The following is a 72,089-nucleotide window of genomic DNA, read 5'->3' as shown; positions in this document are numbered from 1 at the left end:
TGGAATTCCCAAGGAATCCTTGTAATATCATAGTAGGTTGTTAAACTGCTACCGGGTAAAAGAAAAGCCTGTTTAAAGAAATCAGAATTTTCAATTATAGCTTAATTAGGGTAGATCTGGTTTGCAGCTATAATTCCACAATCCTCTTCCAGCTACCATTCTGCCAAGCTCTACCCACACAGAAGACAAGAATTTCTTGGCTATAAATACCAATTTCATATTTCTATTTTATGTAAAATTAGCTGAAACCAACAACTTACTTTGACGCCACCTACAGCATTGCAAAAATTGACATTAACTTTCATCTGCAGGGGAAGTTGTGGAGGCAGGTACGATAGCACTGTTTATCAGAGAATGGAGGGATATGGACCTTATGCAGACAGATGGGATTAGTTTAGGTTGGCATAACAGTTGGCACAGACATTGTGGGCCAAAGGGCCTGTTCTTGTGCTGTTCTATGTTCTATGTAACATAAGATTACTGATTGCCTTCAACTCAGATATCCATTACTCCTTAACTTTCTAAATGTGGAATATAAGGACACATATTCTCCCTCTGAGGAATCTCCTTTAGTGAATTGTGAGCTAGGTGCTCGTTTGTGGATTTCTCTTCTGCGCTATAGAAGCCACATCACTATCCCCTTACTCATTCCCTAATGCAGTGTGGGTCTCCTTCAGCGATGTGGGTTTTGGAGATCTCCATCCCAGCTTCACAAACATTTTGTATGTCCATTCTATGGCTAGGTTGAATCTCGATGCATTGTTAATTCTATATCAATTTGGATGGTTATTGCATAACCTTGCAGCATTATTGTTATTGGTTTCATAGTTGTGTGTGTTTGGCCTCCACTTGGCTCCAAGAAAATACATTGAGCAATATCCATAAAAGTGTGACAAAAACTATAGGAAATTAATGAACATGCAACGTTAGTTCTGAAACGCAGCTTTGGGTCATGTGTCACTTCTGAGCCAGAGATTGTGGATTCAATCATTATTCCGAAATAGGGGTGTCAGTCCTTCAGTTTTGAACTAGATACAGAAGGCTAATTTCCAAAACAAGGTTCTGACCAATTCTAGGGAAAAATCATCAGTGCATTTTAAAACAAAATGTTTCTTTTCCAATTTATTTGAACACTTCTGTTTATTATCTCTGGAAGTATTGGGTTTGAGAAAAGGCTGACAGATAGGCAAAAATCATTTGATTGGGTAACAGAAATTCCTTTCTCATTCAAATAGAATGAGGAGGAACGTGTTGTGAAGATGAATGTGTTGAGGATATGCAAGGCGGGGCAATGGAGGTGGGAGATCATTTGATGAAACCTGAAGGAATACATCCAACATGAGTTGGCAATCTTACTCCCAACCAAACTGATGGAGTGCTGACTGTTGGAGGTACAATCTTTCATACTGGATTTTTTTGTCTGCCCTCTTTACTGGAAGAAGAAAGATCAACAGCACTATACAAGAAAGAGCAGAAAGTCCATCTGGTGTCCTGACCAATGTTTGTTCCTCAACCAGAACTACTGAAAGAGATCAATTGGCCTTTCTATCTGTGGGATTTTGAATATAGCTGTCACGTTTCCAGACATTGGAGTGTCTATACTTCAAAAGTGCTTCTTTAGCTTTGCAGCATTTCACAATGTCCTGTGATTGTGGAAAGTACTTAATAAATATATGTTCATGTATTATTTCAGCAAGTTTGTTAAAACTGACCCATGTTGAAAGATAGCTTCTTCTCTGAACTGTTCTTTGCACATATATGTGTTAGCTTTTGTTAATATAGAGCCGACACAAATTAAACCAATACATTAAATAGTGTCACAAGGGATTCTGCAGTTGCTGTAATCTGGAGCAACACACACAAAATGGTGGAGGAACTCCTCAGGTCAGGCAGCATCTATGGAGGGAAATAAACAGTTGACATTTCAATTCGAGACACTTCACCAGTCCTGATGAAGGGTTTTGGCTCGAAACATTGACTGTTTATTTCTCTCCATAGATGCTGCCTGACCTACAGAGTTCCTCCAGCATTTTGTGTGTGTTACATCAGTGTACTGAAACCACCTTTCACCTTTTCTTGCCTTTAATAGTGTATGTTCTGAACCTAGTTTTGAAGATTAGTTCGGTGTTTCTGCAGATGTTAATCACATTTATCAAAAGTTATCAAAATTTATCAATAATCAAATTTATTGATTAGCCCACATTACCTGAAAATTCTCTTCCTACTCCTTGAAGCCCTAGTCTCCTCATCAATTCTGATTGGAGTTTCAAATCCTTTAAGCTCTTCAACACTGAGGCTCCTTATTTTCACCTCATTAAGATTCTACTTTGACCCAGCCTTTGTTGATACTTTCAGATTTGAATATTCTAATAATCTCCTTGCTGGACCTCCATCAATAATGCACTATCTCTCATTGTAGCTGCTTTACATTTCTTACTATTCCTTGTCTGTTCTTTACTGTTGTCCTCACAGACATTGACCACCCTCTTGAGCACAATGCATTAAATTTAATATCTTTCCCTTTACCTTCGAACCTCACCATGACTTCATTCCTCCTTATCTCTGTAATCTCCATCCATACAATACCTTAAAATTGCCTCTGACATATCCGGAATTTACCTCTCCATGTTTGGTGGCATTGCCTTCCACTGCCAAGGCCCCGAGCTCTAGAATTTCCTATGTAGAACAAACACTACCTCACTTTGTTCCTTTAAGACACTGTTAAAAGGACATGCATTTAAGGTGAGAGGGGAAAGTTTAAAGGAGATGTGCAGGGTAAGTTTTTTTATTTACACAGTGGTAAGTGCCTGGAATGAGCTGCCAAGGGTAGTGGTGGAAGCAGATATGATAGTGGTGTTTAAGAGGCTTTAATGAATATGCAGGGAATGGGGCAATATGGATCATATGCAGGTAGAAGAGATTTAAATTGGCATCATGTTTGGCACAGACATCATGGGGCGAAGGCCCTGTTCCAATGCTGTTCTATGTTCTAAAGTAAATCAAACCAGGCTATCAAAATCAGAAGTTTTGAGAAGCTGACATTCATTTGAAGCTTCTTACATAATTCTGTTACAGAGAACAAACCTCAGATTCTATAAAAGGCATTGAGTATCACCTCAATCTTACGAAAACCAGACATCTCACATTATGCCAAGTTGGATTTGTTTTTGCAGTCTTCAGCTCTTTTACTTTTTTGCGTCATTACCTGGTGAAAGAGTGAGCTAAAACTGAAATGTCAAGGGCATTGGGACACCTGTGAGCTTAGTAAGCAGCAAGACTAGTGGTTCTCTTCTTAACCAATAAAATTTAAGGATTGCAAATGATCAAGAATTTGAGACTGGGGGTAGAGCTAGGAGAAGTGAGGGAAAGAAAGGTGAAGCCAAGGGAAAGAAAAAAAGGGCAGAAAAGAACAGAGAAAAAATTATTTAAATTATGTAAGTTTAAAAATCTCTGAGAACAATTTATCACCCGAAGGTATAAAACTTCACAGTTTACATTATTTAATTTCTAGACCAGAAAATTTGATAGGCACTGCATTAACAATTAACTAAGGGTTAAAAAGGGTACTTACATGTGTTTATTGACAGATTTAACTTTGTATATTGAGTTTAAAGGGAAATTAATTTCCAAATCCAACACACATTTCACAATAATGGGGAGGCTCAAAATAAAATGCTGTTTGTGAAAAGATTAACTGAGTATGAGCACTAGCAATTTTTGGAATCTTAATTTAGAGTTCACTGCTTATTCCTTTAAATTTATTTTTTAATTTGTGCAATAACAACAAGATTCAGGTCAAAAGAAAAATTTGCACTTTTAAGGAGCATGGAAAAATTATAAAGAAGCAAGGTGACTAAAAACTTGGTCATAAAGCTGAATTTTAAGGAAGATCTTAAAAGAGAGAGGAAGGCGGATGGAAGAAAGTTTCAGGGCAGTGCTCTACATTGCAAGGTCCATGACAATTGCATCTCCATCGAACCAATGTAAGGCTCACATATGAACCAGGGGCCAAGCTGGTGGTAATGTGGGCAGGTGTATGTTTCTATCAAGTCTTTTGCAGTAAATATGTTCTTGAGGGTGCCTTGAACAATTAGATTCTTAATCCGTTGTATGTGGGCCTATGGGTTGAAATACATACATATGGATTTCATGATGGGCTGGAATTGATGAGATGAGATATCTTTATTAGTCACATGTACATGGAAACACACAGTGAAATGCATCTTTTGCGTAGAGTGTTCTGGGGGCAGCCTGCAAGTGTCGCCATGCTTCCAGCGCCAACATAGCATGCCCACAACTTCCTAACCTGTACGTCTTTGGAATGTGGGAGGAAACTGGAGCACCCGGAGGAAACCCACGCAGACACAGGGAGAACGTACAAACTCCTTACAGACAGTGGCCGGAATTGAACCCAGGTCACTGGCGCTGTAAAGCGTTACGCTAACTGCTACACTACTGTTTTGTTCTTCCTTCTCCAGGTAATTAGTGTCTCCCACCCCACCCCCACTCTTGGTTCACAGGTAGTAATAAAAAAACAGTTATCTCTTTTATTTAGCAGTCCATACCTCCCTTTAGCTGCTGGGTTAAACCTCTGATGTGGTAACAAAAAAAACTGAGACATGCGGCCTTATTAAAATATTTAAATGTACGGTACTACCTGGGAACAGATTGGTCAGCAGGCACTCTCTCTTCCTCTGTCCTGCATCAGAGAAAGGTTGGGTTCGAAGTAGGCTGAGTTCAGGCTGGAGATTTTTTTTACAATTTTACACCCTGGCCAACTCTACACTACTCATTTTGGGGGATTAAATTCTGCCTATGGTCCTCAGTGGTGACAGGTCATGGATTGATCATGATTGTGTGCTTAAACATGATTAAAGTCTCAAGCTGGCCTTACAGCATTATTGTTCTGTCAGATTTTCAGCAATTGCAGGTCTTCAACTTGATCATTTGGAAGCTTTTGTTTATTTTTAAATTCTATTCAGGTAATGCAATGCCCAGTCTTGAGTCGACACACATAGACAACAATAACTGGCTGGTTCATTCTGAGTTCACAAAAAGTCATGACACATCAAGCAGGTCATTGGGAAAGAGATACTACACCTGTAATAAAGTAAAAGCTTAAGGACCATGAAAAACCAAGGAGACCCAAAAATAACACCAGTAAACTGGAGAAAGAATATCACATTCATTAGGACTTCTGCATATGCAGCTGACACAGTGATATCCACCTACTTTTGTGGAATTAGAACCTTGCTCTTCATGTTTCCTCAGTATATTAATCTCCATTATAAATTATATACGATATGTATTTCAATCTCTTGAAATGATGACGTCAGCTAAATAATGAACCTTAGGATAGTAATCACATTATTTCTGTAACTGAATCATCTCTGTTGTCTTCTCAAATTAGAGGCCTTGGGCGTTCTAAGTGAAATAAAATTTTTCATATAAATCTATGGTACAGATCTATTACATAGGATTGGGTGCAAATTTTCCATAACCTTGATCAATTCAGAAGTTACACAAGACAGCATCTATCTAAATGGTAAAATTTGCCAAAATGTACCTTTTAAAAAGGCAACCATTTAGTGAAACAAATCAGACCATGCCAGGGAAGTCAATAGGGAGAGGACAGGGGTGCAGAACAATTTAAGAATGCTGCAATAGACATTTCCTGCTGATGACGTTCAATGTATTTTTAACAGAAGTTTACAGCCAGGGTGACACTTCTGTAAATGCTGAATATTACAGTCTTTTGTTTTACAGGATGCATCTGGGGCACGCATATGATCTGAGGAAATTTTAGTAACTGGAAGTAATTCAATCCAATAAATCAGTTCCTTTCTTGGCTCATCTCAACCCAACCTTCTGATAATATCCCTCTACCCTTTTCTTCCTGTGGAACCAGATCTAACTGTTTCTTGAACTCATTTATACAAAGGCCACTAAATATAACTGTATGGTGTAACAATTAGAAAATACTCCATTAAAAATGATAAATATAGTAGCAGTCAAATTGAATTAAGGGCAAAATAAATTACATCTCCAATTCCACAAATAAAATCTGCATTCGTCCTGCATTATATAACCTGTTTCAATGTTGGGTGGCATTGAGGCATGATGTCCTATGCTTAAATCTCATTGTTTGCTTGCAATACATCCAAATGGTGAATGAAACCTCACATTTGTTCTTCAGGGTCATCATCCAGAATGGCAAGCACAAGAGTGTGAAGATAGGAGAACAGCAAAAACCAGATCTGTAATATGGAACAATTTGGTGTTCTTAGAAATAAAATTACTTCAACAATCCAAACAGAAAAAATCTTTACACACTTGAAGAAGTGTCCCCCATTTCCCACCCTGATGAGGTAGTCTCTAAGATTAGGATATACTGACAAAGCATTCTATTAGCAGGCATGAGGAAACTTATAAATTTTACATATTTCAACAGTGGCAATCAATGACATCATTGGGGCTGATAAGATTTAGGATATTCTGGGGTTCAGAAAGGCACTACATAAATTATAAGCAACATGCAAAATGCTTGAGGGACTCAGTGGGTCAGGCAGCATCTATGGAGGGAAATGGACAGTTGATGTTTCAGGTCGAGACCCTTCATCAGGACATAAATTAAATGAGGTGTTTAATAACAGTTTAGTTCAATGCATTTAGCAGGAAGCTATTCCCTTTAGATATGCATATTGGAAATAATCCATCTTGATTGCAATAAATTGTGTCAGTTATTACAGATAAAACAAAATAAGTATGGACAAATTGCTTGAAAGTAATAAAGGGAAGAGTGTCAATAATAATTAAAATACCAGGAGCAAGATCTAAGTATATAAAAGTTGATTAACCATTTTCTATCCCTAGAAATAGAAAAAAATTCAACCATTTTGCAACCACCAACTGTGACAATAATGTCCAGGGAATTCTGATCATAAAACTCAGTCATGCATGAAGAAGTTGTTGGGGCAAATGCCTGGAAGTACTCATTACTTGAGGAATCGAGAAAGAGGAAGCCAGGGAGCCTATTGCTCACTGGTGATCAGATTGTTCCGAATATTGAGAGGAGAAAAGCATAACTTTATCACAACAAGGAAGTGTTCCTCTGGGGATTTGAGCACTTTGGCTTTGAAGGAATCTATTAATAATGATGAAAAGGCAGGTGCAGCTCCAATTAGTGAGGGAAGAAATGTAGATTGGTTACTTCCAGTTTGAGAGAAACTTTGGGCAAGCCAAATTCAGTGTGTATTACAAAATTAAACAGATAGTGTAGATTTTAGAGCAGGGATATCCAAAATATGACCCACAGGCCAAATTTGACCTTTGGGAAGTCTTGAATTGGCCAGTTGAAGGGTTTCCGATATTCAGTGCAGTATGGAGTGACCTCCAGAATCACGGAGGAAGTAAATCGGTGGAAAGGAACAAGCAGAATGGTGTTTTGGAGAGTGGAGCCAGCTGGGATGTTAAAACAGATAATATGGGGATATGACAGATGAATGGGGAGGAATAAAAACAGAAAATGTTGGAAAAACTACACAGGTCAGGCAACATCTGTGGAAAGAGAAACAAGAGTTAATATTTCAGCTCAAAAACCCCTCATCAGAATGCCTGAGTGGGGGACATTGAGCAGAAGATGTTTGAGGTGGTGGGAATGAGAACGTCAGCAGTGAGTGTACTGGGAATGGTCAGTTAGCAATTATGGAGAGTTAATGAAGGCACCTGGAGAAGGTGGATGTCTTGACTCATTGGAAGCATCTGCAGTCTTTTGATTTTCATCTAAATATTTTACATCCTGGATAGCTCAGACTGTTAGAGAAACATCAAAGATGTGGAGATTTTGGCCTTATGGTCTTTGAACCACTTTCCATGATCTTCAAGTGGGAAAAATACTAGCCAGGCCCCCAGCTGAATTGTAGAACGGGCAATACTGTATGTGCAATGTGGAAACTGCTTTTGAACTCCTCAAAATATTGCATCTTTCTTGCTTGATAATCATTCTTTTGCACAATGTTTGTATAAAATATCATTAATCAGTTCAGGCTTAATAGCCTGCTATTATTCATAACCTGGCAGGTCAGAATCAGAGTCTGCCACTTGGAACTTAGGATCTTTATCTGCAAATCTTTCTCCCATGAGCAGACATGGCAGAAGCCAAGTGCAATATCTGGCTTCTGGTCCCAATGTCAGATGTCCACTTGAACTGGGTTTTACATTAGATCTGCATGGAGGAGCATAAAGACCCTGCCCTGCTCCATGTAGCAAACCTTATTAATATGTAGATCTGAAGCATTTAGGAAATATATTTGTGGCTAAGCTGTTTCCCTTGGTGGGTGAGTCCAGGACTAGAGGGCACAGTCTTAGAATTAGCAGGGAACAGTTTAAAACAGAAATGAGGAGAAATTTCTTTAGCCAGATGGTGGTGAATCTATGGAATTCTTTGCCACATACAGCTGTGGAGGACCAATCATTGGGGGCATTTAAGGAGGAGATTGATAGGTATCTAATTCGTCAAGGTATCAAAGGATATGGGGATAAGGCTGGAAATTGGGGCTAGATAGGAATAGTTTTAGTTTAGCTCATGGAGCAGACTCGATGGGCCAAATGGCCTACTTCTGCTCCTTTGTCTTGTGATCTTGTGATTTGGGGAGGGTTGAGGAACTTGTGTTTTATTTTCACAAATGATGCAATCTCATTGTCATGTAACAAAAGAGGCTTGAGCCATCATTACACTTACTTAAAGCGCTTCAAAATGAACCTGATTTTAATTCAAGTCACAAGTGGGTCAGACATACTGAGAAAGGCCCACACCAGACATATTTCCCTCCCTGATCTCTACTTGGTTTCTGGCCAAGAGAAACTGGTAGAAGACTCAAAGACAACTTTCAAAAGGGAGTAGGGTAAATACTTGAAGGGCTTTAGGGAAATAGCAAGGAGTTGCACTAATTAAACAACTCTATCAAAGACAGGGTGGGTGCATGACCCTTTTCTCTGACTCAATGAGACCTTTATCACATCAGCTAGTTGTTGCCAGTAACATTACAACTGCATCCAGTATTCACTGGAGCAATGAAGTATTTTGCATTACAAAAGAGATTACAAAACATCTGACTTCTGTAATGTGCTACAAGACTTGCAGAAAGTATGTCAAAATAGGGCTGTGATGGAGATCTTGTCTCAGAAGCAGTTTATTTGAGTAGTTAAATGTTCTATTGCCTTGCCCTAGGTAACATATAATGCTTGAATTTTCTAAGAGATTATGGTGATTATACAAGAAAAAACACCCACCATTTAGAAGTATGAAAATTATATTCCTGAAGTTCTACCTATGTTTCAGTGCAGTCATCAAAAACAAGAACACATACAAGTGAATCAATCAAAAACATTAACGAAGATGCAACCATTGTTGCTGTAGAAGCTTTACAAATGCTTGAGAATGTAAGAGGGGATCATCTTTCCACTTATAAAACAAAAGCTAGCACTCCCTTCAATGACAGCTGCTCAATGCACTTTATTCTTGATTGCATCTTTTGAATGAATAATTAAAACTGGGCATTCAAACAAATTTGAACTTTAGATTCAAATGATCTTAAACCTCTGAAATCAGATACAATCAGGTATGAATAGGATAACTAGAACTGCATCACCAGAGAACTGAATGCATTTTCTGGTGTCACTCAATGTCATCACTCCACCACTTCCCTTGATCTCTGTGTGGAACATCCTGGCATAGAGCTACGCTGGCACCAAATTCAAGATGAATCAAAACTTCCTTCAGAAGGGCAGGCACGGTAGTGTAGCAGCTAGCGTAACACTATTACAGTGCCAGTGACCTGGCTTCAATTCCAGCCACTGTCTGTAAGGAGTTTGTACATTCTCTCCGTGCCTGCATGGGTTTCCTCCGGGTGCTCTGGTTTAGAACCATTAAACAATACAGCACAATACAGGCCCTTCGGCCCACCATGTTGTGCTGACCTTCAAACCACTCTTAAGACTATCTAACCCCTTCCTCCCACATACCCCTCTTAATCTTAAATTCCTCCATATGCTTATCTAACAATCTCTTGAACTTGACCAACGTATCAGCCTCCACCACCACCCCAGGCAGCGCATTCTATGCACCAACCACTCTCTGGGTGAAAAACCTCCCTCTAACGTCTCCCTTGAACTTCCCACCCATTACCTCAAAGCCATGCCCTCTTGTATTGAGCATTGGTGTCCTGGGAAAGAGGCGCTGGCTGTCCACTCTATCTACTCCCCTTAATATTTTGTATACCTCTATCATGTCTCCCGTCATCCTCCTTCTCTCCAATGAGTAAAGCCCTAGCTCCTTTAGTCTCTCCTCATAATCCATACTCTCTAATCCAGGCAGCATCCTGTAAATTTCCTCTGCACCCTTTCCAATGCCTCCACATCTTTCCTATAATGAGGTGACCAGAACTGGATGCAGTTCTCTAAGTGTGGTCGAACCAGAGTTTTGTAAAGCTGCATCATTACTTCGCGGCTCTTAAACTCGATCCCACCACTTATGAAAGCTAACATCCCATAAGCTTTCTTAACTACCCTATCCACCTGTGTGGCAACTTTCAGTGATCTGTGGATATGAACCCCCAGATCCCTCTGCTCCTCTACACTGCCCAGAATCCTGCCATTTACCTTGTATTCCGCCTTGGAGTTTGTCCTTCCAAAGTGTATCATCTCACACTTCTCCGGATTGAACTCCATCTGCCACTTGTCAGCCCAGCTTTGCATCCTATCAATATCCCTCTGTAAGCTTCGACAGCCCTCCACACTATCCACAACACCACCGATCTTTGTGTCATCTGCAAACTTGCTAACACACCCTACCACACCGTCATCTAAGTCATTAATAAATATCACAAAAAGTAGAGGTCCCAGAACCGATCCCTGTGGGACACCACTAGTCACAGCCCTCCAATCCGAATGCACTCCCTCCATCACAACCCTCTGCTTTCTACAGGCAAGCCAATTCTGAATCCACACGGCCAAGCCTCCCTGGATCCCTTGGCCTCTGACCTTCTGAAGAAGCCTACCATGCAGAACCTTGTCAAACGCCTTACTAGGATCCATGTAGACCACATCTACTGCACTACCCTCATCAATATTCCTGGTCACCTCCTCAAAGAACCCTATCAGGCTAGTGAGGCAAGATTTTCCCTTCACAAATCCATGCTGGCTATCCCCAATCAGTCCATGATTCTCTAAATGATCATAGATCCTATCTCTTAGAATCCTTTCTGGCAGCTTACCCACCACAGATGTAAGGCTCACTGGTCTGTAATTCCCTGCACTATCCCTACATTCGCCACCCTCCAATCCTCCGGTACCATCCCCGTGGACAACGAGGACTCAAAGATCCTAGCCAACGGTTCAGCGATCTCCTCCCTCACCTCACGAAGCAGCCTGGGGAATCTTCCCTCTGGCCCCAGGGGCTTACCTGTCCTAATATTTTCTAACAGCTCCAACACATCCTCTCTCTTGATATCAACATACTCTAGAACATTACTCTTACCAACACTGTCCTCAGAGTCATCAAGACTCCTCTCCTTGGTGAATACTGAAGAGAAGTATTCACTGAGAATCTCACCCACTTCCACAGCTTCCAGGCACATCTTCCCATCTTTGTCTTTAATCGGACCTACCTTTACTCTAGCCATCCTTCTGCTCTTCACGTACGAGTAAAAAGCCTTGGGGTTCTCCTTAACCCTACTCACCAAAGCCTTTTCATGTCCCCTTCTCGCTCTCCTCAGCCCCTTCTTAAGTTCCCTCCTTGCCACTCTATATTCCTCACGAGCCCTGTCTGATCCTTGCTGCCTTCTTCTTCCTAACTAGTTGTTCCACCTCTCTTGTCACCCATGGTTCCTTCACCCTGCCATTCTTTCTCTGCTTCACTGAGACAAATTTATCCCTAACATCCTGCAAGAGATCCCTGAACATCGACCACATCTCTATAGTACATTTCCCTTCAAAAATGTCATCCCAATTTACACTCTCAAGTTCTCGCCTTATAGCCTCATAATTCACCTTTCCCCAATTAAATATCTTCCCATCCTCTTTGCTCCTATCCCTGTCCATGACAATTCTAAAGGTTATGGAGCAGTGATCGCTGTCCCCCAAATTGTCACTCACCGATAGATCTGTCACCTAACCCGGTTCATTAATCTAAAACTAGATCTAATATGGCATTTCCTCTAGTCGGCCTGTCAACATACTGTGACAGGAATCCATCCTGGACACACTTAACAAACTCTGCCCCGTCTAAACCTTTGGCACTAAGCAGGTGCCAATCAATATTTGGGAAGTTGAAGTCTCCCACTATAATAACCCTGTTATTTTCGCATCTTTCCAAAATCTGCCTCCCAATCTGCTCCTCAGTATCCCTACTGCTACCGGGGGGCCTATAGAATACTCCCAGTAGAGTAACTGCTCCTTTCTTCTTCCTAACTTCCACCCATATTGACTCTAGAGAGGATCCTTCTACATTATCCACCCTTTCTGCAGCTGTAACAGTGTCCCTGACCAGTATCGCCACCCCTCCTCCTCTTCTCCCCCCCTCCCTATCCCTTTTAAAACACTGAAAACTAGGAATATTCAATATCCATTCCTGTCCTGATGTCAGCCATGTCCCTGTGATAGTCACAATATCATAGTCCCATGTACTTATCCAAGCTCTCAGTTCATCTCCCTTATTCCTGATGCTTCTCGCATTTAAGTAAATGCACTTTAGCCCATCCACCTTACTACTTTTATAGCCTGTACTCTGCTTCTCCTTCCTCAAAGCCTACCTGTTAAATCTGACTTTTCCCCATCCCTTTCTTCCTCTGACCTACTCCTCCGGTTCCCATCCCCCTCGCAAACTAGTTTAAACCCTCCCGAACCACCCTAGCAAACCTGGCTGCAAGGATATTGGCCCCCCTCAGGTTCGGGTGTAACTCGTCCTCTCTGTACAGGTCCCACCTTCCGCAGAAGAGATCCCAATGATCCAAAAATCTAAAACCTTCCCTCCTGCACCAACTTCTCAGCCACGCATTTATTTGCCATCTCCTCCTATTCCTACCTTCACTATCATGTGGCACTGGCAGCAATCCCGAGATTGCTACCCTTGAGGTCCTGTTCTTCAGCCTTCTGTCTAGCTCCCTAAACTCACTTTTCAGGACCTCATCCCTTTTTCTACCTATGTCGTTGGTACCAACATGAACCACGACTTCTGGCTGTTCTCCCTCCCACTCAAGAATCCTGTGGACCCGATCAGAGACATCCTGGACCCTGGCACCTGGGAGGCAACATACCATCCGGGATTCATGCTCACTGCCACAGAACTTCCTATCTGTTTCCCTGATTATCAAGTCCCCTATCACTACTGCCTTCCTCTTCTCCTCCCTTTCCTTCTGAGCAGCAGGACTGGTCCCAGTGCCAGAGACCTGGCTACTGCTGCTAGGCCCCTGCAGGTCATCCCCCTCAAGCTTACAAAGCAGAAAACTTGTTACTGAAGGGAACAGCCTCCGGGGTCCTCTGTACTATCTGCCTGTTCATTTTCTTTATCCTTTTCACTCCCCTGACAGTCACCCTTCTATCTACTTCCTGGACTCCAGAAGTACCTACTCTAAGGGGGGGGGGGGGGGGGGGTGACTGTCTCCTGATGTACAGTATCTACATAACTCTCTCCCTCCTTGATGCTCCGCAGTGTTTGAAGCTGCAGCTCCAGCTCATCAATTTTGAGCTGAAGTTCTTCCAGCCTCAAGCACTTACTGCAGATGTGGCTATCATGGACCGCAGCAAAGTCCACGAGCTCCCACATCAAGCAGCTGCAGCACACCACCATGTCCTCCATTTTAACTAATTCTATTTTTCCCCCTACCTAGTTTTTTCCTACTTAAAAATTTATAACAGATAACAGATAAACCCTACCTTTACTTACCAGCTACTCACCTACCTCACCCCTTTAAGCCAAAGCCCCTTGAGCCAAAGCCCAAATCACTCTGCTCCCATTCACTCCACTGCCTGCTCCGACACTGCCAGCTGGATATGGCAGTTTGCTTTTTAAACTGCCCGCGCTTTACCTGCTGACGTCACGCGCCTGCGCAGTCCTGCCCCAACTATTCCCGATGAGAACTTATATTAAAAAACTTATAAAAAAGAACCTTATAAAACAAAACCTCAAATAATAAAAACCTTATAGCAAAAAGAGAAAAACTTATTTGGAATGATTCCTCCCACATTCCAAAGACATACGGGTTAGGAAGTTGTGAGCATGTTATGTTGATGCCGGAAGCATGGCGACACTTGCAGGCTGCCCCCAGAACACTCTACACAAAAGATGCATTTCACTGTGTGTTCCGATGTACATGTGACTAATAAAGATATCTTATCTCATCTCAGATGACTATTGAGAAGTTGGCTTTCCTCTACACTTTAAGTGTATTCAATGGACACCGATTCAATTGCTTCCCCAGAACATTGCCCCTGGCTGAAGCTAATTGTTGATTATTTAATTCTGCACTGAAATTTAAACCTCATACCACACTTATCACCAAAATTGCTTTCTTTGCTAAATTAAAAGCCCATGGTATTGGAGGAAGTGTATTAAAACAGATTGAAAACTGGCTGTCTCATTAAAAAAGAGTTAGAATAAATGGGTGCTCTTAAGACAGGACAGAGGTAACTACACTAGTTCCTAGCTTGCAATTGTTCACTACTTACATTAAAGACCTAGAGGAAGGAACAGTATGTAAGTTTTACAAATTCACCGATGATACGAAAATAGGTGGAAGGGCATGTTGTGAAAAGGATACTGTGATCCTACAATGGGATATAGATAGATTTAGTGGTCAAAAGTCTGGCAAATGGACTTTAATGTGGGAAAGTGTGAGGTCATGCACTTTGTTAAGGGCAATCAAAAGGCAGATTATCTAAATGGAGAGAGACTGCAAGTGAGTGAAGTACAGAGAAGTTCTAGTGCACGCATCACAAAAAACTGGTTTACAGGTCCGACAAGTAGTTAAGAAGGCAAACAGCATTTTGGCTTTCATGGTAAAAGTTTTCAGTTTAAAAATAGCGAGGTCTTATAGCAATTGCATAGGATGTTAGTGGTCTCCTTACCTAAATAATGAAATAGTAACATTGGAGGCAGTACAAGGGAGATTCACTGGGCTAATGTCTGGTATGCAAGGGTTGTTGTACCAAGAGAGACTAAATAGTTTGGGCCTCTACTCCTTAGGGTTTAGAAGAATGAGAGGTGACCTTATTCAAACATATAAGATCCTAAGGGGGCTTGACAGGGTAGACTTTGGGATGTTTTCACTAGTGAGAGAATCTCAAACAAGGGTACGTAACTACAAGATAAGGGGCCCGTCATTCAAAACTGAGGTATGGAGAAATTTCTTCTTGCAGAGGGTGGTGAATCTCTAGAATTCCCTGCCCTGGTAGGTGGTGGAAGCTGGATCATTACAAGTATTTAAAATTGAAGTGGATAAATATTTGATAGATTGAGGAACAGTGGGGTATGGAGAAATGGTGCAGTAGAGGAGTTGAAGCCAACATGGATCAGTTATGATCAATTTTAAACAGTGGGCAAGTTTAAAGGGCCTGATGACCTACCCCTGCTCTTATTTGCTTGTGTTCTTGCAGTCTGTATGATTAATTGTTACTATCCTTACCTCAGCCTTGACTGAGTGAGTGACAAACTGATGGAAAGAAAATCAAAAGAGAGAGAGAGTGTGAAAGAGAGAGTGAGAGAAAGAGACAGAGAGGAGAGATATTCAAGACCATGAAGGGGTTTTATGGGGTTTATGTAGAAAAGTTATTTCCACATGAAGAGACCAATGCTTAGGACCATCAATATAGTAAAGTCACTAATAAATCAAATAGAGAATTCAGGAGAATTTTTTTAACCTGAAGTGTACCACAAGTAGTAATTGAGGTGAATGACATGGATTAATTTAAGAGGCAACTAGCAGGGAGAGAGCAGGGAATAAAGGGTCATGCTGATTTAGATGGTGTTTAGTGGGGACAGACATAAACATTAGGATCAGCTGGGCCTAAGGAATTTCAATTATTTTTCCTTAGGGGAAGAAGTTAAAAGGAAATTTGATTATGATGCTCACAATCATGACTGATTTTAATAAATAAGGAGAAAATGTTTCTAGCACTAGAAAATTCAGGAACAAGCAGACACAAATTTAAGATAATTATCAAAAGAACCAGAGGAAATATTACTTTACAAATATAATTGTGATTTGGTATATACTGGTTGAAAGAATGGTGGAAGCAAGTCAACAGTAACATTCAGCAGAGAAGCCAATAACTGCTTGAAGGACTTTTTTCAAAGGTCATGGGAAGACAATAGGGGAGTGGGATTAATTGGACATCTTAACTAAAGAACTGGCACAAGCAGAATAAGCCAAAGGGCCTCCTTCCATGAATAGTCTATCTCTGAGATTTGTGTTCTCTATAATTCTTTGTAATACAGCTTCATTTCCTCCAGAAAGTGCATTGAGCCATATGCTATATCAAAACATGTTAAATTGCTGTTTCATTTCACTTTCTGAGTCATTCTTATCTTCCCTTTATGTGCACTATCATGGGAGGTTGAGCCAGGGGCTGCTACTGGGAATGAGTCCAAGTATAGTAGTCAGACTCTAGCTTAGGGATTGTAACAAGGTTGAGTGCAAGATTGTTAGCAAGTTTGATCTTAAGGAAAGTCATGTGGTTCAACTTGGTTAATTCTTACAACAGAATTCAACTGTCGTATGTTAACAGTGAGATATTGAAGGCTGATAATAAGACTTAATGAAGGGCCGGATGCAAGAATAAGCATAAATATTGTAGTGGAGTTTTGCTGAGGACTGTGATAAGTGATTCAAGTGACAGACAGGAAGAACACATAGTAGAAATATATATTTAGTTTATTCATACCCTAATCCTTTCATAAGTGTTATTTTTAATGAGGAAATTATTGAGCGATAGGATTTAACAAAAATGTTATCTTCTTAGAGTCATTGAGAAATGCTGAACATGTAAAGCAATTCAGCCTAGTGATATACATAAGAATTAAATGAAATCAAGGATCTAAAACATTATTTAAAACACGGTTGCACCCTCTAAATGTGATGATTTCACTGAGCACATCAAATTCTGAGTAAAACATTCCAACAAACTGAATGAAATATCTCCTTGCCAGGGAATCTCTTCATATAATAACACACCAGGCTTCTAGTCTGTCTTTCTTTGACCTTGCACTATTGTAAGAGTAACCAATCATATTTTGTGGCAGAATGCCATTAGTTTTTGCTGCTGCTAATGCACTACTTGGCAAATTCATGATGACCTCAACCTCCAGTTAGGTCAAATATTTGATCTTTATTTTATTTTAAAGTTTTAATGGATGTGTAATTGTGTTACAAAATAGGAAACTGATTGCTGTGTGTCTCATATGGGGAAGGCTATTGTTGACTTCATGAGGTCCCAATGGTATGTCATAGGCACATAAAGCAACATGGAAGAAGACCACTTTTCTGAAATCTGATCGAGTGTGTTAACTGTAGTTAACCAAGTGCTGGTTAAATGACAAATTAGATAAAGGTGGGTCAATGTTATTTTTTCTATCCAAACACAAAAAGGCCAATTCATCAGTTCCTGTCTGAAAATGTTGTCCTTCTGGGACTTTTCTTTATTGTTTGCTGAATTGAAATTGAGGCTGGGCTTGTCTATATTGCAAAGACACCTGAAGCACTCTGCAAAGTCTCACGAGAATAGTCCCTGGGGTTAGAGGGTCATCCATTGAGGACATACTTAACAGATTGGGCCTCTATTCTTTGGAGTTTTAAGAATGAACAGTGATCTCACTGAAATTCATAAAATTGTTGGAAGGTTTGACAGTGTAAGTGCTGAGATGATGCTTTCTCTGACTGAGTCTACCAGAAGGCACAACTCAGGACAAGGGATAAACCTTTTAGGCCAGAAAATGAAGAAATTTCCTTAACAATATTAGTTTTAAGCAGTTACAGACTTTTAGAGTAGAACCCCAGTGTTTTCTATTCCAAAGGTCTGTAACTGCTCAAGACTAATATTGATCATTTCTTAGGAACTAAGTGAACCAAGGGACAAGGTAAGAATTGGCGTGGTTAGAAAATAAACTATGATTTGCAGAGGATATTGTTAATTTGAGGGTCCTATAGCTTCCATGGCGTCGTGCAATATGGAAACAGACCCTTCGGCCCGCCATGTCTCTGCCGCCCATGTTCCTAGCTACATTAATCCTATTCATCCAATTGTTTCTGCTTCACCCTGCCGTGTCTGCACCCTCTGCACATTACCTGGTCCACTGCCAATCACTCTGCTCTTCCTACTTCACCCCACGTCCGATTACTGTTGGGCATTCATTGGTCAGGTGCTCCCTTCACTCTGTCCACCCCCATTTCTCCCCATACACGGTGCACAACATTCCCCTTTCGGGTCCGCCTGAGCCCCACCCCGCCTTCTCCCTTTCAGGTCCACAAGCTCCACCCTACCGGGTCCGCATCTAGTTTTTTTCCAGGGCCACTGGAGATTATCCTACCGGCTCTGCGTGTCTCCCTGCCGCCGGCTACCTCTGTACCCTCTGTGGTTCGCTCAGCCTGTTCATGTTTCACCCGACCTGGTGCGCAGGCTCGCCACCCTGCATCTCTTCAGATTGCCCGGCCCACTTCCACACACCCCCACTCTCCCTGCCTCACCCGAGGCCCTTCACTACTGACATCCTAGCTTCACGGCCGCTTCGCTCTGTCCAGTTTGCTCGCGATTCATCCTACACGGTCCGCCTGAGCCCCACCCTGCCTTCTCCCTTTCTGGTCCGCTTGAGCTCCACCCTGCCGGGTTCGCACCAAGGTGGCCAGATCCACTGGGAATCATCCTGCCGACTCTGCGCGTCTCCCTCCCGCCCACAACCTCTGTACCCAACATGGTTCGCTCTGCCTTCTCAGCCTGTTCATGCTTCACCCGACCTGGCGCGCAGGGTCTTCGCCCTGCACCTCTTCAGATTGCCCGGCCCCACCCTGAGGCCCTTCACTATTGCGCATTCTTGGTTCACGGCTGCTTCGCTCTGTCCAGTTTACTCGTGATTCATCCTACACGGTCCGCGTTGTCATCTCCCTTTCAAGTCCGCCTGACCTCCACCCCGCGCTTCTCCCTTTCTGGTCCGTTTGAGTTACGTTTGCCGTATCCCTTTCAGGTCCGCATGAGCTCTACCTTTCCTTCCCTTTTTCAGGTCGGCTTGAGCCCTACCCTGGTTTCTTCCTTTTAAGTCCGTTTGAGCCCGCCCTGCCTTCTCCCCTTCTGGCCCACTAGCTTCCACTTGTGCTTATTTTTTTTAGTGTTAGGCGTATCATATTGTATGAGTTCCTGAACTGGATGGTCTGGCCAAGTGTCTTATCTAGCAGAAGAAATATCAATGGCTATTTTTTCTACCAAGAGACCAACATCAGACAATCAACCTAGGCAAATCCAGATCTAAAGAAGATTAGATGCAACATAAAACAAAGCCCCTTGAAGTGTACCCAAAAATTAATATGACAGATGTTCATGGACACCACTCTGCAGCAGTAAAAAAAATTGTACTGAATAGTAGTATATACTATCAAGGATATCTAGAAATGACATGTGACATATCTGAGTTTTTTTGCACAGAGAATGGTGGTGGGTATATGGAACAAGCTGCCAGAGGTAGTAGTAGAGGCAGGTACAATTACGACATTTAAAAGCTATTTGGACAGGTACTCGGATAGGAAAGGAGAGGGATACAGGCCTAATGCAGGCAAAAGTGTTTAACGTAGCTAGGCATCATGATCAGCATAGATGAGTTGGGCCGAAGGGTCTGTTTCTGTGCTGTACCATTCTATGACTGACAGAATCTCACCCAGAAATGAAGCAGAAGAAACTATCACACTTACATTTAAGATAATTTATATCATACTTGATTTGTACATTGGGCCAGATCCAGGTTGATCCGTCCCACCACACACTCTCACCCTGTGACCTTCCCGCACTGCACTATTTTACAGGGCCGATTGAGCTGGAGGTCTGGTGACCGTCCCTCAAGATTGCCACTGAACCTCAGATGGTGGATCCTGAAGTTCTTCTCCAGGATACCCCCATGTCCTTTTAGCAACTTGCTCTTGTCAAAGTCTTTGGGCTCATTCTGAAATTTCTCTTATAATCATTTAAAATGGTTCAAATATATTAAAATAATTAATTAATTAAAATTAACAATATTTTTATGGAACTTAAGTCATCCTTCATCTAGGAGACATCCCAGACAGAGGTCTACGTTTTCACCGAGTTACGTCATTTGTGGTTCCAGCAGGCCAGGAAAGCAGTGAAGGAGAAGACTTCAAAACCAAGGATATCCTGGCAGGAGAGAGCGAGGAAGACATGGCAAAGATAATCTACAGACTGTTACAGATCAGACAGGGACCACATGCTTTTGGAGGCTGATGTTATCCACTGAGTTAGCCACTGTCACAGCTAGAGCTCCAACCTGAATAACTCCAAATTGACAGTACAGAGAACACCTTCTTCTTTGCCTCCAGAGAGCTGCAACAGATATCAGCCACTGCTTCCAGTTTCCAGTTGACTGTTGACTATGGATGGTGATAAAGTCTTTCCTCATGGAATTCATTTCATGCAACTTGGAACAGAGTGAACCAGGTAGGAAGGGCATGTAAACAATGAGATGGGCTTTCTGAAGTTACAGGAAGTTACTAATTGCACACTGCTGCCACACACTTACTCCCATCTACACAGGAACACAAAACCTTTCACTTCCCAAATGTTCAATTACTCTGCCAGCACAGAAGGATGATCCTGGAGAGCAATACAGGGGTCCTAAGGCAGGTATTCTGATGCCAGGACGATCTGAAAGTACACTGCAGCACCTTTGGAGAGGATCTGTCATTATTACAGGATAACCCTTGCCCTTGGCATCAGAGGAGAAAGAAGAGGAGGATTTCATTGGGCATATCCATCAGCCTTCTCCTGTAGCCTGCTCCATCATCACTCGTCAGTTCCCCAAACCCATCTTTCCCTCTGCGCTGGCTGCAGCCACTTGTCCCCTGTGAATTGCATATGCAGACCCTGCCTCTAAGCTTGTGTGCATATGCATCCGAGTCAGTGACTTGACTTGTCAGACCAAGTGAGGGCGTGCCTTCACCTTTGCTGCCTTGTTCACCTGCCTTCTGCGCTCACGGTGTCCTTGGCTTTCTTAATGGAGAAGATAAGATTTCTTTATTAGTCACATGTACAATGAAACACACAGTGAAAAACATCTTTTGCGTAGAGTGTTCTAGGGGCAGCCCACAAGTGTTGCCACGCTTCCAGCGCCAACATAGCATGCCCACAACTTCCTAACCCGTATGTCTTTGGAATGTGGGAGGAAACTGGAGCACCCGGAGGAAACCCACGCAGAAACGGAGCGAACGTTCAAACTCCTTGCAGACAGTGGCCAGAATTGAACCCGGGTTGCTGGCACTGTAATAGCGTTATGCTAACCGCTACACTACCAAAGGTCACAAAGGTAGGATTGTGATGAGAAGAAGGGAGTTTTGTTTTCAATTCCCCTCTCTATCTCTGTGATCTGTTTCAGCCTGTAATCCTCTGAGATATTTTCACTCTTCCAATTCTGACCTTTGATTATTCCGTTATTGGTTTCCATGCCTTCTTCAAGCAAGGCTCACAGATTGGGAGTTCCCTCCCTAACTTTCTGTGCCCCTTGACCTCTTTTTATTCCTTCAAATTTACCAAACTGTGGTGTCCTATTCTAAAACTTCCCTGAGTGATTCATTGTCAAATGTTGTTTGATGACATAGCTGTGAAGTAACTTGGGAAGTTTTGCTATCTTAATGGGGTCATCTAAATGCAAGTTGTTGATGTGGTGTCATCATTTAAGAAAGGAAAATGTTGGCAGGGCCATTCTGTTCAAAGTGCCATGGAATTGAAAGGGTAGGCAGGATTTCAGTTTAATGTCCCATCAAATAATTGGTAATTGGTAGAAGTAATGAATAGATCTGCAGAGAGAAGCTTGCAATGAGTCTCTACGCTCCAGCACCATCTTGCAACTAGCATTAGCTGGGACCTCAAGCAATGCAGCAATCCCTCAGCATTGGAAGCTTTAGCTTTGTGTTCAAGATGTTAAGAAAATTCAAGTAGTGGTTGCAAAATACTAAACTAGGTTGTCAATAGCAATCCCAATATGGAACTTACAATTTGGAATAACTGATGCAAAAAAGAGAGATCATGGAATTAAATACAAACCCATGTATATTTTTCCATAATACTTAAATATACCCAACATTTGAAATCTAAACAAAAAGAAAGCTTGGAAACTTTCCTGAATATAATCTAACTTTATCCAAGAGTAAGTTATAACTTATCTACTGGGCTCTTTTGAGTGAGGCAGCTGCTGATACTGAACGAGACGTCTGAAGTATATAACATATTTCTTCTGTCCAAAAATGGAGGGGAAAGATTTAATAGGAAGTTGAGGGCAACTTTCTTTACACAAAGGGTAGTACGTATGTGAAGTCAAGTGGCTGAGGCAAGTACAATAACAACTTTTAAAAGACAGCTGGACAGGTACATGGATTGGAAAGGTTTAAAATGTTCTGGGCCAAATGCTGGCAAATGGGACTAGCTTGGATGGGGCATCTTGGTCAGCATGGACCAGTTAGGCTGAAGGGCCTGTTTTCGTGCTATATGACTCTATGACTCACTTTTCTAGTCCTGATGAAAGGTCATTGACCTGAAATGTTAACTCTGCTTCTCCCTCTCCTCTAATGTCTGACCTGCTGGGTATCCCCAGCACTTCCTGTTTTTAATTTTGAGTTACAGATCAGATGTTTGGGGGTGGGAGGGAGATTGACAATTGCAGCAGGGGGAGGAAATCTGGGAACAGATCTGTTCCTTACAGTGCAAAGGCTTGGGTGGAATATTCTTGCTTCCTTTAGCCCACAACAACCACTGTGAAATGTACTTGCTTTTGGAGCTGACCACTCTAATTTGCTGCCAAGTTACCCGAGCCCTTGGAAACCTGACTGGCAACTGCAAAGTTTTTATCAGTCTTACAGTTGCTTTGTGGGGGCTTGGTTCAGCAGTGAAGTTCCCATATCTCGACAGTTGGTATTTTCACAGCTTGCTACCCAGCAAGATATAAACAGAATCATAATGTGTTGGAAAATGTTCCTTGTTTCAAAATTGTTATCCACCTGCCACCAGTCAAAATCAGCTTATTATCATGGCATTATGTGTGTATTATATAGTTGGGTAGGAAGGCCTAACTCATATTCCTAAATCTAATTATTGTCTTTGAACCCTGTTCTCAAACTTCTTTTCAAGCCCCATTACAATTAGCCTTGCCCATTCTCCACTGAGATCACTTGCATAACTCAACGCCAGACTCAACTCGATCCAGGTTGCAAGAGGTTAAATGAAATAAAAGATTGATTAGTGTCAGACTAGCGCAAAACAACAGATTTCATGACATATGTCAGTGATAATAAACCTGATTCTGATTGTAGCTTTAACATCGTCCTTGTTAAACATGATTCAGAGTTGTAGTTGGTTGTTGTGTGTCAATGGCTTGGATAACAGAAAGGATTGAATCTGTTTTGATGAAAGAATGGTCTGAATTTTATGGGTAAATATTCACATTTACCTGCATAACAGATAACATTTCCTCACATGATGAGAAAGAACTCTGGGCTTTCCACACAAGTGAAGAAGTTGTAGTTTGTGCCAGTTACTCGTGGCACTTTTCCTGATTGCATTCTGGCATTGGACTCTGTCAATCTAACAGTTTTTTTTAATGTCTCTGACCTTCACTGACATTTCCAAATTATTAAGATTGAAGTAATGAATAGAAAAATTATAAAACTTTTAAAAAATCAATTGAATCACATCAAGACAGAAATAATGAAAACAATAAAATAGATTAAAATAATGTCTTGGTATTTCTATCAAGACAAACGGTACCTTTCAAAAATATGAAGTCATCCATTAACTTGTGAAGTACTTCTCTGTAGGTAGGCTTTTACTTTTACATACTTTTTAGTCTTTTAATCTTGATCTTTAATTGCATTCACAGCGTATTTCAGTTTTCTATCTGATATGGTTCTACCAAAAGAATTGGGATGAATAATTTGGAGCTATTTAAACTATTCTTACCATCTGTTGCAGAATTAAAGTCCAGATAGAATCTCCCTTCAGGTAATGTGCACTTTCTGGACTTGATTGAACCTTTATCTTCAGACTCACCATGTGGAGGTTTTCATCCAAGGCATATTGCACTTATTTGAAAACAATTACATGTAGCAAGAATTCTAGATGAATTAATCCCACAACATTTAAAGTGTCAAGTCAGCTAAGGCTAAAGATTTTTGCAAGCATTGCATTTACCCACAGGCAAAGTCATGGACCCACGTTGAGTTTCTCCACGGGATAAATGCAACACGCAGCAGAATTTCAGGCCTCCAATGACCTTGACGCATAAAACTTCAGTTTGGTTAAATGTATTGTTCCTTAGTTCTTCTTTTGTGTTCTGTAAATAAAAAAAAATGGATGTTCAAAGAATAGCTCTCTGTTGTGTCAGTGCATACTGCATCCCTTCAGGTCTAGGTTCTGTTTTGTTTAATCATGGATATTGGGATAATTCTTGATGGCTGAGGGAGCTCATTCAAGAATGATCCATCAATGTTCAACCAATTCAATGGGATTATGTCTTGGCACTATATGAGCAAGTTTTACTGAGTGACAGGTGGTGCTGTTGCTGTTGCTGGACTTCACATCAAGTCCAAAATTGGAGCCCATTCTTAATAGAATTCACCAGGATTATGCTGGGAATTGCAACAGATTCCATGTGGGATCAGATCGTGTGCAATATCTGAGAATTCCTTGACCTCATTCCTTGGCCTGTTAATGAGGAGGCAAAGTGAAATTTCTTTTCTATATTTTTTTAGTTATTTCAAAGTGTTTTAACTAATGTTATATTTAAAATATTTTAATAATTCATGATTTTTAATTATTTACTTGAAATTTAATAGATACTTTAATAAATTATCAGTTTAATAAATACATTAAATAAATCAAATTTAGTAAATGGATGAACCAGGAGTTTCGCAGTCTGCTGAGGGTTAGATCTGTGGCGTTCAAGACTGGCGATCCAGAATCCTACAAGAAGTCCAGGTACGACCTATGGAAGGCCATCATGTGAGCGAAAAGGCAATTCTATGTGAAGTTAGAGACACAATTGGAAGCACGACAGCTGTGGCAGGGTGTGCATGCTATTACTTCCGATAAGGCAAAACCTAACAGCATAAGTGGCAGTGATGCTTCACTCCCTGGTGAGCTCAATGCCTTTTATGCACACTTTGAAAGGGAGAATAACACTACATCTGTGCGAATCCCCACAGCATCGGGTGACCCTGTGATTTCTGTCTCGGAGGCCGATGTCGGGACATCCTTCAAGAGGGTGAACCCTTGCAAGGCATTAGGCCCTGACAGTGTACCTGGCAGGGTACTGAAAATCTGTGCCGACCAACTGGCTGGAGTGTTCAAGGACATCTTCAACCTCTCACTGCTGTAGTCATAGGTTCCCACCTGCTTCAAAAGGGTATCAATCATACCAGTGCCCAAGAGGAGCAGGGTGAGCTGCCTCAACGACTATTGCCTGGTAGCACTCATATCCACTGTGATGAAGTGCTTTGAGAGGTTGGTCATGGCTAGAATTAACTCCTGCCTGAGTAAGGACCTGCGTGGGTTTCCTCCGGGTGCTCTGGTTTCCTCCCACATTCCAAAGACATATGGGTTAGGAAGCTGTAAGCATGCTATGTTGGCGCCGGAAGCGTGGCGACACTTGTGGGCTGCCCCCAGAACACTCTACGCGAAAGATGTATTTCACTGTGTTTCGATGTACGTGTGACTAATAAAGGTATCTTAATCTTAATCTTTGATAAACGAACATATGAATTCAGAGCAGGAGTAGACCACTTGACTCCTCAAGCCAACTCCACCTTTTAATAAGGTCATGGCTGACCTGATCGTAATCTCAATTCTGCATTCCAATATGCCCAATGTAATCTTTCACCCCTTTGTTCATCAAGAATCTATCTATCTCTGCCATAAAATATTTAAAGATTCTGCTTTCACTGCCCACTGAAGATGAGAGCTCCAAAGACTCATAACCCTCTAAGAGAAAGAACTCACCTCTGTCTTAAATGGTTGGGTCCTTATTTTGAAACATTGACTGCTATTTGTAGATTGTCTCACAAGAGGAAAATCCTCTCTACATCCACTCTGTCAAGACCCTTCAAGATCTTATATGTTTCAATCAAGTCACATTTCACTCTTTTAGACTCCAGCTGATACCAGTCTGGTCTGTCCATCTTTTCCTCATATGGCAACCCACCCATTCCAGGTATTAGTCTAATAAGCATTCCATTAACAACTTCCAATACACTAACATCTTTCCTGAAATAAAGAGGCCAATGCTGTACACAGTATTCCAGATGCGGTGTTACCAGTGTCCTATATAACAGAAGCATTACATCCCCATGTACGTATCAAAGACTCATGACCCTTTAAGAGAAAGAACTCGCCTCTGTCTTTAATGACAATATTCTGTTAGCTTTCACAATTACTTACTATGCCTGCATATAGCACTTTGGGAATCATGCATCAGGACACTCAGATCCCTCAGAGCCCTGCCACCTCTCACCATTTAGATTTGATGCTTATTTTCTATTGTTTCCATCAAAATGGACAATTTTGGGTTTTCCCATGTTACACTCCATTTGCCAGATCTTTGCACTCTCACTTAAGCCTCATTGAGTCTTTCTTTCCTTACTTTCCTACCTATCTTCTGGCAGGAGACACAGCTCCATCCCCAGCTTTGCCTGCTGTCAAACCCTTCTAGGGACATGTCAGGTTGGGGCCCCTGCATCAAGCAGTTCATGGCCCAGTCACAGCCCAGACCCCACCACCAACAGGAAGCTGACCTTAGTGCAGCAGTGGATTCAGCAAGATCCAGGCCATTTTAACTGTCCTAAGCTGTACAACGTCTCTGTGGCTTATATTGTGCTGAAGAGAGGTGAGCTGTCATAATGTCATAAAAAACTAACACCACAGAAAGAAAACGTGTGTGCGGGTCAACAAAGAGTTACGCAGACTAAGAGAAGAGGAAGGGTCCTGACCCGAAACATTGACTGCCTGCTTTTCTCCATGGATGCTGCCTGGCCTGCTGAGCTCCTCCAGCATTATCGTGCTGCTCTGTCTAATCTTAACATTTCCACACTAGGCTCATAGACTAGCAGGTCAAGACTCTTCAAATACATATCCAACTGCTTTTTAAATGTCATGAAGCCTTCTGCCTCTACCAGCCTTGTGCAGTAGAGCAGCACAGCTAGTAGAGCCAATGGCTTGCAGTGCCAGAGACTTGGGTTCAACCCTGACTTTGAGTGCTGTCTGTGCAGAGTTTCCATGTTGCCCTTGTGATCGCATGGGTTTCTTCCAGGTGCTCTGGTTTCTTCCTACATCCCGAAGTCATGTGGGTTGGTAGGTTAAAACTGTACAACTATAAAGGTACAAGGTGTTTCCAAACTATACAAGTACAGCCAAACCCCATTATGCATTCATAATTGCAAAGTAGTTCTTATGGTCCATCTTTGCAAGGCTTAAGTTCGCCTCGTGACTTAGTTTGTTCAGAGAGAAGTTGCCCCTAGTGTGTGAATGAGTGGTAGAATCTGGAAGGAGTTGATGAGAATGCAGGGAGAAATAAATAAAAGGGATTAATGTAGGATTAGTGGAAACATGTGGATGATGGTTGGTGCAGATTCGGTGGGCCAAGGGGCCTGTTTTCATGCTGTATTTTTTCATCACTCTTTGACCCTGCAGACAGAAAGTTTCAGTCATCTATCACCCTCTCAGTGAAAACATTTTACACCATCTCTGCTCTTTTTTTTCACCAATTCCTTTAACTTTATGCTTCTTGATTTTTGATCCCTCTGCTGATGGAAATAGGTCCTTCTATTCAATTTAGCTTGTCATCTCATAATTTGACACAGCTCAATTAGGTCTCTCCTCAGTCTCCTTTGTTCCAAAGAAAACAATTCTAGCGTTTTCTTGATAGTTACAAATTTTCCACCCTGACAATATCCTTGTAAATTTACACTGCATTTTGTTCCAGTGCAAATCACCCCTTCCTATAATGTGACTAGAACTATATGCGGTACTCAAGCTCTGGTCTAACTGGTGTTTTATACAGATCTTATATTCCATGCTCTCACATTCTATACCTTGGCTCATAAAGGAAAACATCCTTAATGTTTTTAGTCACCTTGAAGGAACTGTGGACATACACAGTTCTCAATATCCTCCCATTGATTTTAATTGCTCTTGCCTGTTGCACCTCTCAAACTTCATGGCATTAAATTCCATTTCCCACTTTCTGTTCTCACTGAACCATCTATATCCTTCTGCAATCTCAAGCTTTACTCCTCCCTTTCGTTTAAAAAGCCAGCCAAAACTTTCTGGTCATTATCATTAAGCTATCCCAAAGTTAGAAATTGGATTTCACTCATTTATGGTGTACTAAATCTGAGTTAAGTTTTACCGTAATGCCAGATCGAGAGACCCATAATACATGACAAAACCAGATAAATTTGCCATTAAAAAAAATAATTGACTTGATGATGTCAGATGAAGTCCAGATGAAGTCCACAGCCAGATGAATCCAAATGAAGGGTCTCAACCTGAAATGTCAACTGTCCATCTCCCTCCACAGATGCTGCCTGACCCATTGAGTTCCTCCAGCATCTAGTGTGTTACTGAGTGAATGTACTGGTGATGGGCATTACCCTTTGGTTCACTGGTTTTAATGTGATCCTTTCTTTGCCTAATTATGACAGATTTCACGAAAGGAAGCAGTTTTGAGAACCCTTCATAAATGAGCAGATATAGAAAGAGTTTTTAAATAGGACATTTGGCAGCAAACTAAGCTTTTCTTTTTGTTAGCATTCACCATCTAGATGGTATCAGAGTCCAACATGTTGATAATTGCATTGTTGCTCATAGTTCAGCTAGAAAACCAACTTAGCTGTAGTTTTTTAAAGAAAGAAATGATTTATTGAAAAGCAAAGAAGACTGCAGATGCTGGAAATCTGAAATAAAAATGAAAAATACTGGAAATGCTCAGCTGATCAGGGAGCACCTGTGGAAAGAGAAACAGTCAACATTTCAGGTCCAGGACCCTTCATCAGAACTCATCAAACAGTTATCCGGCATTTTCTGTTTTAATTTATGATTAATTAAATTGGATTCTTTAATCTGTTACTAGCAGGTAAAATATATGTCCTTGGTATTGTATGCACAGCTTTTTGGAGAAATTATATTTTGAAATAAAAATCTGGTTCATTTATAATAAACAATTGACAGATACAATTGATAGTAAAGAAAAGTAGATTGTATTTATTCTTATCGAATAGTTAAAAATGGTAAATGAGATATGCATTTACATTGAACTTGATAAGGTACTATATAGCATATATATATATATATATATATATATATATAATACTATAGGTAAGTATTCTATACAGTCAATCAAGTACATTGAAAGTGTAATCACTTTAAAGACCTCAGAACTTAGGTTGTCAATTTGTGCACAGCAAGTTTGCACAAACAGCAAAATAGTCTTTTTTTATGATATTAAAGAAATATTAACCAAAAGCTATGTACAGCCTCATCTTCTTTAGTATGGTCTACAAAATAGTACCTTTTATTTTTCATATTTCTGTAAATTATTGTTTTATGCTTTTATTCCCTTTTTAATTTCTCTATTCCTTTTTCACAGTTTTATTATCCAAATTAACAAAGTGACCTTTCACTCTATTGAATTACTCATTTACAAAGAAAACTTAGTTACTCTCTTGTGCTGAAATTGTCAGTAATATTCTTCCATTAACTTCTGGGTAATAGCTTTTTTGGATGGAGGAACAATTCTGGCAACAGTGAATCCCATCAATCCAGGACAAATCTCACCTGCCAGATCTGCCCTGTCTTCTTCAGTTTTAGCCATTGGACAATAACTTTAATTGCAATAATAACACTAACAACAAAAACAACACCATTGAGGAATGAGGTTCTATTCTAAACAATAATCAGGTGTGAAAAATGTAGGTTCTGAACACACCTGTCCATTGCCTTGCTAACAACAAGGATTTGTCTTCATTATCCTACATCTTGCATAAGTTTTCCCTTTTTATGGTTTTAGAGTGTCAGTACTCTTATTCTACTTTATGACATTCCTTTATGCGGTACTCCAATTTACCTTTACTCTTTATTGTTTTTCATATTTCCATAATATCCAGACACTGCACCAACTGAATGGAGAAATATATATTCATTGGATTTTATTTATTTTCTTGGGTATTTTCTTGGATTTCATTTCCCTTTGCCCATTGGCAGGACCCTGCAAGACTGATGCCTGGACCGCCATGGATCAAACTAACAGTTTTGGCCATCTGAATTTATCAATAGGTCTTGGAATTTCACATTCCACAGAGAGAGTGCAGGACTTAATTCAGCTTCATTGGCTGAATGCTAACAGTTCCAATTGGAAATGCAGACAGAAATCAGCACAATCTGGCCCATTAATCAGGCAAAAAGCAATTGAAACTTGGAAAAATAAATACAAGTTGGCACAGATTTGTTATCCATGGGATTCATTAATTTAAATCAATGAAAAATGGTTTATTCTTTGTACAGTGCAAAATGAAATAACTGGGGAGATTTTGAAAATGAAATGGTATTACCACCCATTTTTCAAAATCTCCTTGATTATTTCATGAGATAATCCAGTACTATTTGATTATCTCACATAAAAACTCTGCATTTTGTCATAACTCTATTGCACTCTGCCCACTCAAGTTGAATCAAAGCTTGTACATCAGCACCCTTCCTGAATTCAAAGCAAATCACCACTAAACCTCATAGCCTGTATTCTTTCCATTGTAAGACTTCTACACCTGTAATTTTAACCCATTGAAATCCCTAGCCACAGCCTTGTGTTATTAAAGCCTGGCTTTTCTAATTTTTGTTTCTTGTTTCTACCCTACACAAAACTCAAGATGCCAGAGGAAGTGGTAGCAGTAGGAACAATTATCATGTTTAAAATACATTTGAGCAGGTACATGGATTTGAAAGATTTAGAGGGATATGGGCCAAACACAAGCAAATAGGACTAGCTCAGGTAGGCACCTTGGTCAGCATGGATGAACTGGGCTGAAGGGCCTGTTTCCATGCTGTATAATGCTATGACTCTGTGACTCAAGCTCAACCCAATGCCCCTATATGCAGCATTATGGAATTTTCATCATTATCCCTGTCACCAAACTCAGAATCTACATCCTGGTTTAAATTCCTTCATGTCCTAAATATCTATACTTCTATGACTAACTCTCCCAATTCATCTATTACTTGGTTTACTTCCACCTCACATAACTTATTAATCTAAATTATAAAACATTCCATGTTATTTGACATATTCAAAGTTGTTGTTTACATGACTCCAAGTGATTGCTGTGTACTGTAGTAGTCAAACCATTAAAAGCAACCATTGAAGAACAGAGGAATGACTTTTTTATCAGTTTGGATAAAGATTTGGAAGCTATCACATTACAAGAATGGATAATGGTCCATGAATTTCTCTGACAATGCTAAGAAATTACCAGCAAGGAGCTGATAACAAATTAATCACAGGATAAACCAGTTTAGCACAAAGCAAAGGTCAACCAAAGGGCAAATAAGATGGCATTGGCCTGTAATGTGGTTAGCATCTTAGTGATGTCCACAACTTCAATAGCAGGGAGAAGAGCTAGAGACACAAGAGACTACAAATATTCTAAGGCTGGATCTTGACCCGAAATGTTGACTATCTTTTTGCCTCCACAGATGCTGTTTGACAACTGAATTCCTCCAGTAGTTTGTTTTTTTTTGCTGCAGGAAGAAGAGCTAACCTGGTTTGAGGCAAGAAGTCTTTGTCTGAGCAGTCAAGAGAAATCAACCTTCTGCTTTGGTGCACTTGATTTACTCACGACTCACAACTATGATGTTTCACAATTAGTGAAGTGGAAGATGGAAATGGCAGCGTAACATCCAATAGTCCAGTGGTAATGGGACAAAGATGAACGAAATCGGATAGACCAGGACTGGACTACTGATAAGGTATCATCTCATTGGAGGAGGACAGAAGGAATAGGAGGGTCTTGATTTAACTCCTTACCAAACTCTGGTGTGTGTGAGAACCTAGGATCGACACTTAGGAGGAGCTCTGATTTCAAGACTCTGAGAAGACTGCAACCCATCAGAGCAAGCCTGGCTAGTTCATCTCACGCAGGTAGTATTTAAATCCAAGCTGTGAATCTTGTGATGTTACTAAAATCGGTGATGTTAGAATAATAAACTAAATGCAGAGTTATTGAGGTTTAATTGAATGACGCTGTGTTTTAAGTGCATAAAGTACTAATGAAGACTGAAGAGAAGCAAGCTGAATATTAAGCTGATGAAATTAGTAGTATAAACACAGCTTAAAGTACTGAAGCATCATTTTAATTGGGACCCTAATAGGGTCAACAGCACTCAATGCCAATCGTGTAGGTGCTTGCAGTCACTTCAGTAGCATTGATCAATATGTCAATGTTGAGCGATGCCTGGAAAATCATCTCCAAGTAATCTCCAAATCCTGCGATGATGCATAAATTCATCATTCTGATTTGACCTGCGCTGAAATACATTATTGTAGGTAAATCTCCCATGGCTGTGCAAAAAGACTTTCTGGGGTGAAATTTAAAATATAACTTTACCACTTTAATAAAAACACGGACCAGATACCAAACCTGGCAGGATGCTTTCCATTTGGCAAAAATAAATCTAGTTTATAGCTAGCTTTGAGAACTTTTCATTGGGCATACTGTCTGGATCATTTGCCAGCAATTCAAAGCAATCTGTAGTTCTGCTCTTTGGTTTTGTCAATTGATGATAATAGATTGCCAAATTAATGAGAAAAGTAATTTGTAAAGGTGCAATGGTAGTGCATAGTAAAGCAAATCAAATTATTCACAGCAATTCTATCAGTAAGCACTTAATGCAACAGCTATTAGGCTAATTGACTAATCAATTATTACCACCTTAGCTACTTCAAATCTGGATTGTCAACTAATTACAAAATAACACACAATTTCCTTACCATCACTCTGTTTACTTGGCAATTTTTAGAACATAAGTTTAATGATTCATTCAAACTTGATCAACATTTTAATTAAATTCTTCACTTGTTTTCTGAAAACCAGTTAGTCACCTGGCATAGTATAGGAAAGTACAAACCACTGCAAGTCTGCACCCATAGATCACCACTGAGAAGCAATTAACTAATGCATGGAAGTACTTAACCTAAGGAAATAATAAACAATTCCATGGCAAAAGTTCTGTATGAGTGGGAAGCATGTTGCATGCCTGATCACGTCCATCAGTTTCAGTACTTCATTTAAGTTACAAATTATTCTCAAAAAAATGAGAAATTAACAAAAACTTGCGTACCTAAATGTGGACATTATTTTCTAGAACATTTTTATAACCCTGACCCTAATTCAAATGAACTATATATGTGTCAACAGATAAATGTTAAAACAGTGGATTGTACACTTTCAAAATGTTGAGTGTCAATTCTTACATTATTCTTTCTTATTGAAAGTTGTGACAGAATCTTGGACTTCGAATGCCCATTCTTCCACAACCAGAAAGTCAGCATTAAGTCCAATTCAAAAGTAATCATTCCTGAAAATTCATTCAATAAGAGGGTAAGGAGAAATACATGTTTGATGACCCATAGCATGGGAAGCCTCTGATCTAATTTGAAAGGCACAGAGCATATGCTTTATGGTTTCAGTGGACCCAGTATTATTCCAAAGCCTGCAGCATTGTTTGATAAGGTACCAAGATTTATCTGAATAACACTTCTGGCTTTGCACTCTCATTATGCATCTCATGACATGACTTCCTGGGATCCAGTTGAGAACCCGGTACAGCTCCGAAGGTTATGGAGGTATTTTGCAGAAGAGAAACAAGAATGTTGAAGAGGTTGTAAAGTGAGAAGCTTTTCATTATCCTCGACTGCTCCCTAATTTAGTTCCCAGTTCTACGATGAGGACATTCCCCGAAGCTAAGCTGATGGCAAAAGAGCCAGGAAGGATATGTAATTTCCCAAAAGAGAAGAGACCAGGTTCAAAATGAAATATGTGTTTAAATGTTGCATACAAATTCAGGGGCAGCCATGTGATGATGAGGCTATGAATACTGCTGTAAAGCTTGCAATATCTGACTAGATTAGGAAAAGTCAACAGATGACAATAGTCCTGCAATGCCTGCCTTGCCATTCTTTTGTTTCATTCCTGCTCCTACTCCAAACTGATCACCTCCATATCATTATGGAGAATGGCCGAGAATATAGAAGCAGTCATCCAAAGTCAAATCGATGCCGATGCTGGAAAAACTCAGCAGGCCATACAGCACCTGCGGAGAGAGCAACAGTATTAGCAGTTCAGGTGAATGTCCTCATAGTAGAACTGGGAACAATTAGAAATAAAACAAGTTTTAAGTCGCAGAGAAGTGGGGAGGGGTGAAGCAACAGAAGGAAAAGTCTGTGTTAGGATGGAGACCAGGAGAGACTGAATAATGCAAGTAGTGTTGAAGTCAGCTGAGGTCAGGTGGGAAAGTGTGTCTGGAGAAGATGAATGAAATCTGGAGCACTGGAGAGAAGAGAACTTGAATGGTAGAAATGTTAGACACAAGGCTGGAATGGCTGATTATCTGACATTGTTGAGTGCAATGTTGAGTCTGAAGGTTGCAATTTGCCTTGTCAGGAAATGAGATGCTATTCCTCAGACTTCCAATGGGCTTTGTTACAATGGTGTAGGAGGCCAAAGACAGAGAAGTCAAAGTGGAGCTGCGATAGGGAATCAGTGTGACGAGCAGCTGGAAGCTCAGGACCATCCTTGCATATTGAATAGAGATGATCAGCAAAGGGGTCACCCAGTCTATGATTGCTTCCCTAATATAGAGGGGGCTGTAATATGAGTACTGAATGCAGTAACAGTAAATTGGAAGTAGTGCAAATCAAATTTCCAGCAACTAAATATGATACAGTATAAGTAAATTGCTTCTTCACATGGAAGGAGTACATGGATCCCTGGATAACTGGAAGGGCAGAGATAAAAGGGCAGGTTTTGGCCAGGAAGCAGCCACATGAAGTGGATTTGGAACTGATGGAGATGGAAGAGTGGACCAGAGTGCTCAGGAAGGAACAGACCCTGTGAAAGGAGAGGTTGGTATTGGTTGGTATTGGTTTGTATTGGTTCATTATTGTCACTTGTACCGAGGTACGGTGAAAAACATGTCTTGCATACCATTCATACAGATTAATTCATTACGCAGTGCATTGAGGTAGTGCAGGGTAAAAACAGTGTGTCTACTGATGGCATCATGTTGGCTGTATCAGAACTTATGGAGAATGAACTATTGTATCTTGTAGCTGGTGGGGTGACAGGTGAGGACAAGGGAACCTTATCCTCTAGATAGGAAGAGAGTGGTTGAGAGCAAAACTGCAGGAAATGGAACATACACAGTTGAGCTGTGAGGCAGCTGCAGTCCCTGCCTTGACACTGTGCTTGATGTGGAGGATGTGGTCACTGACCTATCCGCTTAATGGAGGAGATATTGGTCACTGACCTATCCCCTGAACATAGGAGATATTGGTCTCTGACCTATCCCCTTAATGGAAAGATATTAGTTGCTGACCTATACCCTCAATGTAGAAGGTACTGGTTGCTGACTTATCTCCTGAATGCAGAGGAAGATGATCAGCAAACAGGCTTAACAATGCAGGAAACCCTGAGTAGCCAAAGAGTTGGCTATTCAACTCAACTGGTCTGCACTGAAATTGATACACTGCATTTCCTCCTATTGCAACTATCTGGTAACAACTGTACAACATGAATTTGTTTTCCCTTTTCTTTGAAATTGGGTAAGAGGATTCCTTTTGAAGATCATGAAGCTATTTGCCTAAACCATTTGCTGTGGTCATAAATTCACATTCCAACCCACTTCCTGAATAAAGAAGTTGCTCCAATTTCCTTATTTATTATCATTTCAGGCAACCTTGATCAACTTCCAGCTGAAGCATCACTGTTTGCTGACACCCTTGTCCGCTCAAGAAATCCCACACTGCAGAAATTAATTTCAATTGCATCCTAGTAGCCAGATTTCAATATATCAAGTTACTTCCTGCTTCTGTAAAGTCACTGTCATTAAAAGTAGAGACACATTTGTTGTTTTCACAGTTTTAAAACCTGCCAAAACCTCCTCTCACTTATAAGGATCTGGAAGATGGAGCAGTGGATAGTTAGATTTAGGGGAAATGTAACTCTTCACCTGAATTTAGAATCATAGAATCGTACAGCACAAAAATGGGCCCGTTTGGCCCACCTTGTCCATGCCAACTGTGATACCTATCTATGCCAATCTCATTTGCTTGCATTAGGCCTGTGTCCCTCTACTTCTTTCCTATCCAAGTAGCTGTCCAATGCCTTTTCAATGTTGTATCCACCTCCACCACCTTGTCTGGCAGCTCATTCCAGATTTTCACCACACTCTGATTGAAAAAAATAACTTCCTTCAGATCTCCTTTAAATTTCTCCCTTCTCACCTTAAACCTGTGCCCTTTAATTTGAATCTCCACTGCTCTGGGAAAAAAGACTCTGACTATCTATCCTATCCATGCCCCTGATAGTTTTACAAACCACAGCCTCCGATATTCCAATGAGAATAAACTCATCCTATCCAATCTCCCCTTATAACCACAACCTTCCATTCAAGACAACATCCTGGTGAATCTCTTCTGTACTCTCTCGACTGCTACCACATCCTTACTAGAGTGTGGTGACTAGAATTGTACACAGTACTCCAAATGCTGCCTAACCAATGTTTAGTACAACAACAACCTGATATCTCAATAATCATTGATGTTAATGAGTGTTCAACTGTAATCTTTTTAAAGTAAGGAAACTATCTCTAATTGGATCAAAGAGGACCAATTAATAGATACAGAGCTTTTAGTACTGTAATGTTCATAAAAGTGCAAAATGATTGTTGCAACCATTGATTTGTGAGAATGAGCTGATCTGATTATTTCCATATAGCTGTTTCTCATTCCTCCAGATATGAAGGCAATGTCATTACTACATTTTCATATAGTTATGCAATATGATAGATCAAATTATAACTACATATTCTTCAATAAATGGTCTCTGTTTTGTAATAATATTACAGATATGGGCATTACTCACAAATACAGAATTTATTGTCCATCATCAATTGCTCTTCTAAAAGTTGGTTATGACCCAGCTTCTCAAACTGTTTGGTGAGAGGACTTTCACAGTGCTGTGGAAACAGTTTCAGCATTTAGATTTTCAATGATGAAGGAACAATGCTACGTTTCCCAGTCAGATTGTGATATGACTAGAAGGGGAACCTGCAGGTGGTGCACCTGCTGCCTTTGTTGATCTAGGTGGTAGAGGTCTTGAGTTTGTGAGGTGTTATTGAAGAAGTCATGGTGCAGTGTATTTTGTAGATATCAAAATCCACAACAACAAAACTGGGAGTAAATATTTCGGGTAGAAATATGGGATGCCAATGAACCATCCTTCTTATGCAGAATGGAGTTGAGCTTTTTGAGTGCCGTTGACACTACATGCATCCAGGAAAGCTGAGGGCATCTCATCATATCCTTGATTGTCTGAAAGATGGACAGTCAGGAGATGAGTCACTCACCACAAGATAACCCACCTCTCATCTGCTCTTGTAGTCACAGTATTTCTAAAGCACTTCCAGCTAATTTCTCGGCAAATAGTGATGCCCAGGAGGTTGATGGCAGAGTATTTGACAGTTATAATGCTGTAAATGTCAATGGACCCATGTGTTTATAATTCCTTTTTCTATCCAATCTTATGCTTTTCCTCTTCATTCTGTTTTGCTGATACAATTTCACTGCAATATTAGGGGACTTTTTATTCTTCAGGCATAGTATTCCTCTTAAAGTTGGCTTTTAGATCCATTGAACACACATATAAAAGACCATAAAGATGTGGGACTTTGTAGGTTGGTGTGCAATAATAGGAAAGTTGAAGATCATCTGTTCCTGCTTGATGCAAACAGTCAAGCTCAGCTCACTGGAGCCCCAATTTATTAAACAATATAGACCAAAGTGTTATATTCTAAATATATAGTCCTTTATCACAAGGCATTATTTTGGTAATAGAATGCCTTAAGACTCATCATCCCAAATGACATGCAAATGAATTATGTCTATATTGTTGCCTTTCAACTTTGTCTCTTCCATTTCTTTTGCAATTCGAATTTCTTTTACACTTGTTATTTTATTCAAAGGTGGTACCAGCCAGAATCATACCAGAGGCCTCACAGTTGGTTGAACGACTTCATGGACCAGAGGGAAGATTGCTATTTCTGGACAGAACTAGTGACATGGTTTACTGTGCTATCTTTTGCTGTCAAGTCTTTTCTCAGTTTAATCTTCTATCTGTAGTACCGTTAGACAAACGTAACAAAATCATACTCCCAACAAGAAACTCTACCATGACAACTGTATTCCAAATTACTAACTTATATTCCCACTGAAAGAGGCTCCATACCCATAAGCAGCCATACAGTCAGCTCAGGCTGTTGATAAAGTAAAAGTTGTTGATATTTTCATAATACATTTGGCTCTTCCAGCTGTGTACACTGCAACAGTACCTTCTGTTGACGTAACCATCACCACTCTTGCAGGGTTGTGTGCTCCTGCCTTGTGTATGCCGTTATTATGCAGCAAATTTGTAATAGGAAGTAAAAGGAAAGGCCAAATTACCTGATCAATATTCCATGGAAACAGATATTGCTGGAAGCACTCAGCAGGTCAGGTAGCATCTGTGGAAAGTGAAACATAGTTAATGTTTCAGGTCAAAGACCCTTTTCAGAACAGGGAAGAGAGAAAATAAATTAGTTTTGTTGCAGAGGGAGTGGAAATGGGATGGATAGGGAAAAAAGAATAACTCTGATAGGGTGAGGCTAGAGTTGCCATGGGGATAAGTTGTAGCTGTCATCCTGTCATTGTGTTATTGGGAGAATTTAGTGGGGGATAATACAAAGAAATGTTAAATGTCCTTAAATGCAGGGATGTGGGACATGCCCAGCAGGTCAGGCTGTGCCAATGGTGAGAGAAAGACTGAGCCACTATCACAGATGGATCACATCAAGCACAACTGAACAGTTCAAATACAGTCAGAGAAAATGAGTTATCTGAGTTACCTGGAGAATTCAATATGGAGTTTGGAAGGCTGCAATGAGCCCAGATAGAAGGTGCTGTTCTCCAAAGTTGGTTTGGGCCTCTTTGTAACAGTTTAGGAAGCCACAAGTTCAGGTAACTCACCTTCTTACATTGACTTTTGTATCCAGCAATGCCTCAGTTTTACATTTTATTGGTATTGGTATTGGTTTATTATTGTCACTTGTACTGAGGTACAGTGAAAAACTTGTCTTGCATACCTATCGTACAGGTCAATAATTTACACAGTGCAGTTACATTGAGTTAGTACAGAGTGCATTGAGGTAGTACAGGTGAAAACAATAACAGTACAGAGTAGAGTGTCACAGCTACAGAGAAAGTGCAGTGCAATAAGGTGCAAGGTCACAACAAGGTAGATTGTGAGGTCAGAGTCCATCTCATTGTATAAGGGAACTGTTGAATAGTCTTATCACAGTGGGGTAGAAGCTGTCCTTAAGCCTGGTGGTACGTGCCCTCAGGCTCCTGTATCTTTTACCTGATGGAAGAGGAGAGAAGAGAGAATGACCCAGGTGGGTGGGGTCTTTGATTATGCCAGCTGCTTCACCAAGGCAGCGAGAGGTAAAGAGTCTAAGGAGGGGAGGCTGGTTTCCGTGATGCACTGGGCTGTGTCCACAACTCTCTGCAGATTCTTGTGGTCCTGGGCAGAGCAGTTGCCGTACCAAGCCATGATGCATCTAGATAGGATGCTTTCTATGGTGCATTGATAGAAGTTGATAAGTGTCAAAGGGGACAAACCAAATTTCTTTAGCCTCCTGAGGAAGCAGAGGCGCTGGTGAGCTTTCTTGGCCGTGGCATCTACATGATTTGACCAGGACAGGCTATCGGTGATGTTCACTCCCAGGAACTTGAAGCTTTCAACCCTCTTGACCTCAGCACCGTTGATGCACTTGTAGTTCTTCGCCCTCTTCCAACCATCTCACCCTCCAGTCACCCACTGTTTCTCTAACTTGGTCTAATTAATTTTCATTGCTCTCCCACTGGTAACAATACAGTTAACTGTCTCGACCTTAAGCTCTGCAATTCCTTCCTCTGTCCACCATTTTATTTTCATTTCACAGAATTTCCCTTATGAACCCAGTGTTTCCTCCTCCAGACCAACCTTTTGTTTATATATTTGTTGCATTGTCTTGTGCTGTCATTTCCTTCCATTCATTGAAGTCTTCTGCTTTAAAACCTGAAGCAAGATTGTGAGTGAAAGGAAATGAACTGCCTGTTTCCTTCTCAGAACCCCTGTGATCTGTCTCTCCACAAGACTCACCACATGGAAGTAGCAACCTCGTTTCTACCAATTTTAGACTCATCCCCAAAGCCTTTGGAAATGTTCATAGTCAAATTGTTGCTGGAGCGAAACCCATTCATTATCTTTCAAGATGCAAGATAAACCCAGAATATTTCCCATACGAACAGCTTGATGAGTGAATGATCTAAACACTAAATAGGATGACCTTCCTTTAACAAGACAATAGACTAATTCACTGACACTGGAGCAAGAAAGAACCATATCATAGGCATACAGTAAACTGATAAGCTTGAGATAAAGATGATGCAATCAAAGGAGACTGGAAAGAGTTGCATCAAACATATTGTTATGGTTGTAATTTTGTATTATATATTAAAAATAGAGGGTTCAGAGCAAACTTTGCCAAGGAAGCTGTGAATAGCATTAATCCACCATATACATGAGAACATACATTTCTGACTAAGATATCTTTCGGATTTAATATATCTCTATTGATCATATGTACATCTAAACACACAGTGAAATGCATCTTTTTTGTTCTGGGGGCAGCCCGCAAGTGTCACCACAATTCCGGCGCCAACATAGCATGCCCACAGCTCCTAACCCATACGTCTTTGGAACATGGGAGGAAACCGGAGCACCCGGAGGAATCCCATGCAGACACGGGGAGAATGTACAAACTCCTTACAGACAGTGGCTGGAATTGAACCCGGATCGCTGGCACTGTAATAGCATTACGTTAACCACTACACTACTGTGCCTGCCCTGAAAAAAGTTAGCGCCTGGGATGAGTTGTGTCCCAAATCATATAGAACTGAAGATAATTGAACATGTGAGAAGAAAAATGAATGGAGAAGAGGTTCAAGTTCTTAGAAGTATATACAGTTGAATTATATCAGTTTGTTAAATTACGGGATGAGGTAGATTGTGAATGGGGAAAAAATAAGTCAAATGTCAGTACTGGCGTGATTTAAGGGCAGTATTCTGAATGTTGTGAGACCAATAAAGAGAACTTGAAACAGGTACTAATCATTCAGCATGTAAGGAAGAGTACATTGCTCCACAAAAGCTGCTGAGACAGAGACTGTGCTATGTTTGGGGCTGTTGAGGAAATGGGATCATCAGATTTATGGTGGCAGAAGGCAGATGAGAAAATTGTGGAAGGTGAAAGGAAAGGCATTGGTAGTAAAGGGCAAAAAGTAATATGGTCAGTGGAGCACACAAAAATGATGCCAGTGTCTGGGGAAGAACTGGTAGCATCAAATTATGATAAAGATAATACACATACATAACAATAGTAACACATTTAGGAACCCTCAAATGGTGAGGAGATGCTGAATGACATTTTTCACGCTTAGAAACGATGTCTGCAGTGCTGATTTGATGAATCCAACAAGTACCCACTTCTTAGTCTGGATGGACCAGTTCTGGCTGGGCTACCCAAAGCATGCCTGACCTGCACTAATTTGGGATGAGAGACACATTGAAGATGATTATGGGTACAGAATAGATTATCTATTTTGGATCATGGGACAAACTATTCAGGGGAATTTGAAACACCTCAGAGAGTTACTGTATATATAGTTATTTGTAATCAGAATCAGGTTTATTATCACTGACATATGTTGTGAAATCTGTTGTTTTGCTGAAGCAGTACAGTGCAAGACATAAAGAAGTAAAAATTACTATAAAGTACAAAAATAATGTAAAAGAGGAAATTCAGAAATCTGATGGCAGAGGGAAAAAAGCTGTTCCTGAAATATTGAGTGTAGATATTTGGGCTCCTGTACTTCCTCCTCGATGGTAGTAATGTGAAGAGGACATGTCCCGGGTGGTGAGGGTCTTTAATGGTGGATGCCACCTTCTTGAGGCACCGCCTCTTGAAGGTGTCCTTAAGGATTTACGGGGTGGAGAGTGAGAATGGCATTAATTGACTGGACCAAAGGAGGCTGAGAGGTGACCTGATATAAAATTTTGAAAGGCATAGACAGGGAGATAGTCAAAATATTTTTCCTATTGTAGAGGTATCAGAAAAAGAGGACGTAAATTTAAGGTGAGATGTTGGAGTTTTAAAGGGGTTCCAAGGGGTAAGTTTTTTACATAAAGAGTGGTTGACATGGTAAGGAAAAAGGCAGTTGGTATGCCTGACTACATAGGCTGAGGCATTGAGTATAAGAGTTAGGATGTCATGTTGCAGTTGTATATAACATTGGTTTGACCACACTTAGAGTATTGTATACAGTTCTGGTAGCCACATTACAGGAAGGATGTGGTAACAATAGAAAGAGTGTAGAAGAGATTCACCAGGATGAAACCAAGCATAGACCAAGTGACTATTTTGCGGTGCACCTGCACCCTGTCTGCAATGGCCATCTTGAGCTGAATTTTCCTATTTCAGGTAACCCACACTCTCAGCATTCTTCTCCCACACACACTTACTCCATCAACCTAGATTTCGTCTTCCTTTGTTCCCCTCCCCTAGCTGAATCCATCTGTCCAACAAGCCCTCCACACCTGGTTCCACCTACCACTTACCGGCCTCTGTCCCTCCCCTCCCTTGTACTGCTATATACTGGCAATGTAGTATAGCAGTTAGTCTAACGCTATTACAGCATCAGTGGCCCGGGTTCAATTCCGACCGCTGTCTGTAAGGAGTTTGTACATTCTCCCCATGCCTATGAGGGCTTCCTCTGGGTGCTCCAGTTTCCTCCCACATTCTAAAGACATATGAGTTAGGAAGCTATGGGCATGCTTTATTGGCGCTGAAAGCGTGGGGACACTTGCAGGCTGCCCCCAGAACACTCCACGCAAAAGATGCATTTCACTGTGTGTTTTGATGGACATGTGACTAATAAAGACATCTTAGCTTATCTGTCCTCTTCCTTCCCAGTGCTGATGCAGGATCTCAAACCTGCATCGACTTACACCTTTTGCCTCCACAGATGCTGCTTGACCCGCTGAGTTTTTACAGCGTTCTGTTTTTTTTTACAGATTTCAGCATCTGCAGTCCCTTTTGTCTTCACCAGGATGTTGTCTGCAATGGAGTCCTGTTGTTTTGAGGAAAGACTGGGCAGGCTGGGTTTAATCTCACTGGAAGGCTGAGGGGTGACCTAGTAGAGGTTTATAAAATTAAGAGGGGCAGCAATAGGACAGATAGTCAAAATCTTTTTCCTTGGGCAGGGAGGTCTAGAGCTAGAATGCACAGGTTTGAGATGGGAGAAATTTAAAGTCAATCTGACGGGTAAGTTTTTCACACAGAAGGTGGTGAATATCTGCAACAAGCTGCCAGAGGATGTGGTGGAGGCAGATATAATTACAACTTTTAAGAGATGTTTAGGCAGGTACTTAGATAGGAAAGGCATAGAGGGGTACAGGCCTAATAAGGGTTGATGGGATTAGGATAGAAGGGCATCATGGTGGACATGGACGAGGTTAGTCGAGAGTGCCCATTCCTGTGCTAAGTGAACATAGAACATAGAACATTACAGCGCAGTACAGACCCTTCGGCCCACAGTGTTGTGCCGACATTTTATCCTGCTCTAAGATCTATCGAACCCTTCCCTCCCCCACAGCCCTCCATTTCTCTATCATTCATGTGTCTATCTAAGAGCCTCTTAAATGTCCCTAATGTATCTGCCCCCACAACCTCTGCCAGCAGTGCGTTCCAAGCACCCACCACGCTCTTTGTAAAAAACATCACCCTTATATCTTCCTCCAATCACCTTAAAATTATGCCCCCTTGTGTTAGCCATTGTCACCCTGGGTAAAAGTCTCTGACTGTCCACTCGATCTATGCCTCTTGTCATCTTGTACACCTCTATCAAGTCACCTCTTATCCTCCTCCTCTCCAAAGTGAAAAGCCCTAGCTCACTCAACCTATCCTCATAAGACATGCTCTCCAATCCAGGCAGCATCCTGGTAAATCTCCTCTGCGCCCTCTCTAAAGCTTCCACATTCTTCCTATAATGAGGCGACCAGAACTGAACACAATACTCCAAGTGTGGTCCAACCAGAGTTCTATAGAGCTGCAACATTACCTCCTGGCTCTTGAACTCAATACCCTGACTAATGAAGGCCAACACACCATACACCTTCTTAACAACCCTATCGACCTGCATGGCAACCTTGAGTGATCTATGAACATGGATCCCAAGATCGCTCTGTTCCTCCACACTGTTAAGAGTCCTACCATTAACCCCTAACTATAGTGATTCTATGCTTTCTGGAATGTGCTGCCAGATGAATCAGATAAAATTACTGTGTTTAAGAGGCATTTTAGACAGACAAATAGGCAAGGCATGGAAAGATGTGGTCCTAATGTGGGCACATGGGTTTAGTGGAGATAGGCAAAACGGTTGGCATGGTCGTGGAGGGCCAAAGGTTATGTTTCTGTGCTGTGCCACTCTATGTCTCTGTGACTCTATGACTGGAGACAAGCTCCATTGATGGTTAAAATCCCTTCTAGCTCACTCACAGATAGATTTGGAATATTCTGGTGTGACAGAGGCTCAAGTATTGTGGAGATTGTGCTTTGGGAGGAGAACAAGGAGACATGGGGAAAAAGAAGAAAAATACAAGAGGCAAAGTCAAACTCCACCACTGAAGATACCAAGGAGGTGATTCAGAAAAATCCCTTGAGGCAAAATTGGGTGCAGCCAACCTGATAAAAATAAAAAATAATGTTATAATTGCAGCAAACTTGACCATATGGCTCAAGGTTGCTCAGCACCTAGAAATAAGGATGGAAGAAGAAAGAACCCTGGGTGTGATCCAATGGACCCATTAGCCCGAGCCTTATGAAAGGTATTCAGTTAAACTGGAGTTAAACCCAATTCCACCCAAGAAGGAGGCACAGGGCAAAAAGGGCAAAAAGGGCACAGATAAGACAAGGAGGAGAGCAGTACAGGAACTTCCAATACCAGATGATGTTTCAGGTTTAAGATCTTTTTTGGGACTTAAAGGATACTACTGTGAGTTTATAGAGGATTATTGGAGTACAGCTGGACTTTATTATACACTTACATAGAGGTCAACTGAAGGGAATTGTACAGAAGAGTGTGAGAAAGCTTCTCTATGCATTGAAAGGAAATGCTGTAAACAGCTTCTGCTTTGGGGGCATTAGACTTTACACAGGATTTCTGGATAGACAGTGAAGTCATAGAAGCTTACCTCAGTGCAGTAGTGTTACAATTAGTCCATGGAAAACTTAAAGTGGTAGCATATGCCTCCCAGGACTGACCTTCATGAAAGATGATATATTCTTTATGTGAAAAAATATCCATCACAACCTTTTTAAGTAGTTGTGCATTTTGCATTGTTTACAAGAACATTAATCAAATTGTCACTGGTGTGACTTTGTATTATGATCCAAGGAGTGCTGAAAATCTAAAATAAAAGAGAATGTAGGGAGCATCTATGGAGTTAATGTTACAGGTTTATGACTTTTCACCATAACTGGCCAGTTCTGATAAAAATTGGAAAGGCTAGTTATCTGAAATTATTGAATTCAGCTTTGAGCCTTGAGGGCTGTATAATGTGCCTAATCTGAAGCTGAGATGCTCTTCCTTATGTGAGCCTTGGCTGAAACAATGTAAGAAGCCAAAGACAGTAAGGTCATGATAGTTCAAGGATAGAGAATTAAAGTGACAGACAATTGCAAAATGAGTAGAGGTAATCTGAAAAGTGGTCACACCTGTATTTGTTTTTTTTTTCTAATGTATAGGAGAACATACTTTGAACATTGAATCTATGACATTAAATTGAAGTCTAACTTTTATTTTTGATTTCCAGCAAGTACAGTGTTTTGCTCTGTTCTAACATTTCTTTTCCTTTTTCCCCTGTCCTCGTTCATCTCCTCTTATTTAGATCTCCTCCAACAGATCAGCTGACAAGCCTTCGCCACCCTCTTTCAGCCAGCACCACCACTACTTGGGTCATTCAGTCTCTCTTGGTCTGTGCACTATCACAGGCATTCCTCTTATCTCTCTAAACATCCCCCTTCTCTGCAACATAAACATACGCTTGGTTTCTAACTTTTCCACATTCTGATAAAAGGTCATTGACTTGAAACCTCACTCAGTTTCTTTCTGCTGCCTAATCTGCTGACTATTTCCAACATTTTCAGTTTTTACTTCAGATTTAAAGCATCTGCAGTTTATTTCTGTTTAGCTCATCAACATTCTCCTTGTCCAGTTTTATACAGTTTGAGTCTACACTCAGGCCCACATAAGTCACTTCATTCTGCACAAAGGCATATTTACTCTTGCGGAGCTTAATACTGTGTTCATGAATTCTCCTGAATACTTTTTCAAACATACAGCAGTTTTGCTCCTCTATGATCAAAATATCATCTTGTTGCATAGACAGAGTTGTACTTTCTTTAACATCTTATCCATGGTGGTCTGAAATATTTTGGATGGTGACTTCAGGCAAGAAGGCAGCATGACACCCACTATGATTGGTGATTATTAGATGATGTTGACATTCTTTGTCCAGATTTATTTGAGCATATACTTGGGATAGGTCCAATATGGTAAAAAAAAAATCTTCGTCCCTGCCAATTCAGATCCCGCAATGTGGGTGAAGGGTTCATTGTCTCCAAGTTGGCTGAGATTTACTTCACAACCTTTGCAAAACTGAATGTTTGTTTTCTGTTCCAGGCACCACACCATTCAGTGCACCCCAATCACTCCGTGCAATTTTTACCAGAACTGCAGAGAGCAGGTTGAGTTTGTTTAACTATTCTGTTGGCGCGTTCAGCATGTATAGTACAGGTCTAGTACAAATAATATAAAAAAAAGATTTGCTTTGCATTCTGCTTAATAAGGGTTTGTAGCCCTAAATACCAGTAAAAGCATCTTGAACCTATCTCGCTAATCCTATAAAAGCTTAACTAGACCTGGTGATGAACTGCTCACACTAACCTCAGTTTCCTAAACCACCCTTAATTCTTTGAGCCAATCTTTCCCTAAGGAGTTGGTCTGTTAATGTAATCAGCAGCTATAATTGGTAACTTGACTTTTTGACCATGAGAAGAAACTACACATTGCATCTTACCTGGAGTTTTTGATGTCTCCCTGGAACAGGTCTTCAGATTCAGCATGCTTTGTTGTCAATGTTACTTTGCTGAACACCTTGATTTGCAAATCTCAGCCCATAACTGAGCAGTCAGCAACGGGATCAACACTCATATCAACATTTTAGCCATTAACTTTAAATCACTACACTTTCAACTATTATCACTAACTTCAATGTTTTACAAGCCTCTCCTTTGTTGTTTTCTTTATGCCAAGGCTCTATTTGGCTGGCATTATTCTATCTTGCTCTCTGTATTCTCGGCTTACACATTGAGGTTATGAGCTCTTGCATTTTTCAGCTGAAGTACATCGGTAGCAACACTTTCTTCCTGTCACCATTCATGCCTAACTTATTCATGTTAGAACTTCTGCCTTTGCTGCTGCTTTAGGGCCATACACTCACTGAATTCTAACATTATGCTCTGGCTGAAATTCTTTGGCATTTTTAGAAACCATGTCTATTAGACTTGGACACAGATGCTTTATCTCACATATTCAATAATTAAGTTTGAATTTGCTTATCTGTTAAATTGTGCATACATTTGACCCACAATATTTGGTGTAGGGCTGTGCCCAAATTACAATGTTGTGACAAATTATTTTACACCATTAATGGTTTTACCTGATCGATGATTTCTGTTTTCTGTTCCCAAATTTGCAGCTTTCTATTATCTCCGAGTGTGTTGGATTGAAATAATTCTACCATCCAGTGCCACATCAATTAAAACACCTCCTTGTACGAGGCCAAGAAGTCTCTAAAGTGCATATGTATCTGAATCTATTTCTCGCGTGTAAGATCGTTCTGTTCTCACATGAGCTGGTACCACTTTGCATTTGTTCTCAATTTCAACAATATTGTTCTCTGAAAAACATTTCCAACTGTTGTGCATACAAACTGAATAAGTTCTACATTTTATCATGGACTCCTTGGCTCTTGATGTAGTCACACTAAGTCTGAACTGCCACCTCTTTTTGTATTTACTCATTTTTCAGGATGTGGTTGTTCCTGGTCAGGCCAGCATTTATTGCCTTCCTCACTTGCCCATGAATCACCTACCTGAACCACTGCAGTCCTTTTGGTAACAGTACTCCCACAATGCTGTTGGGGAGGGAGTTTCTGGATTCAGATCTAGTGACGATGAAGAAATAGCAATATTTTTCTTAATCAGAATGGTGTATGACTTGAAGAACCCACCTCGATATTTGCAAAATATAACTTGACAATCCCAAACATCAGAATTTAATTTTCCTGTGCTCAACCCTAAACTTGAGCCCTGTCTCATCCAATCTTGATTCAACCAGTTACAGTTGCTTGATGTCTTTAATGAATTCACGACTTTAGACAGTGTCAGTTCCTTTTCGGTCCTTCCTCATCTATGGTTTTGGAGGTTCCTTGTGCAGTAACATACAAAGTGTGCAGAGTAAAACATGGGCAACATGAAGAGCTCTAAAGTGTGTGTCTAGCTCATTTGAGTTTCTTCTCAGACTGCACACATGCAAAAGATACACACACAATTAAATATGAATCGCACTCAGTTACAAACACAATGCACTTTAGAGCTAAAATCTTATAGGGTCATGGAGCCATAGAGCACAGAAACAGGTACTTCAACCCACCATGTCCATCCTTGTATTTATTTTATGACAGCAGGCAATTTGCTTTCAGAGATAAAATATGTATTTACTACGCAGAATATTGCACCAGTGAGTGATACAGTACAGTAAATGCAAATAATATACTTGTATCTATAACAATATAGATCACCGCTCACAATAATATAACATTCAAAGTTCACATTTTTAAATGATTAATTCACTGTCTCCTTTTGTTGTTTTGATAGATCAATAGTTAGCTAGGTTCAATTAAGTAACTAAGGACCAGGAACCTGAATGAGTTTACTTGAATAAAGTGGGCCAACTTTTAACAATAACGTTGCATTTAACTGGGATGTCTCAAAGCACGTTATGGAAAATAAAGTCCATCTTGAAATGTAGTCACCGATGAAATAAACAAATGTGGCAACCTACAAAGTCTCTATAAGTGGCAATGCAATGAAGGTTGAATAATTGATTTTGTCATAGTGCATTGAGGATAAATAACTCCCCATTCCTCCATGAAATAGTGCTATTAGATCTTTACGCCCACCTGAGAGAGCACATCAGCATCAGTTTCACTGAAGAATTGGCACATCCAGTAGTGTTGCGTTCCTTCAGACTTGCTGGATTATCACCATAGATTTTTATGGTCACGTCTTAAATAGAGCCAGAATGTGCAACCATCTGGTTGAGTAGCAAGAGTGGTAAGCCATTGAGACAAACAGATAAGCTATTAACATGTTCAAATACTTATAGTAAGCAGACAAGACAAATGAACATCCTTCCCGAATTTCATTTCCATTGAAGTCAGTGGTGCAAGGTTGGAGGTAGGGCATATTATTGAGGCAAAGTAAAGGAAAGAGCATTCTACATTAAGTCTGGATATTTCTTTCCTCAGAGCTTGAATCATCTCAGTCCAGTTCTTTGCAAAGGTAACTCTGCGATAACTTGTATTTATATGGCATCTTCAACATACTAAGGATATTTTAAAACAAAAGCCTGCCTGCAGTTTGACAGAAACTGAGATTAAATTGGGAGTCCCAATCTAATCGATTACAAAATTGTTGAAGCCTGTGATGCAGAAGTTAACATGCTCTTCTATGACCTTGAAACCAGATTGGAGGGTGCTGTGAGCTGCACCTGGTTGAGCTGCACCTGATTTAAGAAGCAATATTGCTGACACTGCCTGCCAGAAATGGAAAAAAAAATAATTCTTCACCATTACTCAAATTGCCAGTGGAAGATTAACAAAAATAGGTCCTTAGAACTGCCTGTGTGAACAACCTCAAGGTGACAACCTCGAATAAAGGGTGGGAATTATACTTCCATATTGGGACATAATGAAGCACATAATCTAGACTGATATTATGATTCATTTCAAAGGGAGAGTTCTACTGCAGGAGCTGAAAGTAAAGTACCTATTACACAATTCAGAACAAAAAGGAAGCAAAATCTTTTAATATTGAGCAATATTTATCCCTTAAATGATAAAAACAAATCGTTTGGTCAATTTTTTTACTATCCATAAACTGGGATCCATATTTTCCCATAACACATTGTAGATCAAGGTGGGTACTTCTAATTATCAGTTAATGTATACTTCTGATCTGCAATGGCTTTTCCCTTGCTGCCCAGTTAGCTATAAATTATGTCCACATCAAAAAGTATGGAACGCTCTCCAATAGTTAGAACATAAGTTCGGCTGAAATTCCATTGCAACATTGAAGAATGTGTGACTTTGAAGCTGTCAATTTGATGATGAAATCGTAAACCAAGACTCAGCTCCTGTTCAGGAGTGCACAAAAGGCTGCAGGACACTACTTAGGGGAAAACATTGGGTCATTCAGCCCCTCTTCCTGCTCCATCATTCAATGAGATCTTGTTGATCCACCAGCTCTGCGTCACTTCCCTTCACTGAATTCATATCCCTTATTTCCCCTAATTACATGACAATGTCCTATCTCAAATCTCAATTACATTATTTTAGCAGTGGGCCAGATTAACGTGACATGTCTTGAACCAGCTAGTGGCAACTACAAAACTGCTTTGATCCTGCCACTGAAAAAGTGTTTTTCCCTTAGAAACTTTGGGTCACCTCTCCACTCTTCAGACATTAATTTCCATCCTCTAATGTCAAAGAATTACAAAATCCAAAGAAATTTAGCCATGGGAAGGGGTGAGTTATCCATTTGCATATGACTTTTCCAAATTGGTTGACTGCTTGCTTTATTGGTGTAAGGGGTGCATCCAATGTACTTATAACCTGCATGTGATAATGGTGTATTTACAGAGTGAATATTTTACTTGAATGTTAGATTGCCTTGGGTTTCTCGTTCCAGTTCAGTACCCACTTCATAATATGCACCTTCATTTCCTGACACCTCTTAGAAACAGGGCTGCTATGTTTCCCCTACTAAAGAATGGTAATAGGACTTCAACATAGTATTTATTATTGCGCTTGAGGATATCTGAAGATACAAAAAGGAGCTTTATAAAAGTTGTTTGCTCTTAATCATGTGTTACTTATGATTCTGCTAGGCTGAAAAAATGTTCATTGATAAACATCACTACAAAATGATAAAATGGTGAATTATGCTTTAATTAGACACTCAGTTAAATTCTATATTACAACTGGTCTGTCAGCAAAATTTTACAAAAAGCAAATTATCTTCTTTTCATATATTCCCAAATTGCAATTAAATAAAAATGTTGTAATCATAAAAGCAGAACTTAGCAGGCAAAATTCCCAGTTTCAATCAAAAATGCAAAATCCATGATTAAATCAAAATTAGGTGGCCAATAACAGAAAGGAAATAAACTCACTGTCCAAACTACAAGGCAGGAAACACATTCTGGTTATTGAAAGTACTGCATTCACTTTTGATCACTGTACCTCAGAAAGGAGGTGCATCGCAGGTTCATTAGAGCAAGACTAGAAATTAACAGTTTTGAACATATTCTCTTATATACGGAGGATATAAAATTGTGAAAAATTCCAAAAGAAATTCATTCCTATCAGTAGCACTAAACATTCTATATAGTCCCACCAGTGCATTGTACACTGTATCTGAAATTTATTCAATTTTGGGGTGAAGCACAACATGCTGATATAATTATCTCACAGCGTGTTTAGCACCAAAGACTAAGATTATGAAGACAAGAGAACAAAGAGGCATTTAGAAGTAAAACCAGTTTTTTTTATGCAGTTAAAATCTGAAACTCAATAGAAATTTTTATCAATATATTAAGATGCATATCTGTTTGGTAGAGTTGTCAGGGGACATGGAGCAACGATGGGTAAATACTTAAGATGCAGATCAGCTTAATCAAATTAAATCAAAATAAAAACATGACAAAACGGATAAATGATCTACCACTGTTCCTTTTATTCATGTGGAGAAGTTAGAACCTTGTTTTAAGTCTATCTCTACCTAATTGCTGAATATGATTAAGCTAAAGACTAACCTGAACCTGAAGTTCTCATGGCACAAATCTGTACATTTCTGACAAGAGCAAATCTCAAACATTGTTCCCAGCTAAGAATGTCATCAAAGGCTTGAAGTGCATGGCCATGAATCTCCAGTAGAAGTAATGATGATACTATCAGCTCTCACCTTTATTAAAAAGTAAACTGGACATCCATCTCTGACAGATATATATCGAATCTTAAGATAGAAGTCAGATATTTGATATCTGAGACACAAGAAATTCTGCAGATGCTGGAATCTGGAGCAATACACAAAAAGTGCTGGAGGAACTCAGCAGGTCAGGCATCATCTGTGCAGGGAAATAAACAGTCGGCATTTCGGGCTGAAACCCTTCATCAGGACTGTAAAGGAAGCGGGCAGAAGCCAGAATAAGAAGGTGGGAGGAGGAGGAGGAGAACATGCAGGCAGGGGGTGTGAGATCAGGTGATAGGAGAGTCCAGGTGACAGTGGGAAGGTAGTGGGTGGGGGAGGGGGAGAAGATGTAATAAGCTGAGAGGGGACAGGTAGAGGAGGCAAAGGGCTGAAAAAGAGGGAATCCGGTAAGAGAGGATGGTGGACCATGGAATAAAAGACTTGATATCTGAGACGTCTTTCTCCTCCAGAAGTCAGCGAAGACCAGAATCTCACTGAGAATCTTGGCATTCGTTGAGCAACATGAAATTATGGTACATACCCACTATCTGTGCACTAATGGTACCAGGAAAGAGCTAAAGCTTGTCCATTCGAATCTAAGTCAATCTTTAATTGGTGTGTGTGTTTTTAATTACTGCCAAACAGATATTTCTAATGCAGAAAATTTGCTTTTACAAATGTGGGGGCTCAATCTTCCAGGTTTTAATTTTTATTGGAGACTCGAGGCATGATGAGGATCTACAAGACACAACCATTACTCCTGTATTTAAAGATGAAATTTGGACAGACTGGAAACATGACAAGACATGGTAATGGGTTTAGAATGTTCAGAGGCTGAGCTGCAGTTTGGTTACATCTCCCCTCACCACCTTGCTGAGAGCAGCGAGGAGTCGGAGAGAGTTACCCCTTCCCGGCAACGGGAGGAAGAAACCTTCAGCTGTGACGAATTAGCATCGCTGGGGTAGTGCAGAAGGTTGGCAGCAAGAGCATCGTGCCATACCCTTGGATACAATGCAACAATACATACACTGCAAAGCATAAATATTAGGAAAAGCCTTCCAAGATAGCCCAGTCTTGCAGAAGCTGGGCTTGAGAATGCCAAGTACAGTTGTACATTCACTTACATCCTGCTGTGCACATCAAGCCATCTCACTCAGCCTTGTATGAACTCATATATCACTTCAGTCCTCCCAATCATTAACCTCAAGTCAGCATTCATTCTCTTTCAATGCGGTTTCTCATATCTACGTCAATCCATCCACCACTGCCACCCATCTTCATCTCAGTGCAATTTCATGCCTTTCCTTGATAGTCATCCTTACCAAATCCATGGTCATGTGCCTTACGCTCCACTAAATTTTGTAGGCAGTGGATCCACAAACAAAATGTACATTAACCTGTCGTGCACTGGCAGTTTGACACACATGAATTGGTATCTATCAACTCCAAGCATGTTCATGAGTAACCCTGTGAAAGGTGGCTGGACAGTCAAAAATGTGTTATTGATGATTCCTTGTTCTTGTCGGGAGTTAGCCAGAGGCTCGAAGCAGAGCACATATTCATTCTCACCACCAGTTATCCCAAAAACAGTTGACATGATTGCCAGTCCTGGTAAACAAGCCATCAGTCATCTATCCTGAGAATTCATGGATCACTGACTGTGAGGTCCTGGATATATCTCTGAAAGACCCCCAAAAAGATTCAGAGGTACAACATCTGAGGGTCATAACTACTCAAACAATTAATGGTAACATGTGACTACCAGGTCCAAGACAGAGAGAGCTCCTCCGAAGACAACAAAATCCTCCTGAAACACTTCTGTCTTGACATGTCAAGATCATCCAGCCTTTTCTGTAATGCTATGTCCAGGAAATATCTCTTGTGATCTGTGGCCCTCTGCTGCTGTCTCCCTTATGTCTAGCTTCCTGTCAGTATGCTCCTCTTCCGCTGTCTGATCCAATCACCGATTCTGGTATGATTTGGATAACACTCCAAGTGTAGGCAGTAAACGTTCAGCGGAAGTATTGTGAAGAAACCCTCTCCCACTGTGAGTGTTGAGAGTTTATTGCTGCATTTCTATTTGCTTCTACATTCCTCCTCATTTGTAGTGCTGCTGAGTTTGTTTGGAATAAACTTAAAACTGTGCTGAAATATCTTTCCAAGTGAGCATTTATTGAGTATTTTTAAGCAAACCTTCTCTCCCAATCAATCTGTGTGCAACCTACCTTGAGCATAAAATAGGAAGTTGGTGAGCTGAAGCTATCCACATGCTCTTTTGTGGATTTGAACCTCCTGTATCCAAATGTGCTTTCATGTTAAAATTCTCTCATGCACGATTGGCAACAAATGTTGGGTGCAAGATACTTCATTACTGTGGTTTAAAATATATCCATCCATTTAAAGACAGGCAGTATCAGCAGCCAATGGTCTCATCTCGCAGAAAATCCCAACAAAATAACTCCTATGCATTTTGTTACAAATGGTGATTTTACACTAAAAAACATTATTTGAGATCGAAATGGATTGATTTGTTCACAGCACACTGACTGAAATCTTGCTGAAGGTCAATGAAGATATAATGGAATGAGCAAAAGTTTGGGACTACTGCTTCTGCAATGATTTGTGTTTGCTTCTATATTGATTTGATAATGAAACACTATTCTAAGCTTAATGTTTTTGGATTTATCTTGTATTCTAACATATGAAAAGATTAATGCATCTAATAAATTTGTTCCCTCAACATGAAACAAGTTTGGAAGTGACTTAACACTTGCTTGAGAGGAGAAAAAGCAACAAAGTATATCAAGGTCATTTTCAATCTTTCTTATTCTATTTAGCTTGAGAAATGCCTAACAACAAGGTCTGTATCAATGTGATAGTGCCACAGATGCTCAGGTCAACCCAGAGTAATTATAAAACTGAAGTTAGTAGGACTTTCTGTAAGGCACCTTGAAATGAAAATGTTTCTAAATGCTTTTACCAATGTTTCAGCTTAACTTGAAGCTAATTTTGAATGTGCTTTCTGGTTCAGTAAACCCTACAGTAATTAACTATGGAAGCCGTACAGCCAAATGATTGAACATCTGAGGTCAGTATCAAAATGGTATGTTCAAATGTTAAGGCCACATTTCCAGAAATTAAGAAATGTCACATTAGAGAAATTTTCTGAGATGAAGTTCTCCTGTTTTAATCTTTTCAGTATATTTAAAGGTATCTTGCAGATAAACAATAACAAAACAAACAAAAAAGCAATTATGCACCAGCTTTCACATTCCCTTTAGAATGCCTCAGTGTGTTTCCTAAGCAATAAAATGCTTTTGTAGTGTAATCATTGTTGTAATGTAGGTAAGGCAGCAATCAATTTATGCAAAACAAGCTCCCAGTTTCAGTGATGTTAATTGAGGGATAAATATTGGTCAGGATACCAGGGACAACTCCACTGCAAAATGTATGATCATCCACCTGCCTCTGTCTCCCAACCCTACCCCTACCCCTACCCCTCCTCCACCTGGCACCATCTGCTTATCATCATTAGTCCACCCCTCCCCGTCTCCTCTTTACACTGGATATCTTCCCTCTCCATTCTCAGTCCTGATGCAGGATATCATTGACATTTCCTTCCCCCCACAGATGCTGCTCAACCTGCTGATTTCCTCCAGCAGTTTGTTTTATTGCATGAAGTAAACCTTGGTTTTGCAACAAGATTAAAAAAAAACTGCAAGCTACTCATGTGTAGGATATTGATTTTTATTTGTTATTAGGCAGCATAGCAAAAGCTGTCTGCCCTGTCGCTTGGGGAAGTTGGCAAACTTTAGTGCCCATTAGATTTGCTTGGCTGCATTGAATGTTTCTGGCAGCACAGAAGTAAAAAGCAGAAAATAATCAAATTATATTGTTAGACAAATGTGTCTGAAAAATAGCTAAATAAAAACCCACAACTTCATTGTACATAGTGTGCATTTTAAAATCTGTTTTATTTTGGGTAAAGCATGCAGTTTTCAAGTAAAAGCAGAAAATTATGAAAATATTTGGCAGGCAATGCAGCTTCTGTGAAGAAAGAAACAGTTAATGTTGCAGATTGATAACCCCTCATCAGATCTGGGAAATGTAATGGAGGAAACAATTTTTAAGTTGCAGAGAAGGACAGAGAGAACAAAATTGTTGAAATCAACATTGAGTCCTGAAGGCTGACTTTTGCCATTTCAGAAGGTGAGGTGCTATTCTTTGGGCTTACATTGAGCTTTATTGGAATAATATCGGAGGTTAAAGAGAAAAGTAAGAGTGGGGATGGGATGGAGAATTAAAGCGACAGCAAGCCAGAGACCCTTGAAAACTGAATGGAGGAGTCTTGCAAAGCAGTTATCCAATTTGCATTTGTTTTCCCATCCTCACCTCCATCCCACCAGCCTTCACATTCAGTAGATCATCTGTAATTTCTGACATGTCTGTAATTTCTGTAATTTTCTGTAACAGGTGGACGCCATCTCCCTGGCCCTACACTCAGCTCTGGAGCATCTCGACAGTAAAGACACCTACGTTAGACTATTGTTTATGGACTACAGGTCTGCCTTCAATACTATAATTCCAAGCAAACTCATCATCAAACTCCGAGACCTGGGACTCAACAGCTCCCTCTGTAATTGGATTTTTGACTTTCTGACCGACAGACCACAATCAGTGAGGATAGGCAGCAACATCTCCAGCACGATTATTCTCAACACTGGTGCCCCACAAGGCTGCATCCTCAGCCCTCTACTCTTTTCCCTATATACTCATGACTGCATGACCAGATTCTACTCTAACTCCATCTACAAGTTTGCAGATGATACCACCGCAGTGGGCCATATCTCAAATAATGATGAGTCGGAGTACAGGAAGGAGATAGCTTAGTGACATGGTGTCAGGCAACAATCTTTCCCTCAATGTCAGCAAAACAAAAGAGCTGGTCATTGACTTCAGGAAAGGGGGCGGTTTACATGCACCTGTCTACGTCAACGGTGCTGAGGTCAAGAGGGTTGAGAGCTTCAAGTTCCTAGGAATGGACATCACCAATAGCCTGTCCTTGACCAACCACGTAGATGCCATGGCCAAGAAAGCTCACCGGCGCCTCTACTTCCTCAGGAGGCTAAATAAATTTGGTATGTCCCCTCTGACACCAATTTTTATCAATGCACCATAGAAAGCATCCTATCTGGATGCATCGTGGCTTGGTATGGCAACTGCTTTGCCCAGGACTACAAGAAACTGCAGAGAGTTGTAGACACAGCCCAGTGCATCATGGACACCAGCCTCCCCTCCTTGGGCTCTGTCTATACCTCTCGCTGCCTTGGTGAAGCAGCCAACATAATCAAAGACCAATTCCACTCAGCTCATTCTCTCTTCTCTCCTCTCTCATCAGGCAGAAGATACAGGACCCTGAGGGCACATACCACCAGACTCAATGACAGCTTCTATCCCACAGTGATAACACTATTGAATGGTTCACTTATACAATGAGATGGACTCTTGACCTCACAATCTACCTTGTTTGACCTTGCACCTTATTGTCTACCTGCACTGCACTTCCCTGTAGCTGTGACACTTTACTGTGTATTCTGTTTTTGTTTTTACCCTGTACTACCTCAATGCACTCTGTACTAACTCAATGTGTCTGCACTGTGTAATGAATTGATCTGTACGAATGGTATGCAAGACAAGTTTTTCACTGTACCTTGGTACAAGTGACAATAATAAACCTATACTAATACATCTCCAATGAGATGTCGTCACCAAACAAATCTTCCCCTACCCTACTCTTTCGAAATTCTATTCTTCTGTGACCATCTGATTCACTGCTTCATCTCCACCATTATCCTCCCGCTCTTCTCACAGTGCCTTCCCATGCAACCATAGGAGATACCAAACCAACCCTTTTACCTCTTCCCTTCCTGCCATTCAGGGACTCAAACATGCCTTCCATGTGAAGCAGTCATTCACTTAAACTTCTTCCTACCTAGTGTATTGCATTTTGTGCTCCCACTTTAGTCGGCTGTATATTGATACATTAATTCTAATTCTTTCTCTGTAGATGCTGTCTGACAATGTTTACCCAGCAAGTTCTATTTTTATAGAATCTGGAATTTTTTTCTTTTGAATTTCTGATTGCAAGTATTGATTGATTGTTATGGTTATTTTGATCAACTATAAACACTGGATTGAAGGAAAGGACAGCAATTGCTTGGGCACTGCAAGCTGATGCCCATTAATGGCCTCATGTCACACCCATACTAATTTGGAAATATATAGCCCCCTTCCTTTTGCTAAATTATTCACAATATTATATCTGCCACATAACAGCACGAGAGTTCCTATACCATAACTACTGTGGCAGGTTAGGAAGGTAGCGTCTCTATGACAATTAAGGATGATTGATATATACTGACCTCCTGTGAGCAGTTGCAAAAAAAGTTGAACCTGGATCCCCAGAATTTTGCAGTTCCAGTACAGACATTATTTTGCAGTGAACAATCTCAGAGTCAGTTTGAGCTTAGATTATGAATATAAGAACCAAGTATGGTAAGATGCCAAATATTTTTATGCATCCCATCCTAATTCCACATAATCACCTTGTGTTTTTCCTTAGTGCTAGTCTTTTGCATGTGTTTGCTCATGTTACTATTTCCACGTAATTCAAAGTCAAAGTTGAGTTTATAGTCATATGTACAAGTAAATGTATGCACAGGTGCAATGGAAAACTTGCAACAGCATCACAGACACATAGCATCAGAGACACAACATTCACAAGAAAAGCATAAATTAAGAGCATAAGAACATAAGAAGTAGGAGCAGGAGTAGGCCATCTGCCCCATCGAGCCTGCTCTGCCATTCGATAAGATCATGGCTGATCTGGCCGTGGACTCAGCTCCACCTTCCTGCCTTTTCCCCATAACCCTTAATTCCCCTACTATGCAAAAATCTATTTAGCTGTATCTTAAGTATATTTAATGAGGTAACCTCCATTGCTTCCCTGAGCAGAGAATTCCACAGATTCACTACTCTCTGGGAGAAGCAGTTTCTCCTCATCTCTGTCCTAAATCTACTCCCCCGAATTTTGAGGCTATGTCCCCTAGTTCTCATCTCACCTACCACTGGAAACAACCTTCCTGACTCTATCTTAACTATCCCTTTCATAATTTTATATATTTCTATAAGATCCCCTCTCAGTCTTCTGAATTCCTGCAAGTATAGTCCCAGATGACTTAATCTCTCCTGATAGGCTAACCCCCTCATCTCCAGAATCAACCTGGTGAACCTCCCCTGCACCACCCCCAAAGCCAGTATATCTTTCCTCAAGTAAAGAGACCAGAACTGCAAGCAGTACTCCAGGTCCAGCCTCACCAGTACCCTGTACAGTTGCAGCATAACCTCCCTGCTCTTAAATTCAATCCCTCTAGTAATGAAGGCCAGTATTCCATTTGCCTTCTTGATAACCTGTTGCATCTGCAAACCAACCTTTTGCAATTCATGCACAAGCTCTCCCAAGTCCCTCTGCACAACAGCATGCTGCAATCTTTCACTATTTAGATAATAAAAAATCTGATCTATTTTTCCTTCCAAAGCAGATGACCTTGCTTTTACCAACATTGTACTCCATCCGCCAGACCTTTGCCCACTCACTTAACCTCTGCAAACTCTCCGCATCCTCTGCACAATTTGCTTTGCCATTTTATTTAGTGTCATCAGCAAACTTTGATACGCGACACTCAGCTCCCTCTTCCAAATCATTAATGTATATTGTGAACAGTTGCGGGCCCAGCACCAACCCCTGTAACACCCCGCACACCACTGATTGCCAACCAGAGAAACGCCCATTTATCCCAACTTTCTGCCTTCTATTGGTTAACCAATCCTCTATCCATGCTAACACATTACCCCTAACTCCATGCATCTTTATCTTATGGATAAGTCTTTTATGCGGCACCTTATCGAACACCTTCTGGATATCCAAGTATACAACATCCACCTGTTCCCTCTAGTCACTGCGCTCATTATATCCTCAAAGAACTCCAATAAGTTTGTTAAACAAGATCTGCCCTCCCTGATTCAATGCTGTGTCTGCCTGATGGAACCATTTTTATTCAGATACCTCGCTATTTCTTCCTTAATGATAGCTTTGAGCATTTTCCCAACTATTGATATTAAGCTAACTGGCCTATAGTTACCTGCCTTTTGCCTACCTCCTTTTTTAAACAGTGGCGTGACATTCGCTGCCTTCCAATCTGCTGGGACCTGCCCAGAGTCCAGAGAATTTTGGTAAATTATTGCAAATGCATCTACTATAATCTCCGCCGTTTCTTTCAGTACCTAGGGATGCACCCCATCAGGACCAGGGGACTTGTCTATCTTTAGGCCCACTAGTTTGGTCATCACTACCTCTTTAGTGACAGTGGTTGTATCGAGGTCCTCACCTCCCATCGCGTCCATGACATCTCTATTTGGCATGTTAGACATGTCCTCCATCATGAAGGCTGACACAAAATAGTTGTTCAAGGCTTCAGCCATTTCCACATTACCCAATATTAATTCCCCCTTCCCATCTTCCAAGGAACCTACGTTCACTTCAGTCACCTTTTTCTGCTTTATATAATTATAAAAACTTTTACTATCGGTTTTTATATTTTGTGCTAATTTACTTTCATAATCGATCTTCCCTTTCCTTATTGCCTGCTTAGTGGTTCTTTTTTTACTTTTTAAAGTTTTCCCAATCTTCCAGTTTCCCACTACTCTTAGAGACATGGTATGCATGAGCTTTTAGCTTGATACCTTTTATTTTCTTTGTTATCCAAGGCTGGCTCACCCCACCTTTACTGTTCTTGCTTTTAACTGGAATATACTTTTGCTGAGCACCGTGAAAAATCTCTTTGAAAGTCTTCCACTGTTCCTCAACTGTCCCACCATATAGCCCATGTTCCCAGTCTTGAGCCTGGTGGTGTACCTCCTGCCCAATAGTAGCTGCGAAAACATGGCATGGCCTGGATGGTGGGGCAGCTTCTTATGTTCCTGCATATTTGAATTGTTGTACCAGATCATGATGCAACCAGTCAACATACTTTCAACAGTACATCCGTTGAAGTTTATTAGAGTGTTCAGTGACATGCTGAACCTCATTAACCTTCTAAGAAAGTAAAGATGCCGGCGTCCCTTCCTTGTGATTGCATCTATGTGCTGGGCCTGAGACAGGTCATCTGATATGTTAGCGCCCAGAAATTTAAAGCTGCTGACACTCTTCACCATTAATCCACCAATATGGACTGGCACATGTTTGCCCTCCTTCCCCTTCCTGAAGTCAACAATCAGTCCTTCAGTTTTACTGATGTTGAGTGAGAGGTTGTTGTTGCGGTACCACTCAACCAGGTGTCCTACCTTGCCCCTGTACACTGACTCATCGCCATCCATGGTTTGTCCAACAACTGTGGTGATGTCGGCAAATTTCTATATGGCATTGGAGCTGTGCTTAGCCACACAGTCATGTGTGTATAAGGAGTAGAGCAGGGGGCTAAGCACGCAGCCTTGAGGTGCACCTGTGTTGATGGTCGGCGAGGAAAAAAAGTTGTTACCAATCCTCACAAATTGAGGTCTACTTCTGAGGTAGTCAAGGATCCATTTGCAGAGGGAGGTACAGAAGCCCAGATCTTGAAGCTTGATGATAAGTTTAGATGGGATGATTGTGTTGAACACTGAGCTGTAGTTAATGAACAACAACAGCCTGACATATGTGATCCTGTTGTCCTGATGGTCCAGAGCAGAGTGAAGAGCCAGAGAAATTGCATTTGCTGTTGACCTGTTGTGGTGGTAGGCAAATTGAAGTGGATCCAGGTCATCTCTGAGGCAGGAGTTGATTCACACCAAAACCAACCTCTTGAAGCATTTCATTACAGTTAATGTAAGGACAACTGGATGATAGTCCATTAAGGCAGGTCACCATGCTCTTCTCGGGCACTGGTACAATAGATGCCTTTTTTTAAGCAGGTGGGAACCTCAGGCCGCAAAAAGTGAAAGGTTGAATATGTCCGTAAATACTCCAGCCAGTTAATCTGCACATATCTTTAATACACGGCCAGGTACATCATCTGGACCAGATACCTTTCGTGGGTTCACTGTCTTGAAAAATGCCCAACCATTGGCCTCACATACTGAGATTACAGGGTCATCTAGATATGTGGGGGCTCATGTGGGTGTGTCATAGTTCTCCCTGTACATAAAAAGCATTGAGCTCATCTGAGAGTGATGGACCATTGCCACTTATGCTAACCGATCTCGCCTTATAGGAAGTAATATTGTGCAAGCCCTGCCACAGTTGTCGAGCATCCATCTGTGATCCAAGTTTAGTCCAAAACTGCATATTTGCACTTGCAATGGCCTTCCAGAGGTCATACCTGGACATCTTGTATAACTCTGGATTGCCAGCCCTAAACGCTACAGATCCAGCCCTCAGCAGATTATGAATCTCCTGGTTCATCCAGGGCTTCTGGTTGGGGAAAACTTGGACTGTTTTGCAGGTACACACTCATCCATGCATGTCCTTATGAAGTCGGTGGTGACTGTGGCATATTCACATTGGTCTGCTGACGAATCCTCGAACATGGTCCAGTCCACTGACTCGAAGTGATCCCGAATTTGCTCCTCCACCTCTCTTGTCCACCTCTTTATAGTCCACTTCACCTGTGCCATAGTCTTCAGTCTGTACGCAGGCAAAAGAAGCACAGCTAAGTGGTCGGATTTACCAAAGTGTGACCAAGAGTTGGCGCGATAGGCGTTCTTGATGGTGGTATAGTAGTGGCCATGTGTGTTGGGTCCTCTAGTGTTACAGATGATGTATTGACAGCAGTTAGGCAGAGACTTTTTAAAGCAAGCCTGTTTAAAGTCTCCTGCCACAATGTGACAAGTGTCGGGGTAAGCCACTTCACTTTTGTTGATCACGGCACTTAGTTCCTCAAGCGCTAGCTTGATCTCTGCCTGAGGCGAAATGTAGACTGCAGTCAGGGTGATGGCAGAGAGCTCTCTTGGTAGGTAGAACTGCCAGATGTTCCAGGTCAGAGGAGCAGTAAAGGGACAAGACCGCCACATCCATGCACCATGACGAGTTTATTGTAAAGCAGACGCGGCCGCCTTTTCCCTTACCCAACGCTGTCATGCTGTCCATGCAGTGGATTAAAAAACCCTTGGGCTGGAGTGCTGCTTTTTGGCTTGTGGCTTAATTGCAAATAGCTATAAAGGGTGATCACAAGTAGTCTCATATTTCCTTATGACACAGAAGGAAGTCATTAGGCCCATTGACTCAATGCCAGCTCTCAGAACACATCAACACTGGGAGGAAATTTACAGTAACCAATTAGTCTACCAGCATATTATTGGGATGTGTGGGGAAACCAAAGGACTAGGGGAAATATATGTAGTCACAGGGTGAAAATGTAAACTCTACATAAAGATGAAAAACACTATGATGCTGGAGGAACTCAGCAGGCCAGGCAGCATCTGTGGAGAAAAGCAGGTGGTCGTTTCGGGTCAGGACCCTTTTTCAGGACTGAAGATGGGAGAAAAGGAAGACCAATACATAGGAGGGAAATGCAGAGCAGTGATAGGTGGACATAAGAGGGGAGGTGGGGTGGGCACAAGGTGGTGATAGGTAGATGCAGGTAAGAGATAGTGATAGGCAGGTGTGGGGAGGAGGGGAGAGTAGATCCACTGGGGGATGGGTCAAAGGTAAGGAGGAGAAAAAGAGGGTAGAAAAAAGAGAGATAGACTAGGAAAGGGAAGAAAAGATGAGGCCTGGTTGGGGGTGAGTGTGGGAGGTGGGGGAGGGGGATTATTAAAGCTGGAGATTTCAATGTTCATGCCCTCAGGCTGCAAGGTTCCAAGATGGAAAATTAGGTGCTGTTCCTCCAGTTTGCATTTGGACTTCCCCTGGCAGTGGAGGAGGCCGAGGACTGACATATCTGTGATGGAATGGGAGGGGGATATGAAGTGACTGACTCAAGATCAGGTCTGAACTCACGTCACTGGAGCACTATACCGCCGTGCCGCCCATCAATCTGACCCTAGGTGGCCAGGCTTTGGACTGCTCAGTTTACTGTATATTGATATTTATAATGCTTTAAATACTATGATCATTTTATTGGTTTTATTTGTATGGACCTACTCCTTAGACAAGTATGCATTGGACACCAAGGGCTCACCCTTTAGCAATTTTCCACTTGGTACCTTCCCAATAACATTTCCCTTCTCTTTAAATGTATCACTTTAAATTCCCATATATTCAATTGTGTTTGCTCATTGTCTTCAGCTTTTAAAACTGATTGTTCCTTTCAGCTGCTGTCTCCAAAAAAGTGAGTTTTCAGTCAAAGGCGTTATTGAAAATTCAGCTTATAATCAAAATGAAAGCTATTCTATTACCAGAAGTGTAGTTGGGTTCTATAAATGAACATCTGGGGGCATTTAGTAATACATTATCTAAATTCTGCACTGTAGCAATGCATTATTCATCTTCTGCTCGATTGTTACTCCAAGTTCAAAGTCTGAAAGTATACAATGCTATTAATTAATAGAAAGCCATACAAGGTAAAGCCATACAATATTATTTTAAAAAGAAAATTGAGCATATGGGTAACTTAGCAGTCTGGTAAGTTCCATTTAGGGAAATTGCTGCATGCAGCCAAGAGGTTGCTTTAGATTCTTCAATTCGTTTTTTACAAGTGTACTATTCCTTTGACAATAATGCTCAAATTTAATCAAAAACTAAAACCAGCTTAGTTCTCCAATAATCTAAAAAGACGATAAAAAGATGTGTGATCCTGCACGTCAAAAGGAAGTTCAAGATGATAATTTCCATTAATGTCAAAGAGAGATCATTCTTTTTGACCTGACAGACTGTTAGGAAGAGCCATTTCTAATCTACAATTAATCAACTATCAAGGATGTGGCTTTCTTGATGTACAAGCAATTCCCTGCATAATCCAGTCTATATATTTCTATGTCTTTTAAACCACAACTCGAAGCTGAATGTTAATTACACTAGGCATTTCAGTGGGTACAAGACCACAAATACATTCAACTACATTTTAATGGCAGCATTAACTTGTGTGTTTAAATGCTTGAGTGGTGAAATGATGGTATCACTGATAATAGCTGCTGGATCTGCATTCTTTATATGCACCATTTTTATTTGGACGACATTTTTTTATTGGGACTTCAGCGTTCTGATATGTGTAAGTCTATTGCTTTTCCCTTGAAATTTTTTCAGTGTTTCCAGTCCAAGAGCGCCTTGCATTTGTGACTCAGTTCTTAGAGTTGACCATCTTTTTACTAACGTGTCTCACACAGTGTGATGTCCTCAAACCCAAAATGTTTCCACACCTGCAGCAGAGTCAGCATGTCTCATATTGGCCTCTGCAGCCACCTCAGGACCCACAGAACTGGAGTGCAAGGAAGGGAGACAAGCAATCTGAATTAGGAGTTGAACAGTTTACAATTTCCCCAACAAATAGCAATAATTTATATGTGTAACAAGTAATGAAGAAAATATCTCAAAGGACTTTACAGAGGTATATATTAAAAACTGACACAAATGTAAAGATGGAGATGTTGGGGGGGGTGGATAGGGGAGGGTGTGATGAAAGCACGGTGATGCAATAAATGAAAGCTTGTTTTAGGAGGTAGATTTTAAGGAGGGTCGAAATGGAGAAGAAGAAGGCAGATCAATTTACAAAAAGAATTTTAAAATATTGGGACTTGTTATCAAAGGCAAAGCATTAACACTGAGGCATTATTGGTATGACTGGGGAAGATTCATAGTTCAATGTCAAGATTAGTGATCCATTCAAGGGTTTCAGGTGAGGCAGTGTGCAGGTTGCAATGCTTCTAGAAGTGTATCTCTAGATAAGAGTTCAGTTTCTTGACAATGCCCTGTCTTGGATGTTGGCAGTCACAATTTGGGCTGTTCTTTATATTCTACATGGAATGGGTGGCCACATCTTTCCTGGTATCTCTTCAAGCAGTTAAGTGTTATCAGGTTTTCCCTAGAACGCTAAATCCTGGGACTTCATTGCCTGAGTCAGTTCCATGGATGAGGTTGATGATATTTATGACCAGCCAATCAGTATTCCAGCTAAACGTGAGGTTATCATTCATACTGATTGGTTGGAGTGGTTGGAGTGTAATTCAGTAGGGACTGTGAGATTTCTGATGAGTCTATGGTGGGGGTGGGGGGTGATGGTTGGAGTAGTTGTAGGTTCTTTATCAAGTGCTTTGAGAAGGATGTTTTCTCTGCAGACAACAGGACAATAATTGTGAGCCAGCACAGGAAGTCACTCAAGCAATGCTGGTTGCAGAGATGATCCTCATGGCTTCCTGAAGATGTGGTGGCTCTTGATGCAATCTGCTGTTGGAAAGACCAGTGCAAGTGAAGCAGTGCATTAGGTGTTGCCTCCAAATGGTAACCACCAGTCTCTTTAAGAGATTTATTCTTGTCCTGTTCTTAGCTCCCATGTTCTGGAGATGTTGCCAGTAGTCTACATACAGTGATGCCAAAGTATTTTGGTCTTGGATAATGGGTGAAAGGTAGGTTAAATAACTGCATGTGAAGTTCTTCACCATTATTCAAATTGTTCAAATGAATGGCTGAAACAACTGAAGCATCTATTTTCTGAAGGTTTCCAGAGAATATAAATCTGGGAGTGTTGGAAGGCTGGCAAATGGATTCAATCAGGGGCAACAAAGTTGAGGAATAGGACAAGCAACAAGAATGTACCAGTGTTAGGATGAAGGGATCCGGGTACACAAGAAACTAGAGTAGGAAGAATAGAGAATTCATGAAGATGGGTTTTGTAGAGTCATAGGAGTTAGGTAGAGTGAATGTGTGAATAGGTTTAAATGCCTACAGGTTTAAATACCCATTTTTGTTGCTATAAGAATAAGGCTCCAAATAAAACTGCTTCGACACACATTTTGAAGGGAGGATAATTTTCTCCACACTTCTGAAATTGTTTGGGTTCACAACAGATATAACATGTGGCAACACTGGATGACAACTGTCGCAATATGTCCTTAAATCTCCTCTTCTAGTTGATAATGTTTACACCCAAATTAGCTCAACAGTAAATATAAAGACTTTAGCACAATGTTTAAAATAATGAATTTATTAAACACAACTTAAACATAACTGGTCATTGATCAAACCATTCAGCACTGAAACAGTTGAACAGGCCATTAGAATTGACCATCTTACACAGAATACAGGGATTGAATTTTTCCCACCACACCACAGTCTGTATTGTGGTTGGGAAATGGCCTACATTGGCATGAACTTACTGACTTAAGTCCCAGACAGGAAACAACAATTGTAGTTTTGTATTTTCACTACAAAAAATTTCAAGCTTTATTCTCACACCAGCACTGAGAATCTGGAATGAAATACTCTTGCCATTGGCAGTCCATATCAGTAGTTAAGTGGAAGGTTCCATATTACTGCATGCAGCAGAGTTTAAAAAGAAGGCTGACGAATGTTAAACCTCTTACAAAGCATTATCAGATCTCACAATGTAAGACAGAGACTGGGAAGCATCACCTGCACATTGGGTGTGTGAGCATGAAATATTGCATTTCCATGGCACTGTTGCTGAACTCATGGTGTACCAAAGTGCTCTTCAGCAATGATTTTGCTCTATCTACTAACCTTCTTTGCTAAATTTATTTTTTTTAAAACATGCATGGATGTCAAGACAATTTCAACAGCAGGTTTGATAGCCTGTGAGCAGAGAGTGGACACTTACTACTGTTCTAGACAATGCAGCAGCCACTTAAGTTGGGACAGGAGCTGCATTGCTACAGACCTCACTGATGTGTTGGCAGCTGGGTTCCCAATGGAAAACCACACCTGGGATCATGCTGGAAAAGACACATAGTCCAGGGCGCAGATGACCAGCAAACTCAGGGCAGTGGAGAATTTTCTCCTTGGAGAAATGGAGAATGATGGAAATGCTCAACAGGTCAGTCAGCATCTGCAAAGAGAGAAAGAGGGTTAATGTCTCAGGTCAATGACTTTCCAGCAGAATTTCCATCTGAGTTCTGATGACAGGTCATTGACTTGGAATATTAACTCTGTTTTACTCCATGCTGGTGCTGCCTTGCCTACTGAGTATTCCAATCATATACTATTTTTACTTGCAGACAGTGCCTCTTTTAGCCAAATTAAAATAGATTTTGAAGTGCACACTGTGGAAAAAAAAGTGCTGGGCTTTTGTTTTGTTGTATATTGTCTTAAGCCTTTTATAACACTATACTTTCATTATTTTCTATCCCTTATTCCAGACTGATAGAAACGTACAAAGTTTCAGATCTTTAATGTTTCATCAGAAGTTCTGATGAAGGATCATTGACCTGAACCATTATATCTATATCTCCCTCCACAGCTGCTGCCTGAGCTACTGTGTATTTCCAGCAGGTTCTGCTTTTATTTCAGATTTTCATTATCTGCAGGTTTTTTTTGCTTTAGTTTGATCTGCTTGACAGCAGATAGTGTAATCTTGTCCTTGAGTAAGATTAAACTAATTTTGGAGATACTGTACACTGTATCAATCCACAGCAAAAGCTGTTATGTGTTGAGAGAAAAGTGCTTACAGCCCTATCCGCCACAAAGTTGGCAGAACACTGAGGATTCAATACCCATTCCCAAGAATGGCAACAAAAAAACAGACTAACAATCCGATGGAGTACTGTGGGAGTTCTATACAGTCAGAAGCACTGTCTTTCAATGAAATGTTAAACTGTGACCCCACTTGATCCCTTTGGCAGGCAGGCCAAAGAGTCCATGGCACAATTTTGAAAAAAGAACAGAGAGGTTATTCCTCATTTTCTATCAATATTTTTTCCTCAATCAAGATTGCTAAAACAGTTATCGTTTTGGATTGTCTGGACATCATTGTTCTTTGTGGAAGCTTGCTGTGCACAAATTGGCTGCTGTTTTCTTCTGTTAAAATGCAATGAATGCACTTTAAAAATATCTTATTGGCTGCAAAACACCTCAGGATATTCTGAAGTCATGAAAACTGCCATTTAAATGCAACTCCCAAGTCTTTTATCAGCTGCAGAACACACATCTGAAATGGGAAATCTGGTGTTAGCAAAACGAGTGGCCATGCGTTATGATGCCATTCCATACTAGCAATGATATGAAATTTTACAGACCACATTGATCCATAACTCTCATTTTGCAATGGTTTTATCCCTACTCCGATCCACATTGAAGTGAGCTGACACAAGTCATTCTGATGTAAGTGTCTCTCCAGGTTATTGGGAGCACAGCTCATTTTTCTTTATGAGAAAGCAGTACACTTTTCATTGCAACTCTGATTGTTGGCAAGGGCTCAGTGCATGGCAGTGCCACAAATTCACAAGCAGCTGTGAGCTCCAAACTGAGAGCTGTAGCAGGTGTTAGCCCTGTGACCTGAAATAATCCTGCAGTCAAGCAGTTCAAGCACATAATAACCTTCACCATGGTTGACAGAATGGTCCAGTCTGGGTAAAAAACTGGATGTAACTGTCTGTGACATTTCTCAGTGATTAATTATTTGGCCTCTGAATACATTTGTCATTGGAGGCATAGGGCTGGAGCACTACTCCAGCAAGTCTCCTGGCCAGAGCCCATCAGCTCTTCCTCCTTTAGCCTCCTCTATAAGAAGGCATTGCTTTTGGACCCTCTCTTGCTGCTTCTGGTCATCCCAGACGCTCAGCTGAACCACCTCTAAAGCAGCAACTTGCACCTCATTGTATTAAAATTATCGATAACCCTTGCTGCTCCAGGGTGCAGTCCCAATGTGTATTGTGAGGTCTCTAATAAAACAAGTGTGAGACTTCTTCTGACTAATCAGAGCTGATTTTTCCAGTGAATGGTCCATGCTGTGCATTAGTTGCACACATGTGGCCCAGTTTGACAGGACAGGTGTCAGGTGGGCTCCATAGGATAACTGATGTCACCACTATGAGGCTTTGGTTCACAGGTGTCCATTGTTCAATTCCTACTCTTCAAGTTACATGAGCTGTCTATGATGTGCTATTTGTGAATCATGATCAAAATTGCACACAAATCTTAGTCCATGATTTTCTGAATACTGTATCACAGATATTTGCAGATCTTTAATACTAGAATTATCCACTAGATTCTAGAATATTATGAAGTATTTTTGGAATATATCTACTCTGAATTGCATTGTACAGAGGATACTCAGTGTAAGTAATTAAGAATTAAGTTTAAGTTGAAAACATAGTTTGGTCAATAACTTAACATATTACACTAAGATTATTGAATTAGTAAATATCACAGGATATTGCTTGTGGAATTCTGTAATAAGACATAAACCCAGCTGTAAAAATTGTAGGATTGTGTATTTAGGCCATAATGTAATCACAAAATGGAAAACATAGGTATGATAGGTAAATGTTGGCCAAGTCTGCCCTGAAAATACAGATTCCTGAATTTCAGATTTTTAATCCATTAACATGAAGATTAAAATCTTTAAATGATGTTCCAGCTCCAATATGCTGTTAAGAAAGTCAAAGATCCTGCAGAATTTATTCTCCCCTGCCTTAGTTTAATTTAAATACATGGTAGAGGAAGTGTCAATAAATCAGCAACAAACCAAGTGGGAGGGAATCGATAAGTGAGAGAGGAACAGGAAGGTACGCCCAAATGTGGAATGTATTACCTACACAGAGAACTTAACTGACCACAAAAATGAGACTATGAAAAAAGTCAAAAGTGCTTATTTAGTTATTTAGGGTTCTGTGGGACTTGGAATTTACAACAGGCATGACAGTAAAGGATTACCATGGGTAGGCAGGAATGCAAAGGTGAGGTTACAATCAGATCAGCCATGGTCTTTTATAGGATAGCAGAGCAGGCTGGAGGGGTTGGGTGGCCTGCTCCTGCTCCTAATTCATATTTTTGTATGCTAAAATGCAAAGGCAGTTGGTGCTGAAAATGTTTGTAACAAAACTATATATGATTTGATAAGACATCTGAATTTATG

This window comes from Pristis pectinata, chromosome 2, assembly GCF_009764475.1.
Source record: "Pristis pectinata isolate sPriPec2 chromosome 2, sPriPec2.1.pri, whole genome shotgun sequence".
Classification (NCBI taxonomy): domain Eukaryota; kingdom Metazoa; phylum Chordata; class Chondrichthyes; order Rhinopristiformes; family Pristidae; genus Pristis; species Pristis pectinata.
Note: the sequence above shows the minus strand (reverse complement) of the source record.